This window comes from Pinus tabuliformis, chromosome 8 (genome assembly GCF_031772625.1).
Source record: "Pinus tabuliformis cultivar Carrire ecotype Pingquan chromosome 8, CPIR1, whole genome shotgun sequence".
NCBI classification, from domain to species: Eukaryota; Viridiplantae; Streptophyta; class Pinopsida; order Pinales; family Pinaceae; genus Pinus; species Pinus tabuliformis.
The window spans coordinates 1,759,682,897-1,759,754,985 of record NC_142294.1 but is presented as its reverse complement, the minus strand read 5'-3'; the positions used below and the strand labels follow the sequence as shown (position 1 = coordinate 1,759,754,985).

General features: G+C 37.2%; 1 pseudogene; it reads right to left on the bottom strand.

The window, feature by feature from the left end:
* Positions 1–39,847: 39,847 nt before the first annotated feature.
* On the bottom strand, positions 39,848–43,645 carry LOC149243167 (U-box domain-containing protein 17 pseudogene; annotated as a pseudogene).
* Between the last annotated feature and the right edge of the window lie 28,444 nt (positions 43,646–72,089).

Here is a 72,089-nt window from a genome sequence, read left to right as displayed (position 1 = left end):
CGAAATATTGTTTTTGGACTTTTGATGTCCTAATTGGATACCCTATCTTTGAAGGTATTTTCACTCTAATTACCTAGCTCAAATGGGAGCATAGGATATATGGTTAAAAATCTTATTATGAGACATTTCCAACAATATATTGCACTCCTGGTAATTACATAGGAATGAGGAGATATGAAACATTTCATCAAGATGACCCAACCAACGTACAAGCAAGCCGACCCAACCATTTTTACAAGTCAAACCCGTAAGTGAATGTATAATAACTATATAGGGAATATGAGTATATTTGATCTCTAGTTCATTGAAGAATGGATTTGAGGTCACAGGAGGAGCTAAAGAATATTCCTTTGGGTAATTCTTGGAGTGTAGAGGTGGAAGCAAAAAAATGTGATTTATAGGGTGAACGAGTCATCTTGGAATTTTTGCTATAACTTTTGTTTTGGGACGTTTTAGAACATGAAACTTGGAGGATATAGCTAGAACATCGTCATGTACCTATAGTTCAAATTTCAAACCTTGATTCACTATAATTTCATAAATATTCTCTAAAGAAGTTAAGCTTCCTAAATACTCTTGAAATCTTCTTCAAACAGGCCAACTTTGAATTTTCGTTATAACTTTTGTTCTACGATGTATTGGACCATGAAACTTAGAGATTACAAATAGAATATTGTCATGTACTTGCAGTTGAAATGTAATAACCATGGTGAAAATTCCATGTAAAAATATATATATGGCCATGGTGATGGGATATGTATTCCAAGTTGAATGGTCGGGGGAACATCCTAGTGGGTGTTGATTTGGTTTATTACTGCTAAGGAAATTGGTAAAGACAATGGCTAAGGCTTTGGAAAGGAATGAGGCATTAATTGACATTTTATTTATGAAAATAATGGAAATTAGGAGAAAAGGAAGGTGAAAGGTCACAGGTTTCATGTGAGGATGAAATTGAAGGAATAATGGAGAATGAAGAAAATAGAGGCCTCATTGATAAAAAGGCTTCTGAGGATCAGTGGCTAAGATTTTGACAGGTTTTGGTGGAGCTCACTTATATTATCTCTCCCTCTCATATTCTTGGAGACTTAGAGTTTCCTTGGAGCACTCTTGGAGGGTGTGGCGTACTTGGATTCTTGGAGCAAGAAGGCAAAGGAAGAGTAGGAAAGCGCAAGACGACATCGGGATCAGTGACTACAGTGGGATTTTCTTGCAGGTACTCAGTTGCATGTATGCTTCCTTAACTATTTTTTGTATGCATGGCATATGCATGTGGATTCGTGGTTGTGATCTGTCATTGCCATGGAGGATGGTCAGGATTGACAGTGGATTCCCTAGCCTTGCCATCTCTTGGATAGCCATGGTGATTATGGGTTTAATTTCATTGTTTGATTTTGGGTGGTTCTCATGTTTCATTAGCTTGGGTTGAGTTACTAGTCCTAGAAGCCCTGTTTGGACAAACGCTCTAGAAGCCCTATAACAGATTGGGTTGAGTTACTAGTCCTGAAAGCCTTGGTTGGAAAAATTCTCGAGAAGCCCTGATTGGACAAATGCTTTGGAATCCCTGTATAATTTATAGGTTGAGTTATTAGTCATGGAAGCCTTGATTGGAAAAACACTCTATAGTCCCTAAAAGGTTGGGATAGAGACCAATCTGATGGTTTTGGTGATGTCCAACCGGGTGGTGGAATCACTATTTGATGGGTTGAGGTGGATGGCCTCTGGAAGCCCTGGATGGGTTTTGATTGATGTGTTCCATGAGATCCCACATTCATGCTTGGAATATGGCACAGGGGTGAATGGTTGAAGAGAGATTTGGCTCAGCATTCTACGGTCGAGTGGAACATGAAAGTCCCATCCCAGGTTTGGATTTTGTATCATTAATGAAAGGTTATATCTCCTTGTACTTCTATGAGAATTTTGATGGATTATATGTGGTCTACATGTTTGTACTTTCATGAGTGTTTCTGTTGCTATTATGTTGGTTATGTATGCGTTTTATGACAGCAACTATGTATGGCTTTCACCATGTTTTTACTTGTAATTGAATGATCAACATGTCTATGACCTAATGGATGGAATGGTAGTTGATGTGTTGAGGCAACAATAGTTCTTAGAGATTCTCAGCTAAGTATGATACCCCTATGCTTAGAACTATTATTTACACTTGTAGTTTACATATTCGTGACATGTTTCACGAAATTCTTGTCATGGCTAGTACTAGTCCAGTAAAGGTTTCATTCAAGCATTTTCTTTAGTACTTCCATTTCCATGTTATTTTAATATTCAGAAGGTGTCATGAAATTCTGGGCTGTGACCTGGGCTCTGGGCCTAAAAAGGTAACTCAAATCTCGGGGATGCTGGCATAGCATTGACTAAATGAGTTGTTGGATGTTGGCAGGAAAGCTTGTGAGAGCGACTTTGGGTTTTTGGATGTTGTCATGCCTATAGCATGAGAGCGACTGAGGCTTAAGTTGTCCAAAAGCTAAGTGGGACCCAAGAGCAAGTTGTCTAAAGTGTTGGATTGGTTCTGAGGGTCTTGAAGCTGATTTTCAATGTCTGTATGGTGTGTTTCTATCGGTTCCACTTCCTTAACGTGACTTAGGAGGTCGAATCATATCATAGTGGCCTCTCATTGCATGTTTAACCCGGTTGGTCAGTTGCTTGGGTAGATGTGGGAGGAGGGCTACAAAGTGGCATCAGAGCATGGTTCACCCCACGGACTAGATGGGTTGTGTGTTGGTCATGCATACACGTCAATTTCATGTGTGTTCCTTATGTATGTAATCCATGTGCTCGTTTCATTTGCATGGTGTCGATCATGGTTGTAGTGATGTCACCATGTGAAGGTTGAAGATGTTGTTGTGGAGTATGTATTCATGTGTGTATGGTTGATTATGCACTGTTATGCATGTTAGTGTTCACATATTATCAAGTGCACATGACGCGGTTGTTGTTGTCATGCATGAGGTCATTGTTTGTGTAGTTGATATGGTCATGCATTCATGACTAGACCCTAGCTAGGATGATGTGTATATGGTTTCGTACTCATGTGTTATATGTCTATATGCAATTGTTATGCATGCATGGTCTTGGTTATAGTTATGCATGAAATGTAGGTAAAACATGCCTTGTGAAGTCATGGTATCAAATTTAGTTTATCATGATTCTATTGGTTTTATGATGTTAATGTGTTGACTAAGATAGAGCAGGAGGTTGCAACATCAGACTTTGGGATAAGAGCATGTCGTCATACAGGTTTGGATGTTGGGCATGCGGGTAAGTAAGTTAAGGATTGTTATATGCATTAGGTTTATATACATTATGTTTATGTACATGTCTTTTGATGTTATGGTTACATACATGAAAGATGTTAGTTGGTTAGTATAGTCATATGACATGTGTCAGATAGTCAAGAATGATAGTAACCTTTGGTTGTATGCATTGCTATTGTTGTTTTATGTTAGATAACTTGATGATTATGTTATATGTTGTTGATGAGTATATTATAGGTTAGCTTTTTGTTGTTATATTATAGTTAGCTTGATGATTATGGTTATTACGTTTAAGATCTTGATGTTGTATGTATCATACTAAGTTGGATTGATATATGCAAATGGTTAGGGTTATGACATTCAGGTATGATTTAATATGATGTGATATTATGTTGTGCTAAACTGGATTGATTGTGCAAACAAGATAGCCTCCCCTAAGACACATTAAGGTATGCAATTTCTTATGTCATCTACTTTTTTCTTGATTGTTTGATTATGTCGTCTATTTGGTGTTTGAGTGTTTGGTGTCTATTATGTCATCTAGTTGATTTATCTAACATGGTATGTTTGTGAGTTGTTTGAATGTTTGATTAATTGCATGATATGAGTATGTGTTGCATGAATAAATGATCTTGTTTTAAGATGGTTGTACTAATACATATGTGTTGAGACAGTTGATATGTACATGAGTGTAGTAGGTGACAGTTGTAGCACTATGTCTAGTGACTATGAGTTGACTATGGATTAGGACATGATTGTTAGTCTTGGTAAATGTTGATTCCAAATTGATAGATATGATTGTGTTGATATTTGGAACATGTGGTTGAGATGTGTGAGCAGTTTCAAGAAACGTGCTTGGTATTAGTGTGACAAGATAACAATTGATGTGTTTATATAACTAACAATGGGTGATGTGGCAGTACATAGTAAGCCTTGATTGCAACAAGGTAAAAAAAAAGGTAAAAGAAAGGAATTTTACAAGAATTCCTTTGGCTATGTTTGGAAACCCTAAATTCCAAATGAATGAGTGCTTTGCATACAGGTAGTCTTCTTAACCTTGATTATTTGAAATTATGTGGATATGTGCTATATTCATGAACATGTAATTGACAGGTATATTAGCTAGTCTCTTGTTACATTTTTCAAGGGTATTGGAGTCCTTTGAAAGATGGTGTGGATGTATTCAGTTGCAAGAAATGTGCTTGGAACAACAAGGTAAGGTAACTAGTATGTTGTTATGTTTAATTATGCACTGACAATTGTGTGTTTATGGCAATATGATGCAGAGGATTACAAAGAGACTACCATGAAATTATGAAGAAGGCTCAGGTTGAGGCACAGGGAACCATGGAGATTGAGTCATGGTGTCTAATGTTAGTCTTGTTCTTTTGGTCCTTTTGATTTGTTTGCGCTTGATTGGAAATTTTGTTATGTCTAATGCATAATCATGCCACTTTGTTGTCACATTATTATTGATTTTCATGGCCTTATTCTTATTTGTTTCTTGGTTTTCTTTTATGTTTTGAGTCTTGGGAATTGGTTGGGAAAAGAAGAAAGTTAATGGAGCTCAGGGAGAGTTGTGTCGTGCCCGAAAGGTAATGTAAGATTCAGGTGAAGCTCAGTGCATGAGTAAGCGCAGCGGAATGTAAGACTATGACAGTCAGTAGGACTGGTTGGGTCCATTGTGGTAAATGGACGACGACACTACATACATGAGAAGGGTAACTAGAAAAGGTAAAGTAAATGGACCTGAGGTGTCAGATGGTTTGATCAAGTTGGGAATGATGGTTCTCAATGTTGTGCATGTTGTGCATGTTGTGCACAAATAAGGAAGTTCTCTGGTAATTATGTTATGATCATGATTATGCTAATGTTTATATATGTATGTATGTCGTTGTCTGATAGGATGATGATTGTTTTATGCTAATGATTATATATGTATCTATGTATCTATGTCACTATTTGACAGGGTTGTTAAAGATCGTTCATGTGGAGGAATGGTTTCTTATGCAAGTGAATCGCATGAAGAGATTCTTGGTTCATGAGGAATCAAGTGGGAAGAGTAGGCTGACACATCTACGAGGTCAGTATCATGTGGTTATGAGTTGATATTATGTGATTATATTATGTTTATGTTATGGATAGGTTATACCAAGGGATGCATCAGTAGAATGAAAGTCACGTGGTCTGTGGCATGCTAGGATATGCATGGATGGCAGAGAGACACTAGAAGCAAGGTTGCTTGGTAAAGACAATGTCGTTTTGGATGTGTGGTACTATTTTTGTGCATATGTTGTATATGTTGCATATGTGTTGTTGTGTGCATGTGGTGTTGTGTATATAGTGTGTGTGTACATGTTTTTTATGCAATGTTATGTACATGGTGGTAAACATAGAGTTGTGTGAATGTTGCATATGCAGTGTTGGGTATAGACAGTGCTATGTACATGATGGATATGCAGTGTTGTGTGCATATGGCACTATGTACATGTTGTATATGCATTTCTATGTACATATGGCATTGTGTGCATGTTGTACATATGGTGTTATGTACATATGGTGTTGTGTACATGATTGTACAAGTGGCGTTGTGAGCATGTGGTGTTGTGTACATGTGGTACAAGTGGCATTGTGTGCAGGTGGTGTTGTGTACATGTCGTACATGTGGCGTTGTGTACATGTGGTGTCTTGTACATATCGTGCATGTGGTACTATGTACATGTGGTATTGTGTACACGTTGTACAGGTGGAATGATGTACATGTGGCATTATGCACACATTGTGCAAGTCGTGGTGTGTACATGTGATGTTTAGCACACATTGTTCAAGTGGTGCTTTGTACAGGTGGTACTGTATGTGTTGTACATACGGTACTAGTCTAAATGTGGCATTGTGTGTGTATCGTACATGGTGTTTTGTGTACATGCGGTACTATGTGTTAGGACTCCAATATGTACCATTTTGTTATATACTTTGATATCATTTTACTCTCAAAACCATAAGCTCTAATGTCTTTTTCATTCACTATATCCTAAGGTATATGGAAACCTTCTCTTTATTATATGATTAATCTGTCTTACATTTAATTCCATAATACTCTTATATTTTAATCAATTATTGAAGTGCATTGTTGCTAACACAAGTCAAAGATCGCAGATAATATATGCCTTGTTGGAACAAGCGGTCGTTGCTGAAACAGCTGAACTTCATTGCTGAAACAGCCAACTCCGTTGTTGAAACAGCTGGTCCCTTGCTGAAACAGCTAACGCAGTTGCTGAAACAACCGTCAAAGCACGCAACTCCCGCTATGCGTTTTTGCGATTCTGGAAGAACTTTTTGTGGATAATAGCAGCAGCCAGAAGATACGGTTACCTGAATTATCTTGAAGATAGCATTTATGTTGTCTCGGTTGTAACAGTATCTCTTTTTAAGAAAGAACAGAATAGTCTTGTTTAGAAAAGAATCGAGATCTTCGCTCTTGTGTAAAATTGTAAATGATGTCTCCTCTTTAAAAGAGGAGACATCATCATTAGAGGGGATCGAACTGTAATTTTGAGAACAGCATTGTGTGAGACAGGAGCTAGTCTCCTCTTTTGTATGTACCAGTTTTCTTGACAGATGAATAAAGACCTGTTTTGAGCATTCTAGTCTAATTCTTTCTCTTGGGGAATCTTGTGAGAAGGAAAGGGCCCGCCTTCCTCACAAGATTCACCCCTTCATTCCTGTAGTTGTTTATTTCTTATGTATTTGCATTGTATTCAAGTTCTGTTGCTGAAACACTAGTTACATGGTTTGTGATACTCTGTTTCTTAGCGCTACATGTACTGATTGCACGAGTGGATGATGAGAGCATGTGCTGAAGATCCCTGTACCGAGGGATAGGGTCTTGCTCCATTGATTGCTTTCTTTTACTTGCAGTGTGATTAGAACAGAGAGGCCAAGTGCTGAAGATTCTTGTTCCTGGGAATAGGGTCTTGACCTCTTAAGGTTGCTTCTTTTGCAGTGTGATTAGTGCCAGGCAGCAGGTGCTGAAGTTCCCACCAAGGAATAGGGTCCTGTTCCTGCTATAGTTGAATGATTTCTTTCTTTATACATTTATTTCTCTTTTGTTGTAACAGAGAAATCGTGTCTGCTATAAGTTAATTGACTTCAGCTTTAATTAAGTAGACTGTGAATTGATAGATTGCTGAATTTAATAATTGTGTGTGACTTTCTTTTACTACAACATTGAACTGCTTTTGAAATTGAGCATATCCAGTGCGCTATTACCTTTGGAATAAAAAGACCTTCTCGGGTTGACAATTTATGTGTAGCTCGAATTGTGAGAACAATTAGAGCGACCAACATTTTGGCGCCGTTGCCGGGGAAGGTAATTATAGATTTCAAAAAGCATTTATCTATTTTTTCTAATGTGCAGATTGTATGAGAGGACGAGGAAACCAGAAGAAAAATAACCGCGCAGGTGGCAAGGGCTGGGGAGGACGAAAAACGTTTATTGACGAAATCGTGTCAAAGGCTGAATCATCACAAAGACTGAGTTCTCGAAAGTCAAAATTTCAGCGTTCCCCTCAGTCAGATTACAGAACAGAAGAAGTTGTGGGTCCTGAACATACAGAAGAAGTTGTGGGTCCTGAACATACAGAAGAAGTTGTGGGTCCTGAAAATACAGAAGAACTAGCAGTCAGCGCTGAAGAGTCAGAGGAAAGTAGCAGAATAGAAGAACATATCGAGGAGATAGTAGAAAGCGCTGGGCGACCGGTAGGAAATATTGAAGAACCAATAGAGGATTCTGACGATCGAGAAAGTGCAGTAGGAGGACCAACAATGGAAGACAACAATGATAATCTCCTCTTTGGAGGAGGACGTACAGGTCCTGAAGAAGAAAGAAGGGATGAAAATTCTCTTTCTACCTTGGGATTTCCCATCAGTGATCTTCCTGCAGGAACAATGAAAAATATCCCATTGTCTGCTCTACCTAACTTTCATGGTTTATCTACTGAGGATCCTGACGAGTTTCTTTTTGAATTTGATATTTTATGCAGAAGCTATGATTATGTTACTAATGCTCAAAAGTTGAAACTGTTTCCAGCCACCTGAAAGGGAATGCCTTGAGATGGTTCATGAGCCTTGGGAGCCAGGTAATCACAACATGGGAGCAAATGAAACAAAAATTTCTGCTTAAATATCAGGACTACTCCGGACAAGAGAGAAGAAGGATGAATTATTCAATATGGCACAAAAATCGGATGAAAGCTTGGAGGACTACATCGAAAGATTGCAATACAACATACAAAGATCCGATCATCCAGATATAAGTAAGGAAATTCGTAAAACAATATTACTTAGAGGGTTAAGGGATGATTGTTTAAATATGTTAAATATGCTTGCTAAGGGAGATATATCTAAAGAATCATATGATGAGATTTGTGAACTTGCTAAAAGATGTTCTAGGGGAGCTGCAAGAAACAGAATAAGAGATTCCACCTATTCAAGGGTACAGAAATCAGCCAATGGAGGAGCAACAAGAGCAGAGATAGGTAATTTGCTTGAAGAATTTAAAACCGAAATGCTAAGTTCTTTTGCTTCGCAGATTGACACTTTGCAGGTTAAGAAGAAGCAGGCTGAGGCAGAAGCAACTCTGGCTGTCTACTGCCCGAAATGTAGAGATAAACATCCACTAAGGGAGTGCCCAAGAGAAAAAGTACCAGTTTGCACCCTTTGTGAGAAAGATCATGAGACAGAACAATGTCCATCTCTACCGGGGATAAAAGCAGCGATGCAGCCAACAGAGGAAGAAGCTGAAGCCGTCTACCTGCTAACTCAAAGAAGACAATGGCAACCTAAAGGGCAAGGTACGAATTCTGGTATGCCATTTAATCGTTGGAATAATCATTCAGCTTTTGGCCAAACAAGCTACCCCTCCTTCAACCAAATGCAATATCCACTTTTCAATCAAATGAGTTTCCCACCCATGCAAATGCAAAACCCTCCCTTTGTTGATCCTTCAATGTGGACTCCTTGGCCTCCACAGCAACCACCTCCTTTCAATCCTTGGAACCTAAGTTGGAATAATCAATCACTTCCATACCCAAATCAGATGCCTCAATTCCAACAATCACTCTCTCTGCCATCAAATGCCCCACCGAACAACCAAATGAGACCCCGGCTACCCGCGCAACCAAATCCTAACCCCAACAATAAAGCTGTGCAAGTTATTGAAATTCAGAATCAGTCTATATCCCCTACTATGCAATGTAATGATATTCATTTGAGATCAGGAAGAGTAGTAGAGCCTATTATTGATGATATAACTGATTCAGATAAAAATGAAACCGAAAAGCAAAAAGAAGCTCAACCACCTTCTAACAAAAATGCTGAATCAACAGAACCTCCATTCCCCGAGCGTTTGGTTTTAACCAAAACAACTGAAACACCTGCTTTTAATTTTATGGGGATTGCAAAATTTGTATATTAAGATTCCACTTTTACAAGCATTAAAAGATGTACCAATTTATGCCAAAACATTAAGGGATATTTGTGTGAAGAAACCTGGTAGGAAAACCAAGGATCCCCTTACAGTACATGTGATGGGAGACTTGTCTGCATTAATGTCTGGAAAAACCCTCCTGTAAAATACGGTGATCCTGGCCATCCTACTGTTACAGTTCAGATTGGTAAAGCAGTAATCCCCCGGTTTTGGTAGATTTAGGTGCAGCAATTAATATAATGACTCTGGAAACTTCACAATTGTTACAGCTGAATAACACAATCAGAGATACACCCACCATCTTAGAGTTAGCTGACCGTTCCACAATTAAACCAGAAGGGGTTGTTGAAGACCTGCTCATTTCAGTTGAATCCTGGAAATATCCAGCTGATTTTGTTGTATTGCAAACTAAAACAAAGCTGGGGGGACATCCCTTAATTCTAGGAAGGCCATGGTTGGCCACAGCTGATGCATTTATAAGTTGCAGATCTGGTTCAATGACAATTTCTAATGGTTATGAAACAAAACAGTTAACTCTTTATCCTCACGCTACGCCAGTAGTTAATAATGAAGATTCTATATGGATGGATTATGATGATAATGTTGTTCAGCCGATTCTAACTATAGGACAAGCTTTAACTCTTAAAGACAATACAGAAGATGAAATAATCAATAATTTTATTTGTGAACCTTCTTCTGTTATTGCTGAAACACACAATCAATTGACTGCAATTTTTGAAACTGATATGCAAGAAAAGATTGAACCTGAAGATTCATCTCAAACTTTAAACACGATCCCATCTAAGAGCGTAACAGTTGAGATTGAACCCGGTAAGACATTAAACATAAATCCTGATTAACAGACACTGAAACAGAGCAGCTAATGAAGTTATTACACAAATATAAGGAGGCATTTGCCTGGGATTACACGGACATGAAAGGTATTTCTTCTGAATTATGTACTCATAGAATTTACATTAAAGAAGGATGCCGACCTGTTTGTCAACCCCAAAGACGATGAATCCTAATTTACGAGAAATTGTTAAAGAAGAACTTCAAAAATTGCTTAATGCAGGGTTTATATACCCCATATCTGACAGTGAATGGGTTTCCCCGTTAGTAATTGTTCCTAAGAAAAACGGGAAATGGAGGGTATGTGTTGACTATAGAGCTTTAAACAAAGCTACCCAAAAGGATCACTTTCCCTTACCGTTCATTGATCAGGTGTTGGACAGTCTTGCAGGGAAGAAATTCTTCTCTTTTCTAGATGGATTCAGTGGTTATAATCAGATAAAAATTGCGCCCCAGGATCAAGACAAGACCACTTTCACCAGTCTGTGGGGAACTTTCGCCTATAGAGTTCTCCCATTTGGATTATGCAATGCACCAGCAACCTTTCAAAGAGCTGTTATAGGAATTTTCTCAGATATGCTGAATGACTGTATGGAAATATTTATGGATGATTTTACCCCCTATGGTGTGTCTTTTGAAGAGGGATTACAAAACCTTGAGAAAGTACTAGAAAGATGTATTCAAGCTCACCTTTCCTTAAGTACCGAAAAATGTCACATGATGATGAGTGAGGGAATAGTGCTTGGACATTTTATTTCAGCTCTAGGTATTCAGGTGGATCCATCTAAAATATTAGTCATTCAGAATCTTTCTGTTCCTAAAACTCAAACTGATGTGAGAAGTTTTTTAGGACATGCTGGTTATTATAGGAGATTTATTAAAGATTTCTCTAAAATAGCTTCTCCATTGTTTGTATTGCTTATGAAAAATGCTGAATTCAAGTGGAATAGTCTTTGTCAAAAAGCTTTTGAAGAACTGAAGCATCAGCTGTCTACTGCTCCTATTTTGAGGGGGCCTGACTGGAATCTTCCATTTCACATATCCTCTGATGCTTCAGACAGTGCTATTGGAGCAGTCCTGGGACAAGAGGAAAATCATCTTCCTTATGCTATATACTTTATCAGTAAGAACATGACCTCTGCTGAGCTTAACTATACAGTTACCGAGAAAGAGTTCCTTGCAGTAATCTATGCCATTAATAAATTCAGACACTATATTACTGGTTATCCTACGTTTGTGCACACTGATCATTCAGCTATTAAATACTTAATGAACAAATCTGTTACAAATGCTAGAGTTACCAGATGGCTATTACTATTGCAGGAATTTGATATTACAATTATAGATCGGCCTGGTAAAGAAAATGTGGTGGCTGATTTTCTTTCACGGTTAAAAACTGATAATGATATTCCAGTGGATGATAGTTTTCCTGACGAATATTTGTTTGCAGTTTCTGCTCATTCTCCATGGTATGCAGATATTGCTAACTACTTGGTTGCAGGAAAACTACCAGCACACCTGTCATATAGGGAAAAAAGAAGAATTGTTCAACAAAGTGCCAGGTATAGCTGGATCATCGGATGTCTCTTCTAGACTGGGCTTGATCAGGAGATTCGAAGATGCATTAGAGAAGATGAAGTGTATGACATACTCAAAGCTTGTCATGATGGTCCTTGCGGAGGCCATTTTGCTGATAAAAGAACAGCGCATAAAATTCTGAGGATGGGCTACTATTGGCCCTCATTATTCAAGGATGCAAAGAAGTATGTAAGGGCTTGTGATAGCTGCCAGAGAATGGGTCAACCCAATCATAGAGACCAAATGCCACTAAACCCCCAGGTAGTTTCTGAACCATTTGAAAGATGGGCCTTGGACTTCATAGGACCCATTAACCCTCCATCCAATCAAAGAACCTATATATTAGTCTGCACAGACTATATGACTAAGTGGGTGGAAGCCAAAGCACTTATTAGAGCCAATGAAGAGGCTGTTTTGTCCTTCTTGTTTGAAGATATTTTCACTAGATTTGGAACCCCCAGAGAGCTAGTTACTGATGGAGGACCTCCATTCAATTCTCATGGTTTCAAATCTACTCTTCACAAATATCATATTCAACATAGAATGACCACACCATACCACCCCCAGGCCAATGGGCAGGTGGAAAGCACAAACAAAGTTTTAGAAGCCATTCTAACTAAAACAGTAAAGGACAACCGAAAGGATTGGTCCCAAAGGCTCCCTGAGGCATTATGGGCTTACAGGACTACTTGGAGAAACACTACTGGTTTTTCTCCCTATGAATTGGTTTACGGTAAAAATGCTATTTTTCCTGTGGAATTTGAAATTAAAACTTTAAAGACTGCCTTAGCTGTTAATCTTGATTTGAATGATGTGCAGACAGCTAGATTGCAGCAACTTTTGGAGTTGGATGAAAAGAGATTGGATGCCATTCACCAAACAAACATGATTCAGCAACAAAGGATGAAATGGCATGACAAAATTATCAAACACAAGCAGTTCCAAAAAGGTAATTGGGCCTTGCTGTATGATTCTCGGTTTGAAAATTTTCAGGGGAAGCTACGTACACGTTGGCTTGGACCATATGAAGTAGAAGATGTCTTTCCAAACGGAACGGTAAGACTTGTAACAATTGATGATGCTAAAACACCTCTACTAGTCAATGGCCATAGGCTCCGTTTATACGAGCGCCCTGTTTCTAAAGAAGATTTCAAGACTGCTTGCATGACTGATATTCATTATCTTTTTCCAGGGGAGTCTTCTGCTCCTCACAGCACTTAATTTTCTGCACTATATTTTTAGTAGTAGATTAGATTTAGCACTAATAATCCCTGTCAAGGATTGGCATATTACAATTGAATTTTGCAGATTCTGGAAAGGCAATAAGGAGGACAGATTCATCCTGAGAAGATCTGGAGTTTTAAATCAAGAAGCTTCTTCCCATTCATTTTACCCCCTTTTTCCTAAAAAGCAATATTCCCCCATACCCACATTATTTCTATCACTCCCACCACTCCCGAAATATCCTCCTTCAGTCAGTATTTTCCACCCCTTACTGCTGAAATAATCCCTTACCATTCACAGACCTAAGTCAGTTATCCCAATTCTCTGATTTTTCCCGTTGCTGAAACACCTGTTTCAGCAACGTAACACCAGATTTTTCCCGTGCCGAAACACCAGATTTTTCCCGTTGCTGAAACACCTGTTTCAGCAACATATCATTGATTCCACCCGTTGCTGAAACACCTGTTTTAGCAATACATTATCAATTTCCCCGATTGCTGAAACACTTACCTCAGCAATGCATTGTTCATTTTTTCAGTTGCTTAAACAACAGTTTCAGCAATTGGTTATCATCAAAGTAATATCCCTTCTGGTTCTTACAGAAGCTTTCTGGTTCTTCACGATACTCTTGGTGAAAATTATTTGGCATATACCAGACTCAGTTACACCTTCAATCCACAGACCCTTCCATGATCACTCAAGGCTATTGCAACCGACACTTCGAATTATTAATTAAAGGTAAAGTATAAGGTATATGGTTTTTATGTAATTCGGTTAAATCATATTAAAAGAGAGGATTTCATTTCATAATGATTGCATATCTCCCCACGTCCAATCATAATTATACCATACGTAGGGGGGGGGGGGAATTCCAAAAATGGAATGATTATTTCGCATGCACCAACCTGCCGCCTTTATTGTATCCATTTTTGCCGTCATTTAGACTTCGCAGCCATTGTTGCAACAACTAAGTCTGATCAGGGTCTGAGAATACTGAATTGTGCCTCTGCGGAAAAACTCAGAGCTTTAGCCATGGGAAAGGCGGCCATTAGAAGTGAGCCCGGCTCCATAAGTCTTCTACAGTTCTTTCCGGAAGCATATCAGATCTTCCAACAAGCAGGGTGGACAGCATATTTTGAAAGGTTGGGAGATTTTAACGCAGAAGAAGTATTAGAATTCGCACAGAACTTTGAGGGCAATTTCTCAGTGGTCCGAGGGGTTCGCATTTCAGTGACAGAGGATGACATAGTTCAGGTATCAGGGTTGCCAGCTGAGGGCATTCGCTGGTTCAGCAGGAAGACGGTCGTTCTTAACGCGCAACAAGACTTTTTGCGCCCGGACGAGCAAGTGGAACCTAGAGGCCGCGGGGTCAGTCTGCATTCACTTCCTCAACCATGGCCATCAGTGGCAGAATTCGTCAAACACTACCTCACATGCGAAGGGCGTTATCAGGTAGTGTACAACCATGACTTTGTTCTGCTGAATCATTTGAGGAATGGAAGATTGGTTAATATCCCTTATTATCTGCTTGGTTGTATTAAAAACATGTCGTATTATTGTAAGCAAGCCAAAACTCCCATGACATCCCTTACCCATCACCGCTTATGCCAGCTGCTAATACAGAGGGGTTTTGCTCAGCAAAATCCCCCTCTGCAGGCCCTACCTGAAATCCCTCTGCAGGCCCTACCTGAAATTCCTTCGCAGGCCCCACCTGAAGTCCCTTTGCAAACCCCACCCGAAATTCCTCAACAAGAGAAAACGTCCCAATTGTCTGAAAATCCTCATGAAGAACAACAGGAGGAAACCCTGAATTCTCCCGTCAACCCAACCCCGAGCTCGCCACAGTTAGCAGAGCTAACACCCTCTACTATTCCTGTCCCTAGTGACGATTCTCCAACACCCCCTTCTTCACCCATCAAGAAAAAAAGGAAAACCCCAGCAGTCACAAGTTCTAGACCACGGACAAGGTCCACATCCCAAATTCCTATCTCTTCGCAAAACCCTGTCCTGAAGAAAAAGCACTCCCATTCGAGAAAAAGGAAAGGCAGCGATTTTGCTGCCTTCCTACCAAAAAGAAAGAGGACAAAGACTGTTGAGGCAGAATCTACCTCCATTTTCCCTAACCCTGCCACTATTGTATTGAAACCCTTATCCCCATCCCGAACTTCCCAGCCGGCTTCGTCCGAAGACACTGTCACACAAAAATCAGTGCCTCGGGATAATACGACATTGGTTATGGATCAAGGAGTGACTGCTCCACAAGAACCAGTCACTCGCCCAGTGAATGTAACACAAGAACCAGTCACTGAGGAAGAAGAATACACCAAGCAGGTCGATAATGGGAAATGCCCAGTGACTGTCCCACAAGAACCAGTCACTGAGGCAGCAGAATTTACAGAGCAGGATATTGGAAAATGCCAAGTGACTGTCCCACAAGAACCAGTCACTGAGGCAGAGGAATTTACAGAGCAGGTTGTTAGTGGAGAATGCCCAGTGACTGTTCCACAAGAACCAGTCACTGAGGCAGCAGAATTTACAGAGCAGGATATTGAAAAATGCCAAGTGACTGTCCCACAAGAACCAGTCACTGAGGCAGAAGAATTCACAGAGCAGATCAATACTGAAGAATGCCCAGTGACTGTTCCACAAGAACCAGTCACTGAGTCACAGGAACACAACAAGCAAGATGATAGTGGGAAATGCCCAGAGATTGAAATGTCAGAACTAGTAGCTGAGGAACAAGGATTCATTCCTGACAGAGCACGAGGACTATTTACTGTGGTATCAGAACTAGTTTCTGACAAACAAGAATCCATTCCTGGCACGATGGATGAAACACCAGAGGCACCCATTGTGGTGCAACAACCAGCTACCACTGTGCACCAGCAAAATATTCCAGCAGAAACAACTAGCATACAAGGCCCACATACGATGGCATCTCTACTGCAGGAAAATGAGTTCCTGAAGACTGAAATAGAAGCCTACAAAGCTGAGTTAGCCATGGCTCGAGAGGCTTTTGAAAAAGAACTCAATCTCCATACATTAGCACAAGTAGCCTCAATGCAGAACAGGGAGACATGTATAGAATATATGTGCAAAGAGTGTGGCATTATTTATCAGAATGCAGGCTATAAAGTAGTTGAAATTTCACTCCCTGAGACAATTATGACAAAGGGAACACAGGAGGAATGCCCCACTGCTCCACAAGAACCAGTAGGACCTCCTATGATGCAAGAAGAAGAAGAAGAAACCGAACAAGAGATATCTCATCCCTTGGGGACTGATGCAGCAATCCCGGCAGAAGAAACACTGCCAGAGCACACCACTATTGATTTAGACATTCCAGCTGAGGAAACATCGCCAGAGCATACTACTACTGAAACAGCTGTTTCGGCAGAAGAGACACTGCCTCAACACACTACTGGTGCAAGTATTCCAACAGAAGAAATAATGCCTCAATGCATTTCTTCTGAGGCAGCCATACAGACAGAGGAAATAGTGCCCAAACCTACTACTTCTGTTAAAAAGACACAGACTCGGCCATGGGACCCATTGGAACAATTCAACAGATGGAAGAAGGAACATGCTGAGAACCAGGATATAGTATTACAACAGCATAAGTTGCAATGGCAAAACTTTGTATACACTAACTGGGAGAACTTTGAGCAATTACTGCAAGAGCACAGGGAATATAAGAAGGAAGCCAGACAGTCTAAGGAACGGATAGCCCTGATGTTTTCATTGGTGCGAAAGTTGATGGTTACACGGAAACCTTCTGTAAACTACGCTCTTTTTCTTGCTGAACGATTAGCTTACTTTCAAATTAAATCAATAGCACATAGTAGACCACATGAAGTACTGACTTCAGAAAAATTTGTTGAGACCTTCAAGGAGGCCCCTGAAAGCGACCAGCATCTGCTGTGTGAACTCTACCTTCATAATGAAGCCATGCCTGAAGAAAGAAGAATTAATCTTACTCCAATTGCAGGTGATATACAAATTAGGGCATTTGCTTCATTTTTGTCTAATCAGCTCACTTGGCAGACTGCGTTCAATGCAAGCAGTCATAATGAGGAGAATAAACTCCTGTGGATTAGGCCAGAGCCGGTAAGCCCAGCCATGTTCATAGCACAGTACTATGAATTCTTGCAGAAGCCAGGTATGAGCGAGCACATAGAGCAATTACAGGCTTCCATCCTTTTTAATTGTCAAGAGCATATTCGACTGAAGGGTCCTGCTGCACTGAAGGCCAATGATCTCTTTTGGCAGCAATCAGATAAGGAAAGACAGGATTATCATCCTCTTAACCCTCTCAATTTTCACGCTGCATTGTATAGAGTCCCTAAGTATATCAATTGCATTCAGCATTGTGGAGTCAACTGGATTGGGTATCATTTTCGTTTTCCAATCTTATGGCTGCCGTCAGAGAAATATCAAAATCATTACCTATTGACTGACGAAGAGGAAGCCTCGGCATGGCAACGGTTGCAGATCAACAGCGGATTCCGAGCTCCTACAGACGCCACTTTCTCCAGCTACTGCCTGAGTAATTTGCATTGCCAGTCCCAGTACTCAGACTCTGATTCAGACGAAGGGGTTGCCTGAGGACATGCAACATTTTTAGCTGGGGGGGATGTTAGGACTCCAATATGTACCATTTTGTTATATACTTTGATATCATTTTACTCTCAAAACCATAAGCTCTAATGTCTTTTTCATTCACTATATCCTAAGGTATATGGAAACCTTCTCTTTATTATATGATTAATCTGTCTTACATTTAATTCCATAATACTCTTATATTTTATCAATTATTGAAGTGCATTGTTGCTAACACAAGTCAAAGATCGCAGATAATATATGCCTTGTTGGGAACAAGCGGTCGTTGCTGAAACAGCTGAACTTCATTGCTGAAACAGCCAACTCCGTTGTTGAAACAGCTGGTCCCTTGCTGAAACAGCTAACGCAGTTGCTGAAACAACCGTCAAAGCACGCAACTCCCGCTATGCGTTTTTGCGATTCTGGAAGAACTTTTTGTGGATAATAGCAGCAGCCAGAAGATACGGTTACCTGAATTATCTTGAAGATAGCATTTCTGTTGTCTCGGTTGTAACAGTATCTCTTTTTAAGAAAGAACAGAATAGTCTTGTTTAGAACAGAATCGAGATCTTCGCTCTTGTGTAAAATTGTAAATGATGTCTCCTCTTTAAAAAGAGGAGACATCATCATTAGAGGGGATCGAACTGTAATTTTGAGAACAGCATTGTGTGAGACAGGAGCTAGTCTCCTCTTTTGTATGTACCAGTTTTCTAGACAGATGAATAAAGACCTGTTTTGAGCATTCTAGTCTAATTCTTTCTCTTGGGGAATCTTGTGAGAAGGAAAGGGCCCGCCTTCCTCACAAGATTTACCCCTTCATTCCTGTAGTTGTTTATTTCTTATGTATTTGCATTGTATTCAAGTTCTGTTGCTGAAACACTAGTTACATGGTTTGTGATACTCTGTTTCTTAGCGCTACATGTACTGATTGCACGAGTGGATGATGAGAGCATGTGCTGAAGATCCCTGTACCGAGGGATAGGGTCTTGCTCCATTGATTGCTTTCTTTTACTTGCAGTGTGATTAGAACAGAGAGGCCAAGTGCTGAAGATTCCTGTTCCTGGGAATAGGGTCTTGACCTCTTAAGGTTGCTTCTTTTGCAGTGTGATTAGTGCCAGGCAGCAGGTGCTGAAGTTCCCACCAAGGAATAGGGTCCTGTTCCTGCTATAGTTGAATGATTTCTTTATTTATACATTTATTTCTCTTTTGTTGTAACAGAGAAATCGTGTCTGCTATAAGTTAATTGACTTCAGCTTTAATTAAGTAGACTGTGAATTGATAGATTGCTGAATTTAATAATTGTGTGTGACTTTCTTTTACTACAACATTGAACTGCTTTTGAAATTGAGCATATCCAGTGCGCTATTACCTTTGGAATAAAAAGACCTTCTCGGGTTGACAATTTATGTGTAGCTCGAATTGTGAGAACAATTAGAGCGACCAACACTATGTATGTGCATTATGTAGTAGTGGTATCATGACATATGTATTCCTTATGTTGTACTCTGTGTAGTACATGTATTTTGTTGTGTTGTACGTCAGCTGTAGGTCGTACAAGTATTGTGTGCCGTTATACATCGAGTATAGATGTATAAGTTGTGTTGTATGTCGGGTGTATGTGTATGCATTTGTGGTGTCACACGTTGTGTGTGGATGCAGGTATTGTGATGTACATTATATACATATATGTGTTATGTTGTGTTGTACACCGAGTGCAGGTGTATGTATTGTGTTGTGTTGTACGTTGGGTGTAGGTGTATGTGTTGTATGTCAGGTGTAGATGCATGTATTTCATGGTGTTGTATGTCGTGTGTGGTTGTATGTGTGGAATGTACACTATTTTGGCATTATGATGCATGTGTTGTACTTGATGGCAACCTACTTATAGCAAAATAACTCACTTGTATATGGTAAATAGATGAATCTACTAGAGAGATATCATATGTGACAGAATGCATGAAAGTTGTGTTTACAGATATGACAAAATGCAGGGCAGTTCAAAGGAATCAGTTCAACAGTAATGTACAAAGGCAAATCACATTATAATAGGTCTATGCAAAAGGAACAAAGTAATGATACAAAAGAATAGGATGAAGGAACAAAAGACTACAGATCAGAATCAAGAAGTTGAATAAAAAGGACATTTTGAGGTACGTTAAGTTGTATACGTGGGTATACTTTGTCCAAGAAGCGTATACACGCAGGTTAATAGAACAAAAGGAGCATATCACATATACACACACTTTCACAAAAGGAAAAGCGCGTACATGTTGGAAAACTAAGTTTTTGGTCCGAGGTATTTGGTCCAAGGTATTTTGATCCAAGGCATTTGGTCTGAGGTATTGACCCTAGGTATTTGGTCCAAGGTATTGGTCTAAGGAGTTTTGGTCCATGGTATTGAGAAATACCTAAAACTATATAAGGAAGATAAGATCATTAGGCCAGGAGTGTGCAAGTATTGAATATCTGATGAAGTGTGAGATCTAGTATGCAGGTTATCGGCTTATGGTGTTTTACTTGATTTGAACCAAGGATGAACCCTAGCGGTTGATGAGGGATAAGATATAATGATGGATCAGGATCTTAAGGCTTGAAATGAATTATCATTATGTGATTTGATCATGTATAGTCTAGATCTGAATACTGACGCACGTGTTATTCTATAAATGTTATGATCTGGGTATGACTGAAGTCTGGAATAGCTACAAAATTATGAAATAATATTTTCATATATGTATGTTGGTTGGCTTTGATAAAAGCGTGTATACACGTTGGTTCAACACATATAAGTAGTGTATACATTATGAAATATGATATTTGAAGTTGCAGTTGGATCTAGCTATTGTTGCAGAATTCTAGGTTTTGCTCTGTGTTCTGGTGACTGCGTTTTAATGACAGTATACTGAATGTTCAGATTGATTGATTGTGATTTGCTTCAATGATGGTGCAATTTCTGTGATTCAGTTGTGGGTGATTCATAGATTGATGATTGAGTTTCAATGATTGGTTAATGCAGATGTATTTGATGGTTGTATTGCATTGGTGATAGATTTTGAGCTTCAATGTTGGTGATGAGTCTAGTATGAAAATGGATGAAACGATGCATTCATGTGTATTGTTGTGTACCAGGAGCATCCAGTCTAAAAATTTATGAAACGTGGTCCCTGGAGAAAGAAATAAGGTCATAGCCTTCTGTAGGTCGGCGCCTACGTACTCGTAAACATATCGGCTAGTATAAGAGCTAGGGGGTTGTAGCTCCCTTCTAGTAGAAGTTGGAGAACGAGAGAAGGTTGTAACCTTCTGCAGGTAAAAGCCTACATATTGGTATGAGTTTGCACCAGTACAATGTTGTAAATAGATTTTCTTATTATTAAAAAGAAGACAGAGACAACAGTAGGAGGTGGTTTTCACCCACATTGGGTTTCCACCTTAATCTTGGTGTTCATGTGTGTTGCTTATGTGTGATGGTTCATTCTGTTATTAACTGCACATGGTTACTGTTTAATGTTTAATAAAGTATCTATGCACAGATTAAAGATCAACATATGATGAATTAACTTAATCATAAGTTCACTAGATATACGCTGGTTGCCTTAAGAACAATTGCGTGCACACGCGAGTTCCCTTCACTGAAGTAGTGTATATAAATTTGATTATGGAAATGAAAAATTATTGAGTTGAAAATACTGATTCACCCCCCCTCTCAGTATTATTTCCAACAATTGGTATCAGAGCGGGTCCTTTGACAGAAGCTTGATCGCTTGAAGGAGATCCGTAGAAATAATGGGAAAGTAGAAAGCACCTCAAAAGAAGAAGGCATCTCAAAGGAACTATGAAAGTGGGAGAGTCGATTGAGGATTATGTGGAAGAAACTCTTTAGATTCAGAATCACCTCAGAATGAATATGAACAAGCAAAATAACTATCAGGTATGAATTTGTTATCCTCTGGTGATACATTTCTCTGTCCATTTGAAGATGATGAAAGTGACAGCGAAACAATTGAATTTTCTCTTATGGGTGAAAGAGAAAGATATCAAATAGAGGCAGAATTTAAAAGGCTTACAGACAAAATTAGAGATCAACAAGATCTATTGGACAAAAGGGAATGTGCCTCCAAAGAAGAAGCTACCAAACTAAAAGTTCAACTAGAGGAAGGAAACAAAGTAAGGAAGCAATTCAATGAAAAGGAAGATCAATGTCAAAAGCTGCAGGATGAAGTGACATCATTAAGAAATGAAGTAAATAAAAGGAGCGCAACAATCAAGAAACTTAAAGATAGATCTAGTTACTATGTAAGTCTTGAATCTAAGATCCTCTCTCTAAAAGAAGATCTTGAAACATCAGATAAGCAGAATGAAGAACTACTCCAAGCTCTTGAAGAACAAGAAAACAAAGTTCTCGAATTAAGGAAACAAATGGAAGAAGGAAGAAAAGCTGAAGAAATCATGAAGAAATGGTATCTTGAAAAGGAAGATCAATAACAGGTTGAGGTAAATATCCTAAAAGGTAAATTAGAAGAAAAGGATAAGCTTTTACGATTTCAAGATAGTACTAAAATTTTGGATGATATTCTTACTAGTCAAAGGTCTCCTACCATCAAAACTAGTCTTGGTTTTCATGAATATGTTGAAGGTGAATCTAGCTAACAAAGTGAGGCAAGGAACTCTAATGCAAAATCTGAAATTCTCAACAAGGAGATGAGAGGTCAACCCCATCAACAACCAAGGAATGAAATTCTTCAAATCAATTCCTTTACTCCTAACTGTGGAAGTGATAGTCGGGTATTTTATCAAATGAATAACGTTGAATGTTTTATATGTCATAATTTTGGACATGTTGCAGCGAGATGCAGAAGTAGAATGGTTCAAGACCGCCATATAGAAAGATCATCAACTTGCAGGTACTTTAAGGGATATTATTTTTCTTGCAATATGTTTGATCACAAAGCCATTGACTGCTATAGAAGGAATATGAAACATGTAAGATGTTATGAATGTTATAAGTTTGGACATATAGCAATGGAATGTAGGAGAAAATTTCCGGCACCATACCAAAAGGAGAAAACATCATCACACTCAAAGATATGGAAGAATAAGGAAGTACAATCAGAAAAATGTGGCATGACACAGTGTACAGACATAACAGACTCAGGGGGAGCTGAAAGTGTGAAACTTAAATGTTCTAAATCACATACGCAAGTTTCATGAAGACAAGTCGTGTATATACGTGAGTTAGAAGCTGCACAGTCGCGTATATGTGGTTTGAGGAAAAATGCAGTGGGACAGACTTAGAAAAACTAATTTGATATGATTCAAACAATTATCAATTATCTTTTCTGTCGTGATGATAGATGACTACAGTTTGTGGATGTTATTTAGAAGTACTTTTGATCCTCACAAGTTGTTGATAATTTGATGTATATCTAATTGATGATGATGCCTTGATACTTCTTATTGATATATGCAATGATCAGATTTGACAATGAATAGGTGGAACAGGTTCAGGGGGAGAACATGCTATGCTTCTAATAAAGCATTGTTGGCATTATGTTTAGAAGTCTTTGGTATCTAATCAATGATGATGATGCTTATATGGCTAAATGATACATCATGCTATGTTACGGTTATGAGTTGCCCATGACAAAATCTCAGATAATACTTTGGATCGCATAGTTGATATGAAAATCAGATTTATAGATGATTGTGAATGACTTTTGATGATGCATATAGTACATATATGTTGCTTACATGGTAATCTTCATAAGGACAAGGAGAAGTACAAATCTTGAGTACACAACTTCATTATTTGATGATGAGCCACTTATTTCTTTTATGTTGTTGTCATCATGCCTTCAAAGATGCATAAAATTCATATGGTGCAGTTATGATGCAGGATTCCTATAGTTCTTGGCTCTCACATGGTTGAGGATTGTTGTTGTTGATGATATCAAGAAATCTTGACAAATGACCATGAGCCCATGGTTTGCTAGATACATATTGCTATATCTTTGATGGGTATACAGTATGTTGGATACATGGATGATTACTTAAGTTTCATATTGATAAATATTGTTGGTTGGCCAAGAGAATGGTGTTATTGCATGTCACATGAAGACATAGCTATTTGAATACATGGATATTAGAAGACATGGCTTACTTAGACACATAATGATGATGAGTTCTTACGTTATGATGATAGGTTGATACTCACATATGTTGATCAGATGTTCCCTAGTGATGATACATGGTTGATATATTAAGGGTTCTTGTGAAAGATCATAACATGATGACTATGGTGTTTTCACATATGATATGATGTGAATGATTTTGTGTTACGGCTTGGAGATATGATATATGCTTAGTTGATTCATGGAAGGTTATGATAAGGCTCTTTCTACTAAGGTAACGAAGCAAGTTGATCTTGATTAGATCAAGAGGATGAGTTGATATTTATATATGGCATACTTAGTCATAGGTTGATGATATTTAATTTGTCATATCTTCGGAAATGATGATGGACATATACAGGTCTGGATGTTGTTGACAGATGCTTATGGTGCAGATCATACATGGTGTATGATAGTTGTTGATGACTATCATGGTCTTGTTTAGATATATGGTCTCTGTTATAAATGTCATGTATCTCATTCGATGTAAAGGTCATATAAAGACCCATGATGTAATAATTTGTCTATGTCTGTCGTAGTCTTTCGATGAGTCCATTTTGGTCATATGATGTAATTTGTAACCCCACTATGCATGGGAAGGATGATGTAATAATTGCTATATTTCAGTCATGTATAAATTGGTATATCCCCACTTGGTTGGGAGGATGAATCAAAATTAGTATATCCCCACTTGGTTGGGAGATTGATGTATGTATGAGTCATTGGTGATAGGAAGGTCAAACTCACATAATTGAGTTATAGAGTCATGTTATTCTTTTGGAAAATATTTTCAGACTCTGAATGTGCTCAGGGGGAGCATGGATGATATAGTGTATCTAAGCATAAACAAATGGGGAGTTCAATCAAAGAATTCAGCATGTGCCTAGGGGGAGCATGATCAATGTTTATTCTCAGCTATTCAGATATGAAAGTCTTCATTTTGGTCAGCCCTTTGCCCTTGATGTCAAAGGGGGAGAGTATTTTGGTGTTGCTTGTTATCTCTAACAGTTTCTACAGCTTGCAGTAGTCAACACCAACATGGCTGCCATCAAGTCCAAAGGGGGAGATTATTGGCATTATGATGCATGTGTTGTACTTGATGGTAACACATTTATAGCATAACAACTCACTTGTATATGGTAACTAGATGAATCTATGTATCTAGATGAATCTACTAGAGAGATATCAGATGTGACAGAATACATGACAGTTGTGTTTACAGATATGACAAAATGCAGGGCAGTTCAAAGGAATCAGTTCAGAAGTAATGTACAAAGGAAAATCACTTTATAACAGGTCTATTTAGAAGGAACAAAGTAATGATACAAAAGAATAGGATGAAGGAACAAAACACTGTAGATCAGAATCAAGAAGTTGAATAAAAAGGACACTTTCAAGTACATTAAGTTGTATACGCAGGTTCACTTTGTCCAAGAAGCATATACACGTGAGTTAATAGAACAAAGGGAGCGTATAACGTATACACGCACTTTCACAAAAGGAAAAGCGCGTACATGTTGGAAAACTAAGTTTTTGGTCCGAGGTATGTGGTCCAAGGTATTTTGATCCAAGGTATTAGTCCATGGTATTGAGAAAGGCCAAAAACTATATAAGGAGGAGAAGATCATTAGGCCAGGAGTGTGCAGGTATTGAATATTTGACGAAGTGTGAGATCTAGTATGCAGGTTATCGGCTTATGGTGCTTTGCTTGATCTGAACCAAGGATGAACCTTAGCGGTTGATGAGGGATAAGATCTAATGATGGATCGGGATCTTAAGGCTTGAAATGAATTATCATTATGTGATTTGATCATGTATAGTCTAGATCTGAATACTGACGCATGTGTTATTCTGTAAATGTTATGATCTGGGTATGACTGAAGTCTGGAATAGCTGCAAAATTATGAATTAATATTTGTAGATATGTACGCTGGTTGGCTTTGATAAAAGCACATATACACGTTGGTTCAACACATCTAAGTAGCGTATACATTATGAAATATGATATTTGAAGTTGCAGTTGGATCTGGTTGTTGTTGCAGAATTCTAGGTTCTGCTCTGTGTTATGGTGACTGCATTTTGATGATAGTATACTGAATGTTCAGATTGATTGATTGTGATTTGCTTCAGTGATGATGGGCTTTCAGTGATTCAATTGTGGGTGATTCAGAGATTGATGATTGAGTTTCAATGATTGGTTAATGCAGATGTATTTGATGGTTGTATTGCAATGGTGATTGATTTTGAGCTTCAATGTTGGTGATGGGTCCAGTATGAAAATTGGATGAAATGAGGCCTTCATGTGTATTGTTGTGTACCAGGAGCATCCAGTCTAAAAATTTATGAAATGTGGTCTCTGGAGGAAGAAAGAAGGTTGTAGCCTTTTGTAGTTCGGTGCCTACGTACCAGTAAACATATCGGCTAGTACAAGAGCTAGGGGGTTGTATCTCCCTTCCCGTAGAAGCTGGAGAACGAGAGAAGGTTGTAACCTTCTGCAGGTAGAACCCTGCGTACTGGTATGAATCTGAACCAGTACAATGTTGTAAACAGATTTTCTTATTATTAAAAAGAAGACAGAGACAACAACAGCAGGTGGTTTTCACCCACATTGGGTTTCCACCTTAAATCTTGGTGTTCATGTGTGTTGCTTATGTGTGACGGTTCATTCTGTTATTAACTGCACATGGTTACTATTTAATGTTTAATAAAGTATTGATGCATAGATTAAAGATCAACATATGATGAATTAACTTAATCATAAGTTCACTAGATATACGCTAGTTGCCTTAAGAAAAGTTGCATGCACACGTGAGTTCCCTTCACTGAAGTAACGTATATAAATATGATTATGGAAATGAAAAATTATTGAGTTGCAAATACTGATTCACCCACCCTCTCAGTATTATTTCCAACAATTAGTATCAGAGCGGGTCCTTTGACAGAAGCTTGATTGCTTGAAGGAGATCCATAGAAACAATGGGAAAGAAGAAAGCACCTCAAAAGAAGAAGGCATCTCAAAGGAACTATGACAGTGGGAGATTCGATTGGGGATTATGTGGAAGCAATTCTTCAAATTTAGAATCACCTCAGAATGAAGATGAACAAGCAAAAGAACTATCGGGTATGAATTTGTTATCCTCTGGTGATACAATTTCTCTGTCCATTTGAAGATGATGAAAGTGATAGCGAAACAATTGAATTTGCTCTTATGGGTGAGAGAGAAAGATATCAAATAGAGGCAGAATTTAAAAGGCTCACAAACAAAATTAGAGATCAACAAGATCTATTGGACAAAAGGGAGTGTGCCTTCAAAGATGAGCTACCAAACTAAAAGCTCAACTAGAGGAAGGAAACAAAGTAAGGAAGCAATTCAAGGAAAAGGAAGATCAATGTCAATAGTTGCAGGATGAAGTGAAATCATTAAGAAATGAAGTAAATAAAAGGAGCACAACAATCAAGAAACTTAAAGATATATCCAGTTACTATGAAAGTATTGAAGCTAATATCCTCTCTCTAAAAGAAGATCTTGAAAAATCAGATAAGCAAATGAAGAACTACTCCAAGCTCTTGAAGAAAAAGAAAACGAAGTTCTTGAATCAAGGCAACGGATTGAAGAAGGGAGAAAAGCTAAAGAAATCATGAAGAAACAGTATCTTGAAAAGGAAGAACAATATCAGGTTGAGGTAAATACCCTAAAAGGTAAATTAGAAGAAAATGATAAGCTTTTACGATTTCAAGATAGTACTAAGATTTTGGATGATATTCTTAGTAGTCAAAGGTCTCCTACCATCAAAACTGGTCTTGGTTTTCATGAATATTTTGAAGGTGGATCTAGCTCACAAAGTGAGGCAAGGAACTCTAATGCAAAATTTGAAATGCTCAACAAGGAGATGAGAGGTCAACCCCATCAACAACCAAGGAAAGAAATTCTTCAAAGAAAATCTTTTACTCCTAACTGTGGAAGTGATATTCGGGTATTTCCTCAAATGAATAGTGTTAAGTGTTTTATATGTCATAATTTTGGACATGTTGCAGCGAGATGCAGAAGTAGAATGGTTCAAGACCGTCACACAGAAAGATCATCAACTTCCAGGTACTTTAAGGGATATTGTTTTTCTTGCAATATGTTTGGTCACAAACCCATTGACTGCTATAGAAGGAATATGAAACATATAATATGTTATGCATGTGATAAGTTTGGACATATAGCAAACAAATGCAGGAGAATTTTTTGGGCACCATACCAAAAGGAGAAAACATCATCACACTCGAAGATATGGAAGAAGAAGTACAATCAAAAAAATGTGGCATGACACAGTGTACAGACGTAACAGAGTCAGGGGGAGCTGAAAGTGTGAAACTTCAATGTTCTAAATCAAATACGCAAGTTTCTTGAAGACAAGTCACGTATATACATGAGTTAGAAGCTACACAGTCGCGTATATGTGGTTTGAAGGAAAATGCAGTGGGACAGACTCAGAAAAATTGATTTGATATGATTCAGACAATTATCAGTTATCTTTTCTGTCGTGATGATAGATGACTACAGTCTATGGATGTTATTTAGAAGTACTTTTGAACCTCACAAGTTGTTGATAACTTGATGTATATCGATTGATGATGATACATTGATACTTCTTACTAATATATGCAATGATCAGATCTGACAGTGAACAGGTGGAACAAGTTTAGGGGGAGAACATGTTATGCTTCTAATAAAGCATTGTTGGCATTATGTTTAGAAGTCTTTGGTACCTAATCAATGATTATGATGCTTATATGGCTAAATGATACATCTTGCTATGTTACGGTTATGAGTTTCCCATGATAAAATCTCAGATGATACTTGGGATCGCATAGTTGGTATTCAGATCAGATTTATGGATGATTGTGAATGACTATTTGATGATGCATATAGTACATATATGTTTCTTACATGGTAATCTTCATAAGGACAAGGAGAAGTACAAAGCTTGAGTACACAACTTCATTATTTGATGATGAGCCACTTATTTCTTTTATGTTGTTGTCATCATGCCTTCAAAGATGCATAAAGTTCATATGGTGCAGTTATGATGCAGGATTCCTATAGTTCTTGGCTCTCACATGGTTGAGGATTGTTGTTGTTGATGATATCAAGAAATCTTGACAAATGACCATGAGCTCATGGTTTGCTAGATACATATTGCTATCTCTTTGATGGATATACAGTATGTTGGATACATGGATGATTACTTAAGTTTCATATTGATAAATATTGTTGGTTGGCCAAGAGAATGGTGTTATTGCATGTCACATGAAGACATAGCTATTTGAATACATGGATATTCGAAGACATGGCTTACTTAGACACATAATGATGATGATTTCTTACGTTATGATGATAGGTTGATACTCACATATGTTGATCAGATGTTCCCTAGTGATGATACATGGTTGATATATTAAGGGTTCTTGTGAAAGATCATAACATGATGACAATGGTGTTTTCACATATGATATGATGTGAATGATTTTGTGTTACGGCTTGGAGATATGACATATGCTTAGTTGATTCATAGAAGGTTATGATAAGGCTCTTTCTACTAAGGAAATGAAGCAATTTGATCTTGATTAGATCAAGAGGATGAGTTTATATCTATATACGGCATACTTAGTCACAGGTTGATGATATTTACTTTTTCATATCTTCGGACCTGATGATGGACATATACAGGTCTAGATGTTGTTGACAGATGCTTATGGTGCATATCATACATGGTGTATGATAGTTGTTGATGACTATCATGGTCTTGTTTAGATATCTAGTCTCTGTTATAAATCTCATGTATGTCATTCAATGTAAAGGTCATATAAATACCCATGACGTAATAATTTGTCTCTGTTTTTCGTAGTCTTTAATGAGTCTTTTTTGGTCATATGATGTAATTTGTAACCCCACTATGCATGGGAAGGATGATGTAATAATTGCTATATTTCAGTCATGTATAAATTGGTATATCCCCACTTGGTTGGGAGGATGAGTCAAAATCGGTATATCCCCACTTGGTTGAAAGATTGATGTACGTATGATTCATTGGTGATAGGAAGGTAAAACTCACATAATTGAGTTATAGAGTCAAGTTATTCTTTTGGAAAATATTTGCAGACTCTGCATGTGCTCAAGGGGAGCATGGATGATATAGTGCATCTCAACATAAACAAAGGGGGAGTTCAATCAAAGAATTCAGCATGTGCCTAGGGGGAGCATGATCAATGTTTATACTCAGCGATTCAGATATGAAAGATGTCATTTTGGCCAGCCCTTTGCCCTTGATGTCAAAGGGGAAGAGTATTTTGGCATTGCTTGTTATCTCTAACAGTTTCTATAGCTTGCAGTAATCAACACCAACATGGTTGCCATCAAGTCCAAAGGGGGAGATTGTTGGCATTATGATGCATGTGTTGTACTTGATGGAAACCCACTTATAGCAGAACAACTCACTTGTATATGGTAACTATATGAATCTATGTATCTAGATGAATCTACTGGAGAGATATCAGATGTGACAGAATGCATGATAGTTGTGTTTACAGATATGACAAAATACAGGGCAGTTCAAAGGAATCAGTTCAGAAGTAATGTACAAAGGCAAATCACATTATAATAGGCCTATTAAGAAGGAACAAAGTAATGATACAAAAGAATAGGATGAAGGAACAAAATACCACAGATCAGAGTCAAGAAGTTGAATAAAAAGGACATTTTGAGGTATGTTAAGTTGTATACACGGGTTCACTTTGTCCAAAAATCGTATACACACGGCTTAACAGAACAAATGGAGCGTATAACGTATACACACACTTTCACAAAAGGAAAAGCGCGTACATGTTGGAAAACTAAGTTTTTGGTCCGAGGTATTTGGTCCAAGGTATTTTGATCCAAGGTATTGATCCAAGGCATTTGGTCCGAGGTATTTGTATAAATTTCACCTATAGAACAAACCAATATATGCAATGTCCTAAAGCATAATACTTGTTCTACTTCTACAAAACATTAAGCGGAAGCATAATCGAATTCATGAGCAACATCAAGTAGAAACATGCATAACTGATCAAAAGAAATCAATCACACATAACATAGATTATATCACTGGGGAAAGCACCAGCATAAAACCCCAACATTGTATTATCAATCAAGTGGAAATCCTCTTCAACATACAAAAAGAATCAGCTCAATAGCTATCATGCTCTCTTTGTAATCAGAAGATCCTGATGATCTTCAATCAGAAGATGAAAATCATGGACTACCTAGGCCTCAATATATAGGCGACAAGTCCTCCAATCTCCTATAATAGATCCTTCTCCATGCAAGGAATACTTACTAGAAATATTGATAGTACATTGTCCCACATCTGATCTCAACTGGGTCTCTGACAGAACTGACATGCAATAGTTATCCATGAGTGAATCCTCAGTTATCTAAAATAATAGTTGTCACATGCATGCAAACATTAACAAACTATATTTTATTATTTTAACAACTTGTTAAAATAATCTAACTGGATTTGACTAGTCAACTGATTCTCTCATTATAGAACTCATACTTATTCCCTCAATCAGTGGAGGAAATTAAGGATAAATTCCTCAATCAGTGGGACAACTCATGTGCATGCTCACAAAGACTTCAAATTCGAATTTCCTTAAGTAATTAACTCAACTGAATTAATTAATTAATATTTCCAATTGCTGTTAAGACCAAAATTAATTTACTTCCTATAGATATACTAGGGATTGTTATAAATAGGAAGGGACCCAAAAATGCTATTTTTAGAACTTTCTATTTTTAACAATTTCACCTCTCACCCAATGTGGCCAATGACCTCACTGGCCAAACTGCTATTTTTAGACATGTTATTTTTAGCAAGTCTATTTTTAGCACATTCTAAATTTAACATTTCTTGTTGCACATTTTTCAACAGTATTGACCCTAGGTATTTGATCCAAGGTATTGGTCCTAGGCTTGAAATGAATTATCATTGTGTGATTTGATCATGTATAGTCTATATCTGAATACTAACGCATGTGTTATTCTGTAAATGTTATGATCCGGGTATGACTGAAGTTTGGAATAGCTACAAATTTATGAATTAATATTTGCAGATATGTACGCTGGTTGGCTTTGATAAAAGCACGTATACACGTTGGTTCAACACATCTAAGTAGCGTATACATTATGAAATATGATATTTGAAGTTGCAGTTGGATTTGGCTGTTGTTGCAAAATGCTAGGTTTTGCTCTGTGTTCTGGTGACTATGTTTTGATGGCTGTACTCTAAATGTTCAGATTGATTGATTGTGATTTGCTTCAGTGATTCAGTTGTGGGTGATTCAGAGATTGATGATTGAGTTTCAATGATTGGTTAATGTAGATGTATTTGATGGTTGTATTGCAGTGGTGATTGATTTTGAGCTTCAATGTTGGTGATGGATCCAGTATGAAAATTGGATGAAATGAGGCCTTCATGTATATTGTTGTGTACCAGGAGCATCCAGTCTAAAAATTTATGAAACGTGGTCCTTGGAGGAAGAAAGAAGGTCATAGCCTTCTGTAGGTTGGCGCCTATGTACTAGTAAACATATCGTCTAGTACAAGAGCTAAGAGGTTGTAACTCCCTTCCAGTAGAAGCTGGAGAACGAGAGAAGGTTGTAACCTTCTGCAGGTAGAAGCCTGCATACTGGTATGATTCTGCACCAGTACAATGTTGTAAACAGCTTTTCTTATTATTAAAAAGAAGACAGAGACAACAGCAGCAGGTGGTTTTCACCCACACTGGGTTTCCACCTTAAATCTTGGTGTTCATGTGTGTTTCTTATGTGTGATGGTTCATTCTATTATTAAACTGCACATGGTTACTATTTAATGTTTAATAAAGTACTGATGCACAGATTAAAGATCAACATATGATGAATTAACTGAATCATAAGTTCACTAGATATACGTTAGTTGCATTAAGAACAGTTGCGTGCACACGCTAATTTTCTTCACTGAAGTAGCGTATATAAATCTGATTATGGAAATGAAAATTTATTGTGTTGCAAATAATGATTCACCCCCCCCTCTCAGTATTATTTCCAACACACTATGTGTGTGTGCACATGGTTGAGGAGAAGGCACTAGGTGTTTGTCGGGTGTGGCAATTGATCCGGTGTGCATACGGAATAAAGACAAAGGTAGAAGCTAAGGATTGATTAAAGGATAAGTATCAATATTTTATTTCAATTTTATTATGCAGGTGATTTATGATTCTGGTATATGGTGATCACATGTGATCTAAGATTTTGGTTTATGATGGTTACATGTGATTTATGATGGTTGTGTTTTGAGATAACCTGATGTGATGTGTTTATATATGATGATTTGATCAATGATGCTAGTTTGACTTGTTGTGACAGGAAGTAAACCAGATTGCAAGTGTACCTTACTGACGAGATACTAATGAGGTATGATTTGAAGTTATTTCAATTTATATTGAATCTAATGGAAACTATGTACTTGGTATAGGAATGCATGAACATGCCCGGTTGGGTGATTGAAATCAACTGCAAGAATTAGCATCATCAGCGAAAGGAATTGGAAAATGTAATAGTGTGTTCGTAAAGAACTTCAGGAGTAGGGCCATTATGGGGCACTGGTACCCAATATTGTCCATTGATTTCCATGGGCATGCTATGACCAATATGATGGTTTGAGGCAGGTATATGCCTTGGTTTTTGTATCTTCCGATGTGAGGAAGCCTTGCCAAGGGATGGATTTCCCGAGATGGAGGTGTTAGTGGAACTTGGAAGGTGAGTGACTGCACGGAAGGGGTTGACCGGATTGCCCGAGGGACTGTGTAGTAGAGAATGGAAGACCATGGATGGATTTGTCTTGGTCATTAGCATTGCTAGATGGAATCAGATGCACACTGGGAGTGTGCCCTTGAACTATGAGTCGGTAACTGTTCACTGAGAGGAAAAGTGGCACAGGATTGTAGCGTTGGACATTGGATGCAGATTTGACTTTGTAGTGGATTCTATACTTCCTAGGAAGGAGGTGAATCATGGTATTACTTTGAGGGTGGAGGTGTGAGCCTCTGGATTCCTTTGTTGCGGATGCAGGCATCGTATCATTTTATTTGTTGGTTGAGCAAATGTATATATGTGTATATGTATATTATTGTAAATACTGTATGGAGCTAGTTTATAAAGCTCCATAGACATTATGGTTATTTGTTGGTTGAAGAAAATGTGCATAAGTATATGTGGTTATTATTGTAAATACCATAATGAGTTATGTTATAAAGCTCCAGTAAACGGTATGTTTGTGATGTTTCAGCAGTGGTCATTGTAAACACTGCAATGAGTTGTGTTATAAAGCTCCATGGGAAGTATGTGTTGTTTTCAGCAGTCTTTCTGGTTATATGTGTCATTGAACATCGAGGACGGTGTTCCCCCAAGGGGGAGGCTTCTATAACAGACCTGGTGAAAATTCCATGTAAAAATATATATATGGCCATGGTGATGGGACACATATTCCAAGTTTAATGGTGGGGGGAACATCCTAGTGGGTGTTGATTCGGTTTATTATGGCTAAGGAAATTGGCAAAGGTAATGGCTAAGTTTTTGGAAAGGCATAAGGCATTAAATGGCTTTTTATTTATGAAAATAATAGAAATTAGGAGAAAACGAAGGTGAAAGGTCACAGGTTTCATGTGAGGAGGAAATTGAAGGAAAATAATGGAAAATGAAGAAAATAGAGGCCTCATTGATAAAAAGTCTTTTAAGGATCAGCGGGTAAGATTTTGACAAGTTTTGGTGGAGCTCCCTTATATTCTCTATCTCTCCCATATTCTTGGAGACTTAGAGTTTCCTTGGAGCACTCTTGGAGGGTGTGGAATACTTGGATTCTTGGAGCAAGAAGGAAAAGGAAGAGCAGGAAAGAGCAAGAGGACATCAGGATCAGCAGCTACAGTGGGATTTTCTTGCAGGTACCGAGTTTCATGTATGTTTTCTTCACTAGTTTTGGCATGCATGGCATATGCATGTGGATTTGTGGTTGTGATTTGCAATTGACATGGAGGATGGTTGGGATTAACAGTGGATTGCCTAGCCTTGCAATTTCCTAGATAGCCATGGTGAGTGTGGGTTTACTTTCATTGTTTGTTTTTGGTTGGTTCTCATGTTTCCTTAGCTTTAATTGAGTTACTAGTCCTGGAAGTCGTGGTTGGAAAAATGCTTTGGAAGCCCTATAACAACTTAGGTTGAGTTACTAGTCTTGGAAGCCTTGGTTGGACAAATGCTTTGGAAGCCCTTGGTGGGTTGAGTTACTAGTCCTGGAAGCCCTGGTTAGACAAACGCTCTGGAAGCCTTATATAAGTTGTGGGTTGAGTTATGAGACCTGGAAGCCCTGGTTAGACAAACACTCTGGAAGCCCTGTATAAGTTGTGGGTTGAGTTACAAGTCCTGGAAGTCTTGGTTGGACAAATGCTCTGGAAGCTCCGAAAGGCTTGGATGGAGACCAATCTGATTATGCTTTTGGTGATGTACAACCGGGTGGTGGAATCATTGTGTGATGGGTTGAGGTGGATGGCCTCTGGAGGCCCTAGATGAGTTTTGATTGATATGTTTTGTGAGATCCCACATTCATGCTTGGAATATGGCATGAGGGTGAATGGATGAAGAGAGATTTGGCTCAGCCATTCTACGGTCGGGTGGAACGTGGAAGTCCCATCTCAGGTTTGGATTTTGCATCATTAATGAAAGGTTATTTCTCCCTATATTTCTATGAGAATTTTGATGGATTATATGTGGTCTACATGGTTATACTTTCATGAGTATTGGTGTTGCTATTACGCTGGTTATGTATGTGTTTTATGACAACAGTTATGTATGGCTTGCACAATGTTTTTACTTATAATTAAATGATCAATGTATCAATGACCTAATGGATGGAATGGTAATTGATGTGTTGAGGTATCAATGGTTCTTAGCTATTCTCAGCTAAGTATGAGACCCTTATGCTCAAAACTGTTATTTACACCTATAGTTTACATATTCATGACATGTTTGACGAAATGCCTATCATGGCTAGGTGGAGTCTAGTCAAGATTTCATTCAAGCATTTTCTTTAGTATTTTCATTTACATGTTATTTTACTGTTTGGAAGGTGTCATGAAATTTTGGGCAGTGACCTAGGCTCTGGGCCTGAAAAAATGGCTCAAATCCCCGGGACGCTAGCATAGCATCGACTAAATGAGTCTCTAAACACTGACAGGCAAGCCTATGAGAGAAACTTTGGGTTTCTAGACGTTGAAATGCCTATAGCACGAGAACGACGGAGGCTTAAGTTGTCCAAAAGCTCAGTGGGACCCAAGGAAAAATTGTTTAAAGTGTTGGATTGGTTCATGAGTGTCTTGAAGCTGACATTGAATGTATGGATGGTGTGTTTCCATCGGTTCCACTTCCTTAACATGACTTAGGAGGTTGAATCATATCATAGTGGCCTCTCATCACATGTTTACCCTGACTGGTCGGTTGCTTAGGTAGATGTGGGAGAAGGGTGTTACATCAAATTTCACACCTTGTTGCACTATAATTTCAGAGATATGCTCTAGGAAGTCAGACTTCCTAAATGATCCTAAAATCTTCTTTAAAGATGTCAACTTGGTATTTTTGCTATATCTTTCTTTTTATGACATCTCAGAATCTGAAACCTAGAGGAGAGAGAGTAGAGATCTCAAGGTACTTGTGCTATAAATTTTAGGCCTTGTTTCAATTTGAAGATATGATATGAGGAATTTAATGCTTGTGAATGCTCCTGAAACATGCTTCAGATAAGTTAGCTTGATAATTTTTCGATAACATTAGGTAGAGAAAAAAAAAGATCCCAATGTACCTGTGATAAAAATTTCAAACCATCTTTTGCTATAATTTCAAAGATATGGTAGGAAAAGTTAGTGTTCTTGAATGCTCATGAAACATGCTTCAAATAGGTCAACTTGGCATTTTTTCTATAACTTTATTTCTTAGATATTTCGAACTATGATACTTGGATGAGATAGAGAAGAGATATCTAAGTAAATGTGGTAGAAATTTTAGAATATAATTTGCAAAATTGGAGACGTGTCATGTTGTGCAAATTCATTCCTAGGAAGAAGCCAAAAGAAACAAGTTTTGGGAGAAGTAGACATAATGTAGGATGAAGCAACAAGTAGATCTAATGAAGACAAAAGTAACTAATAGACCTAGTGAAGGTAAAAACAAGAAGACTTATTGAAAGTAAAAGTTGCTAACAAACATTGTGAAGAAGCAAGCAGGCTTAGTGAAGTAGGTTGGTGCCCAAAATATTTGCAAAAATGGGGATTGCTGTCTCCCGTAGGTTGGTGCCTACAAAGCAACAAAGGGGATTAGTTTCTCCTGTATGTTGGTGCCTACAAATCGGTTGAGAAAATTGGTGTCTCTTGTAGGTTGGTGCCTACAAAACAACAGAGGGGATTGGTATCTCCTTAGGTTGGCACCTACAAATTGATGTAATAGTAGGTTAGTACCTACAAGGTATTTTATATAAAGAAATTTTGTGGTTTTCTCCTACAAGGGTTTCCACATATATCTTGTGTTGCTTATTCAATTTATCGCGTTGATGTTTTATGATGTTTGATCGGATTTAGATAAGTAAAATTGTCATTATACTAATTCACCCACCCCCCCCCCCCCCCCCTCCCGGCCTCTCTGCCCCCCACCCCCCTCTCAATATAATTGTGAATTCCAACATAAAGTACCCAATTGAAAATGAGCATGACATACCATCCCTAAATAGATGGTAAAACTAAAGTGGTTAATAAGCCTTTGGAAAATTATTTGTGATGTTTTTCCTTGAAAAGGTAGGCACAATGGGTTCAATGTCTACCCCTTGTTGAATGGTGATACAATACCACCTATTGTGGTGCCACAAAATGTCACTCTATGAGGCATTCTACATATAAAAAACCCATTAACGGCCTTGTACTTTCTAGGCACATTCAAGGTTCAAGAAATTGACAAAAAATTGAATGTCTACATCAACATTCTCTATACAATAAAGGACAATTTGATATTGGTTCAGAACATAATGAAGCTATAGGTCAATCAACATTGATCTAAGTGTCAATTTGAAGTAGAGGATTGTTTGTTCCTTCATCTCCAACCCTTAAAGCAAACACCGCTCAAGGTCATAAGCTACTAGAAGTTCACACCTAATTTTTATGGAGCCTTTACAACACTCGAATATATTGGGCATGTTACTTACAATGGCACTCTCCCAACCCACTCTAAGATCCACCTACTATCTCATGTGTCATAATTGAAGAAAGTTGTAGGGTTGAATCGCTAAGTTCAAACCATATCTCCAAAAGCTAGATGAAAGGTTCCATTTAGTTATAGAAGAGGTGATTTTAGACAAATGTGAATATTGTCTACTTTTGTACATATCCAAAAAATTTGATCTAATAGAAAAATACACACTGAAAATACCAAGTAAAAACTATCATAAAACATGCAATAATAATAATAACTGCACCTCTATCTATAATGATGATATAACTTTGAAAAGAAAAATCTCTTTAAAATTTCACCCTACCTAACTCCCCTAATTAAAAAAATAATTCATTACTTAATAAATATTGTTTTTTTTTATTAAATAAAATCCACTAAATAATCAAAATATATAATCAATCACAAAAATCCCAATTATTAAAAAAAATCCGAATAAGTAGTAAGTGATTAATGTTTAAAATAAAGGGGAAAAAATACAGTAATAAAGAACTGATTATACTATAACGCAGCTTTACTCAATTTTACATTCTGGTAAAGCATGTAAACCTTGCTTCTCGTTCAAAATATTAATAAAAGTTGGCTTACTGATACCACTTCCATACTTTGACTTTATTTCGGCCCTGACTTTGGCTTATTCATACCACTTCAATTACATTTTGTCAATAATGCTTAGAGTTTTATGTTTCAGCGATCCAGTCATAGCATAATAGCACAAAGGCACATCTTCTGCCACATGGTTTATCTGATTTGACAATCAGCTCAATAGATTTGCACCTCAGGTCAGTGCCATTCTTAAACAACGCCGGGATCATCTATTTATACAAATTTCAAAGAGGGAAAGAGATTTATGCTGATACTCTCTTTCACGTAAGTTGATTGAACAGCAACGTCTCACGGCCAAGACTTATTTACTGTGTTATCAATCCATAAATGTTTTATGGCAGTATATGTTACCGTTTTATTGAAACAAGTAGATTATTTATGTTTTATGGCATGGTCATCGTTTTATTCAAAGTAGTATATTATTTGGCTGTGGGTTAAATGTGATAATCTAACGAATTATATTTTTTTTTTCGGAAAGTTATAAAAATTCTGATTATATTTCGAAAAATTCCTCCACTTCCCACTCTTATACTGCTTTACACATTTATGACTTCATAGCATAATAAATAAAACTTGCTTTTTTAATATCTGTGAATATCTAAACTGCTAGCAAAATACATATTAACCCATACTGGCAAAATACATATTAAGTCACTGTTTAGTACATACTAACTCACATCAGTTACACTTTTCCAGCTCGGATATACCTGGCTGGATGAAGGAAATGATACAAATATACACAAATGACCAAATTAGGTCAATGACATTCAAAATACATACAATGACAATGCGTGGTCGATCGCAGCCCAAGCCATCTCCTCAGAGGAAGAATTACAAGGAAAATTACAGAGCTCAGTTTGATACTCTGAATTTCTATACCGTTCATACTAATAGACGATTGTCTACTTTATAACTGATTAAAAATTGTTAAGACAAGGACCCCGTTGAATAACAGACCCGTTACATTTATTTTCATCCTTATTGGCCAAAGTAAAAGGCGAGCGCCTGTACCAATTGGCGGCAGATGCTTCACAGAGAAAAAAATCAGAAAGTTTTCAGAAAAACTGGGGGAAAGAATGGAGAAGTAAACCAAAATCTTCAAATCCTAGCCCAATGTAGTGACTAAATTTTCAGTCTCATATGAGAGATCAATTGTTCCGGGAGTTCTTGAAGACTCGAAACTGTGAAGAATTCTGAGAATTGATCCCACTTTACTTTTAGCTCTCGGAGTACCAAATGAAAGAAGATCATACAGAGCATTCATTAACGGCGGAAATCTCAACAACTTAATTAAAGTTTTATCACTTCCACCGCGACATAATGATAGCAAAATGGCAACACAATTCTCCCTGCATTTAGGTGAAGTAGAACCCACACTTAGAAGGCTGACAATTACGGCGATTGCGGAGGTTTCACTAACTGCGAGTGCTCCCTCTATTTGTTTGGCAAGAACAGCAAGGAGAGAGACTGCTTTGTCTGTAAGACCGGATGTGTCATCTGTCAAAATATTGATTAACAGAGGAACTGCCCCAGCTGCCATTATTTGTGAAACGTTTCCATGAAAAACTGAAAGATTAAACAGGGCATTAGCTGCATCCTTTTTCCCTCTGACAGTCCCGTCCCGAAGAAGATTTACCAAGGCTGGAATGGCTTCTGGCGTCTCTCCAATTAACTTATTATATTCATCAACAGACGAAAGGCTGAAGAGCGTTGCAGCGGCATTCTCCCTAGCTTCCATACTGCATCCATTTCTGAGAACGTTGATTATTGGCTGTAATGCATCAGATTGCATTATTTTAGCTTTGTTCCTCCCATAAATAGACAAATTTAAGAGCGCAGTTACAGCATTCTCTTGAGCTTTGGGATCCTGTGAAGATAGCAGCGATACGAGCAAAGGTATGGCTCCTGCTTCTGCAATGCCAGCTCTATTGCCCATGCTGCATTTAGCAAGTAGTCGGAGTTCATAAGCAACCTGTTTTTTCGCTTCCAAAGGACCTGTTGAAAACTTTTCTACAAGGAACGCTGCAGTCATCTTTGCAGCTTCTAAAGCTGCCTTGGTACTCACGATGCTTTCCATTGAAGAACGTTTCTTCTTGTGTTCTGATTTTTCAATGGGGATGTTATGCGCATCACAATACTGAATTATAAGACTTCGGAGAGCGTGATTTGGAATAAGATTTGGGCGCAAAAGCCGCTTCCCAGTCTTTGGACAAGTACAGCGCCCTTCCTCCATCCATCTGGTGATGGATGCTTGGTCATACGTTTGCCCAGTAGAAACAACGACCGGTTCTCTCATCAAATCAAGTGAGATCGGACATCTGAAATCGTCTGGAATAACAGGGAGATCGTTTGCCTCTGTTCTGGAAACTGTGTGTTCACTCGATGGTTGTAATTGTCCACCAAATTCCATCTCTGTAACCCCAAATAGAACACACTTGCAATAGCGCATGACAGCAATCAAGCTACTAATTACTGAAACATTTTGATCTGCACCTAGCATATTTTGATTTGTCATCTCTTCCTCCAACAACTCTATCTCTTTTCGACAATCCGTTGCATTTTTCAGATGCAAGTCGTCTAAAATCTTTCTTAGTTTTGATTTCTTTGGGGTGGCCTCCTTCTCGAACTCATCAAGAACACCAGACACATCCCTGCGGAGCTGTTCTTCAGAGATATCGATGAAAAGCTTAGCTCTTCTGGCCTGATTGTAAACCAACTCAATTTGCTCCTTAACCTCGTCTGAGACATCCAACAATCTCAAGGGAAGTACACCCAATGCAGCAGCAATGTCATGCATTAGAACATAGAATTTATTTGATATTTCTTCAGTTTGCATAACTAACCAAGCACAACTTACATCGCCGCTACAGTCCAACAGTAAATATTTTGTCTTCTGCAAAACAACATATAGTTCTCTGAGGCATAACAATGCAGATGGAAACAATGCGACCCCCTCATCTCTGACTTCTTCAAAAAACATTGACAAAACCATAATTTTTCGCGTAATGCAGATTGCATTTCTTCTTTGGCACCTTCGAGGCCTCTCGCATTGTATTATTTGTTCGGCAAGAGGAATAAGGGCTTGTAACAAAGATACAACAGAAATGTCCACTGCAGGTACCAATACAGGACTTCTTAAAGCCCGCTTTTTCTTCAGCAGCCAATTATTAGCAGGGAAATCCATTTATTTCTCCGCTAAAAACCACAATCTGATCCTGAATGCGTAGAATTTAGGTCGAATACATAACAATTTCCCCTCAAAATCTACAGTTTCCCTAAATTCAAAAATATCTCGGATTTATGCTTTTTAACCCCATCTACACAATTTATCGTACATCATCAATATTCACAAAACTTATCTTGGACTCCTATTTGTACAATTTTGTCCCCATAGTTGCCATATAACCTAAAACTTCTCGGTTTAAACCGAATTGGAACTATTCAACCTGGAACCCTATAAGTTAAGTCTGTATTGACCTAATTTATCCTCAGCTAATGATTTTAATCTAAAATTGCAACAATGTTCCCTAGAGGCAAGAATTATAAGAACTTGACCTGAACTATACAGTTTTACACGACAACGTAACCTGAAATATGCAATTTAAACTGAAATCGCAACAGGCAGATCTGTATTTTTGCTATCTAACCAAACTATACAGTTTAACTTGAAATCTAGCTCACTAATAATTTGCAGAGATCTCTTGTTCTTTGGATTTCCTCTCTTCCACCGTAAACACACACGTCTAATACAAAAGATTAAGACAATATATACAGCGTCACCCTGTAAATCTTTAATCCTTTCAATCTTAGGATTTCATGAAGAACACCGCCATATTTGCAACATTTACAGCGCTGGACTTCAAAGCTTTTCCTTCTTTCAGTCTAAGGTTTTCAATTGAACATTGAAATGTTGTCAGGACGAGAGCAAGAATATCAAGATTTTGCTGCTGAAGCTTCCGTCCAAACCCTCACAGCAAACCAAAATTAAAAGCTGCAGAAGATATTTACCGTGCAGAAGCCGTAGCGCTGGACAAGAAAGGATCTTTGATCGATCGAACAGATTTCTCGTTTAAAAGATCGCTTTGAAGCTCTGAAGAGCAAACGAAAAGAGATCGCCTTGAAGCTCCGAAGAGAAAACGAAAAAAGATAGCTTTGAAGCTCCGAAGAGAAACGAGAAAAGATTGCTTAGCAATGAAGCATGCACATATCCAATCAACGCAGAAGATTTGTGAACACATTTACATCAATTTAAGTCACAAATATGTCATCTGGTTCCCTTTCAAGGTCAAAATGAAATCTCTCTCGATTCGGTTGCCGTTTTTCATTACTGCAATTTGTGGAAATACTTTGCTGGCATCGGTCAAGCACTAAAAGACAATTTCAATTAGATCTGCGTATGCCGCCGGCCGGTTCCACACTTGACTAGACCTTCCGCATCCTTCGTGTTCATCCCTTCCGGCGGTGCGGCTGTTGACTGCCAGGTGCCTGTACTTCCAGAATGTTCGGAATCCCAACCCTCTTTGTATTGAAAACGTTACGCAGGAAGATCGTCTTTTATCGAAAGATAATGTCTGTTCGGGTCCAAAGTTTACTCTCCAGTTATGTGGATGACGGTGATGTGGCCTTTGAAGTGTCACTTCGCAGTGACACGTAAGACTAATCCCAAGGCATTAAAGAATAATTCATCACATGGGAATATTTCAAGGGACAGTAGCAAATCGATGCCGATTCCCAAGGAATCAAATCTTTTGTGATTGTCTCGACTTCATTTTAATAAATACTTTGTTTAGTTTTATTGACTATTCACCCCAAGTGGCCCCTGTGAATTATGAATCCATTTTAATATTAGTAAAGTACACTGAAAAAAGATGAAAACAGTTGATTATTTAATGAAAGGGAACCATGTATATTTTTCAAATAGTCTATAAAGGTATTTCTTCATATTTACCGAGTTTTTAAATTAATTAAAAAAAAAAAAAAAAAAAAAATCAAAAAAGGAAAATTAGAAAAAAAAAAATAGTAAAATAAGATTAAAAAATTAAAAGAACAAAAAAAATTCTCATTTAATATTTTTATTGTTTTGGAAAATCTTCTTAAATAACTTTCAAACTAATGGTATCACTTAGAGTAAAATTGGAAAAACAAATACTAAAACCATTTTTAATGAAAACAATAAATGTAATAAGATTACTATAAACTTATTATTTTTTATTATAATATTAAGAAGTCTTTATAAGTAAAATGGGGTGAGGCTTACTCACACAATTCTAATAAAATTTTGAGCCATGTTGAGGTATTAAATTTTAGGAGAATAACCTTAGAGATGAACATATTTAAATAGTAATTTTTTTCCTATTCCAAAACTAATAGATTGTTCTAATCAAAAATTAAAAGATGACAATACTTAAGCAAAGAGATTAATTAAATCAAAGATTTGCATTTCCTTGTGATTTCAAGTTGCCTCTATGGCTCTTTTTGAGATTGACAATTGGTATCATCATCAACTAGAATTTCAAGAAGTGGGAGAAAGATGTGACTTGTGAGATGAGATAACAAGTCCCAAACAACATATAGAGAAGACACCAATTCATTTACTTGGCTCCTTAAAAGAGTGAATGTGTCTCAAGACCACTTCATAATCCTAGAGAACTAAGATATGTTTGGTTTTTTCCAAATACAAGTTATCATTGTCCTTGTTAGCCTAGTTGATCTTAGCTTGAGTTCATTATTGCCACACCTTTATTTGCTTAACAACATTTGTTAGCATGAATCACATGGTAGCTATAAATGTCAAATATCCTTATACTTCTTGTTTAACTTCATCAACATCACAAACCATTGTAGGCCATCACAAGCATTAGTCCATTTAGAGAATAATCAAATTCATCATGAAATCTAGAACTAGGTTTGGCCAAACATCTTAAAACTCAAAAGAAGGACTTGGCTCCTAGTCAAGCGTGTCTGTAGAAGGAAGACGAAATGGAGTAATGATGTGATCATCAAGAGAATTGTAATTTAAGGAGTAAAATGACCAAGGCATATCACCTACAATGATTACTTGATCGAGCCAAAACACATGCAAATGTGGAGCCATCAACCTCATAATGATATATAATACTTACACATAAGTTTGTATTGAAGGTGAGTAAGGAGAATTCATAATCTGAATTTATGAAGGGAACGAAATGATATACAGATTTATAATCAAAACATAGAGATACAATGAAACTTGACTTCTATTAATAAATGGAAAGTGTAGGAATTGTATACATGCATAATGAAAACAAACTAGCTTGAATAGTGGTAGCTTATCTCTAAGAAGAGATGTGATAGCTATAATCCTTCACTGAACTATCTTACAATGGATCTTAGAGGCCTTTCTATCATAAAGAAGCAATGAGAAACCCTAAACATGTAAAAACCTAACCTTAGGAGATGAAGTGGCAAAGATTTGTGGGCCCCAATGGGATAAGTTGGAAACCCAACTTCTTAGGTGTGTAACTTTAGAATATGATCTTTGTTTAGTGCGCATGATAGCCCATTGGAAAGTTTTATCCAAGATATACATTTTTCGACTATCGATGACATTCTATGACTATGTTGGCCCATTTCCCCACAAAACAATGTTCAGGGCCTCAAAATGGCTCTAGAATTCCAAGACCTAAAAACTATAGAAAAAAACTGCCAAAATAGAAAATTGTGTTGTGAACCAGTCAAATAGATGGGTGGGCACCAATATCAACATGGATTAGTGTTCCCCCATTAGGAATCAATGGTCTCCAAATTGCGTTGAACACCTCCATGACATGGGGAAACTTTTTCTAAACTTGGCACCTAGTGAGCCACTTGCCTTGGTGTAGGAGTTGGTCGGCTTTGACAACCCAATATAGTTGGATCCTCTATTGGTGAGTGCTCTTAATCTGTATGTCCACGATATGATTAATTTTGGCCTATTCAATGCAATCTAGGTTGAGCTTTGTTGGTGTCAATTTCTCTACAACTTTTGATGTGTCTAATAATGGGTGAAAGTATGGTCGAAGGTGGTCCACATTAAACAATGGGTGCAGGCCAAGGAAGGGAAGGATACTTAGCTCAAAAGTGTTGCCACCCACATCCTTGGTAATGGTGTAAGGCCTATAGCAGAGTGGTCGAAGCTTTTGATGGACCCCTGCAAGACGTTCCTTCTATGTATGCGACCAAACCTCGTTTCCCACTTAAAACTTATGTGGCCACCAAAGTTGATCATGGCGTTGTTTGCACTTAGTATTGGCTTTTTGTAAAATATCATGGACCTTCTACCCGATGTGTTAAATTCATTCAATAAGCTTGGTAGTTTTGTTGGCTTCAAATTCAACATGTGCAAATGCGTATGTAGTTTCAAGGGGTAGTGCAACATTAATGGGACCCAATGGTTGAAATCCTAGGCCCACCTAAAAGGGGTTATGGCCAAATTAGCTATGGAGAGTTGTGTTGTATTTGCATTGAACATAGGGGAGACTCTCCTTCCATGTACGTACATACTTGGAGGGCCCATGCAACATCAATGGGGCCCAATGGTTGAAATCCTAAGCCCACTTTAAAGGGGTTGTGGTCAACTAAGCTATGGAGAGTTTTATTGTAGTTTTTTTTAACAAAGGGGAGACTCTCCTCCCATGTTCATACATTCTTGGAGTTGAACTGCGTCAAGTAAGTCATTCATCTATGACCATTTCCATGAAGGGTAGTCGTAACTGATTAATTTCTCATGATTTTTGAATAGTCCACTTATCGCTCATTACATTGGGTGATGCTCACTGGGGTGAAAAAGTGGGTTTGAAACTAATGAAATGAATCACATAGCGTCAATCATCACTTCTAGGGCTTGCACCCGGTAAACCAGCACTTCCTGGGAGGTTACCCATCCCATATCGCCTCTGGCTCAAGCGCGCTTAACTGTGGAGTTTTCCCCACAATCAAACCCACTTAGCTTGCTACCACATTTGCAAAACCATAGCAAGTATTGTGCCTTATGAACCATTCAAGTAGAGTTCCCTTCACTCTTTTCAATTTAAGTATTGAGGGGTTTTTGCAATGCATTATATTAGATATCATTTTTTTTGGGATTCAACTGCGTTAAATAAGTCATTCATCTATGACCATTTCCATGAGAGGTAGTCGTAACTGACTAATTTCTCATGATTTTTGAATAGTCCACTTAGCACTCATTACATCGGGTGATGCTCACATGGGTGAAAATGTGAGGTTGAAACTAGTGAAATGAATCACATAGCGTCAATCATCACTTCTGGGGCTTGCACCTAGTAACCAGGACTTCCCGGGAGGACTTACTTGACGCAGCTGAATCCCAAAAAAAAGTGATATCTAATCTAATGCACTACGAAAACCCCTCAATACTTAAATTCAAAAGAGTGAAGGGAACTCTACTTGAATGGTTCATGACGCACAATACTTGCTAAGGTTTTACAAATGGGGTAGCAAGCTAAGTGGCCTTGATTGTGGGGAAAACTCCACAGGTAAGCGCGATTGAGCCAGAGGTGATATAAGATGGGTGACCTCTCGGGAAGTCCTGGTTACCGAGTGCAAGCCCCGGAAGTGATGATTGACATTATGTGATTCATTTCACTAGTTTCAATCCCACTTCTTCACCCTTGTGAGCATCACCCGATGCAATGAGTGTTAAGTGGACTATTCAAAAATCATGAGAAATTAGTCAGTTATGACTAACTCTCATGGAAATTGTCATATATGAATGACTTACTTAACGCAGTTGAATCCCAAAAAATGATATCTAATATAATGCACTACGAAAACCCCTCAATACTTAAATTCAAAAGAGTGAAGGGAACTCTAATTGAATGGTTCATGAGGCACAATACTTGCTAAGGTTTTGAAAATGGGGTAGCAAACTAAGTGGGCTTGATTTTGTGGAAAACTCCACAGTTAAGCACGCTTGAGCCAGAGGCAATCTAGGATGGGTGACCTCCCATGAAGTCCTAGTTATTGGGTGCAAGACCCGAAACTGACGATTAACACTATGTGATTCATTTCACTAGTTTCAATCCCACTTCTTCACCCCTGTGAGCATCACCAATGCAATAAGTGCTAAGTGGACTATTCAAAAATCATGAGAAATTAGTCAATTACGACTACCTCTCATGGAAATGGTCATAGATGAATGACTTACTTAACCCAGTTGAATCCCAAAAAAAATGATATTTAATATAATGCACTGTGAAAACCCCTCAATACCTAAATTGAAAAGAGTGAAGGGAACTCTACTTGAATGGTTCATGAGGCACAATACTTGCTAAGGTTTTGCAAATGGGGTAGAAAGCCAAGTGGGCTTGATTGTGGGGAAAACTCCACAATTAAGCATGCTTGAGCCAGAGGTGATCTGGGATGGGTGACCTCCTGGGAAGTCCTGGTTTACTGGGTGCAAGCCCCGGAAGTGATGATTGACACTATGTGATTCATTTCACTAGTTTCAATCCCACTTCTTCACCCCTGTGAGCATCACCCAATGCAATGAGTGCTAAGTGGATTATTCAAAAATCATGAGAAATTAGTAAGTTACGACTACCTCTCATGGAAATGGTCATAAATGAATGACTTACTTAACGCAGTTGAATCCCAAAAAAAAATGATATCTAATATAATGCACTACGAAAACCCCTCAATACTTAAATTCTTGGAGTTGTACATGTGAAAAATATGCATGATCATCCTATTAACGACCTTTTTCTAACCATCAGTTTGGGAGTGGAAGACAATTGATTTAGTGAGATTGGTGTCCAAATATGAAAACACCTCAATACTTGAATTCTTGGAGTTGTACATGAGAAAAATATGCATGATCATCCTATTAACAACCTTTGTCTAACCATCATTTTGGGAGTGGAAGACAGTTGATTTAGTGAGATTGGTGTCCAAATATGACCAGAGGTTGGACCAAAATGCACTTAGGAACTTGTTATCCCGAGTCTAATATGATGTTCTACGGGATCCCAAAATGTTCCCACGGTCATTTAAATAAGAGCTTGGCAATGGCTTCTTCTCTAATACTCATCTTTCAAGTAGCGAGGATGGGCATCTTAGAAAATATATCAATGACCACAAACACACAGTCATTACTATGCTTGGAAGAAGGAAGGTCATACTTAAAGTCCATTGAGATGGATTCCCAAGGTCATTTAGGAATATGCAAAGGGGTGTACATGCCTTGCTTCTTAATGTTTGGTTTGGAAATGGTACAAAGTGTGCAGGACCTGATATTCTTTCAAACATCTTGTCGAAGTTTCAGCCAATAAAATTACTTTTGCAGTATTGTTGCTACCTTCTCCACACCAAAGTTTATTCCTACCAGACTGCAATGTGACTCCCAGATCAGCTTGGCATGTTTTCTTGAGTCATATGTAGCACATCAGTGATTCTAAAGGTGGAGGTCTAGAACTTGTTTTCCTTCCATCAAGATCTGGCATGTGGCAGAAATTTCTAAGTCATTGTTGTATAATTGTGGCCATCCAAAGGTCTTGTGCCCACAAGAGTTGAAAACTTTTGCTAGTGCCACAATTAAGGGCCCACTGAGGTAGTCTACGACATGATTGGTGCTACCCTTCTTACGTTTGATTTTCAAATGGAATTTTTAAAAGTATGTGGACCATTTTTTATGGTGGTCATTCTGTAACTTCCCTTGTTCTTGCATAAATTGAAGAGGCTTGTGATCTGTATGGATGATCATCTCCTTCCCCAGACTATAATGTTTCTATTTTTGGTAGGCATGCACAATGGAATACATCTTGTTATCATGAGTGGGGTATCTATTGGTGCTACCCTTCTTGTGTTTGATTTTCAAATGGAATTTTTGCAAGTATGTGGACCATTTTTTATGGTGGTCATTCTGTAACTTCCCTTATTCTTGCATAAATTGAATAGGCTTGTGATTTGTATGGATGATCGTCTCCTTCCCCAGACTATAATGTTTCTATTTTTGGTAGGCATGAACGATGGAATACATCTTGTTATCTTGAGTGGGGTATCTTTGGTCAGTATCAAAGAGTGTTTCACTGTGATAGGCCACTAGATGTCCATGATTGATGAGGAATACACCAATAGCATAGTCAGAGTTATTTGTCCCAATCTCAAATGGTTGTTGCAATTTTGGTAAGTTGAGGACTGGTGCAGAGCAAAGGTGGTGTTTTAATTCATCAAATGCTTCTTGTTGTGACTCAAACCAAAAAAAATTGTTGTTTTATTCTACCCTTGATCACTTGCATTAAGGGCCAAGCAATATAAGATAACCCCAACATGAATCTTCAATAGAAGTTAGCAAGGCCCAAGAAGTTTTGAATCTTTGTTAGAGTCATCAGGGTTGGCCAATCCTGAATGATTTGGATATGTCACTTGATTTCCTCATTTTCTAGAAGAGTGTGACAGTAGATTAACCCATTGGGTAGAGGTGCATCATGAGTCATAATGATTGAATGCTTGCCCTAATAGTGCAAAGGTACCCCAATGGATGAGGAGAAGATGTCTTTGTATTCTTCCACAGCCTTATCCACTTGTCTCTACTGCATGGAGAAGCCCCATATGGAGGTCATGGATGCGGCCACAATCTTCTCCTTACTTTAAGAGTGAATCAGGAAGAAGACAATTTTCCTATTTTGGTCATTAGTCATAGGTTTTTCTACAATGGATTTGCAACATTCTTCAAAGTGTTCACATTCACTACCAACACCTTATTTTTTTAATCATATCTCTCACAAAGGATACTACATCAATATTCTTTGTCTTAAAATAATATGATGGCTTATTCAGTGTTGGGTTGTGTTATATTCTTTTCCACGACTTACTAGGGGGTCAGAGGGGGGTGGAGACCCCCCTTCGTTGCGTTGATGCGCAGCGGGAGGGCGGTATCCCCCCCTGTATGGGGGGTTTGAGGGGGGTGGTAGCCCCCTCTACGGGGTCTGAGGCAGCGCCCCTGGAAAAAAAATGGACCCTATATTAGGTGGGCTTACCTACCTATGGTTTTGTGCATGGTTTTGGGTGCGATGGTTTTCAGTCCATGGTATTGGATGCTTCAGCATGTATATATGTATTGTAACATTGAAAGGAACATAATGAAAAATCAACCTGGTAGTCCCGGTTTTGGGATCCATGGGAAAATCTCTATGTATATTTGTTTTATGTGTTATGCTCTTGCCTTTGTTTATTTTTATGTTTTTAGAATTCATATGTAGGTAATTTCTTTACGGGGTTAAAACCTACATTTGGTATCAGAGTCGTTTTGGCTTCAAGGGGATGCCTTTATTGCTGAGGTGTTTCGCTCAAGCCTGTGGTAGACCCTGTCCAGTGGGAGATCTGCGAGATCGATTCTGGTGGTGAAAGAATATGGCGAGCAGTGGAAAGATAGAGATCGAGAAATTTAATGGTCAAAGTTTTGAGTTATGGAAACTCAAGATGGAGGATCTGTTGGTGGATAAATATCAGTGGATCACAGTAGATCCAGGTACTAAACCAACGGGATTTTCCAATGAAGAATGGAAGAAGTTGGATTGAAAGGCAAAGAGCACAATACAATTGCGTGTCTCAGATTCAGTATTACTAAATGTATCAAGGGAAGCTTCGGCGAAGGCTTTGTGGGACAAGTTAGGGACTTTGTACCCATCTAAGTCTCTAGTGAATAAATTATTCCTACGGAAAAAGCTATATAACCTGAGGATGAAAGATGGAGACTCGGTGACAGAGCATATGAATGCATTTAATACTGTGGTAATTCAATTATTATCTATTGATATTAAAATTTTAGATGAAGATAAGTGCATCAGTTTGTTGTGTTCTCTACCAGATTCGTGGGATAGTCTGGTTATTGCAATAGGTAGTAATGCAACTGCCTTTTAGTTTGATGAAATAGTCTCATCCTTGCTAATGGAGGAGATGAGACATAAAAATATGGACAGCTAGAATGGTGATGCCTTGTATGTACGAGGACGGTCCCAGAACAGAAACAAAAATAAGTCATCGAGTGGGAGATCTAAATCTCCAGGAAAACATGTAAAATTGTGTTGGAAATGCGAAAAGGAAGGGCACTACAAAAGGGACTATAAATATAAATCTCCTAAGAAAGGAAAGGGATCTGATGATGCTCCTTCTGTAGAGGCGAAAACCACCTCATATGAAGGTGGGGATGTGTACTTGGCTTCTTCTTCAAGTACAGATGTAGATCATGAGGCATGGTTGATTGACTCAAGTGCATCCTTTCACCTCACTCCCCATAGAGAGTGGTTCTGCGAGTATGAGAAATATGATGGTGATGATGTCTTCTTGGGGGATGACAGGAAGTCTAGAATCATTGGTCACAGAAAAGTCATGTTGAAGTTGCAAGGTGGAAGGATTAGAACACTTTCGGGTGTTCTGCATATTCCTGCATTAGCCAGAAATCTGATTTCTGTAGACAACTTGGATGATGCAAGTGTAAAAATAGTGTTCGATAAGGATACCTGCAAGATGGTTTGGGGAGCACTGGTATTGATGTGGGGAGTTCGGATTGGAACTCTGTACGAGCTACAAGGTAGCATTATTGTTGATGGGTGCAACAGTTGTGTGGTTCCTGAAAGTGGAGCAGAAAATCTAGTGGTCTCTGGAGAAAAGACCATGCTATGGCATCAAAGGCTTGGACATATAGGAGAGAAGGGCCTTTGAATACTTCATGGTAAAGGTATGGTAGAAGGTATGACTAATAGCTCTATGGATTTTGATTTCTATGAAAATTGTGTATATGGGAAGCAGAATCGGGTGGGTTTCCCCTCTGGTGGTAAGAGGGTGAAACAGATATTAGATCTTGTGCATAGTGATGTGTTTGGACCTGTGAAGGTTCCATCACTGGGTAAGTCTATGTACTATGTATCATTTATAGATGACTTTTCAAGCAATACATGGATATATTTCCTCAAGAAGAAATCTGAATTCTTTGACAGCTTTAAAGAATTTAAGGCTCTGGTGGAAAACCAGACAGAGAAGAAGATAAAGGTGTGGAGGACATATAACGGTGGAGAGTTTTGCAAGAAGGAATTTGAATAGTTCTGTAAGAAGTGTGGTATAGCACGACAGAAGACTACTCCATACACATCTCAGCAAAATGGAGTTGCAGAAAGAATGAAAAAGGCGTTGATGGAAAGGGAAAGAAGCATGCTCAGTGGTGTCAGGTTAGGACAGGAATTATGGGCAGAGGTGGTGGAGACTGCATGTTATTTTGTCAACAGATCACCTTCATCAGTGTTGGAGGATAAGACTCCACAAGAGGTATGGATTGGTAAGAAATCTTCTCTTTCACATCTAAGGGTATTTGGATGTGATGCATATGTACATGTTCCAAAGGAGAAAAGAACAAATTTGGATAGTAAATCCGAAAAGTGCATCTTTATTAGGTATAAGGATGGTTTAAAGGGTTATAAGCTTTGGAAACTAGTAACAAGGAAGGTTGTGTACAGCTGAGATGTGGTGTTCAGAGAGCTGAAAGATGTTATTAAACATGAAGTCCAACCAAAGGAACCTAAGAAGATAGAGTTTGAGCTTAAGGAGGAAGAATCAGACTCTATAGCAGAAGAGGAATGAGAAGATGAAGAGCCACATACTCCAGTTGTGAGAAGATCAGTTTGAGAAAGAAGGAAACCAAAAAGATATAGTCCATCTGATTTCTTTTCAAATTTTGTTGTATCTATTACTGATGATGATCCCAAAACTGTGAAGGAAGCAGTAGATTCAGAGGATGGAAAACTCTGGAAAGAGGCCATGGTTGATGAAATGGCATCTTTGCACAAAAATGAGGCTTGGGATCTAGTGGAGTTTATGGCTGGAAGGAAACCCATTGGCAGCAAACGGGTGTTCAAGAAGAAGACAAATGCAGAAGGAAAGGTGGAGAAATATAAAGCTCGGTTGGTAGCAAAAGGTTATTCCCAGGTGCCAAGAATTGATTTTGGTGATATTTTTATCTTGTTGCCAAGTTAGCTTCTATTAGATTACTTTTATCTGTTGTTGCTACTTTTGATTTTGAGGTAGAACAGATAGATGTGAAGACAACATTTCTTCATGGGGATTTGGAAGAAGAGATCTATATGAAGCAACCTGAAGGCTTTGCAGTGAAGGGTAAGAAAGAACTAGTATGTAAGTTAAAAAAGTCTCTGTATGGGTTAAAACAGTCACCAAGGATGTGGTTTCATAAATTTGATACATTTATACGGGGACTTGGCTTCACCAGAAGCAAAGCAGATCATTGTGTGTATTTTAAATTAATTGGTGACTGTGTTATTTATCTGGTATTGTATGTGGATGATATGTTGCTGGTTAGAAATGACAAAGAAATTGTCCAGGATTTGAAGACCCAATTGTCCTCCAAATTCAACATGAAAGATCTTGGTGCTACAAACTATATTTTGGGCATGGAAATTAAGAGAGATCAGGCAAAGAGGAAGCTCTGGTTAAACCAGAGGAAGTATGTCGAGACAATACTCCAGAGGTTTAATATGCAGGATAGTAAACTGGTGAAGGTTCATATTCCTGTAGGTGTAAAATTATCTACTGAACAGTGTCCCAAGACACGAGAAGAGGAAGAGGACATGTCCCGTGTTCCGTATGCAAGTGCAGTCGGTAGCATGATGTATGCAATAGTCTGTACTAGACCAGAAATTACACATGCAGTGGGAGTATTGAGCAAGTTTATGTCAAAACCAGGGAAGGAGCATTAGACAACAGTGAAGCAGGTTTTTAGGTATTTACGTGGCACTAGTTATTATGGTTTGTGCTACCAAGGAAGACCAGGATTGGACAAAGTTTTGTATGTCCATGGCTTTGTTGATGCAGACTGGGTTGGAGATCTGGATCAGAGAAGATCTACAAGTGGGCATGTATTTAACCTATTTGGAGGTGCATTTAGTTGGATAAGTAAGAAAAAATATGTAGTGGCACTACCAACTACAGAGGTAGAATACATGGCAGCCACTCATGCAAGCAAGAAAGTAGTTTAGTTGCAAAGATTGTGTTCAAGTATGGGGTTAGTACAGGGAGCTATAAGGATAGGCTGTGATAGCCAAAGTTCAATTTTCTTGGCAGATATCCCTACTTACCATTCAAAGACAAAGCACATTGATGTTCAGTATCACTTTGTGAGGGATATGATAGAAGACAAAAAGGTGTTGCTAGTAAAGGTGGACACTTTGAAGAATATTGCAGATGCATTGACAAAATTTGTGATCTCCGATAAGTTCTCTTGGTGTAGAGAAAAAATGGGCATTGCAGGGCTGGATAAATAACTAAGCTCTCCTGTGGCCCCCTGTGGAAAGAAAACAACAAGTGGGAGATTGTTGGGTTGTGTTATATTCTTTCCACAACTAACCGGGGGGTTAGAGGGGGGTGGAGACCCCCCTTCATTGCGTCGATGCGTAGTGGGGGGGTGGCAGGGGGGCGTCAGCCCCTCCTGTAGGGGGGTTTGAGTGGGACAGTAGCCCCCCTCTACGGGATCCAGGGCAGCGCCCCGGGAAAAAAAATGGACCCTATATTAGGTGGGCGTACCTACCTATGGTTTTGTGCATGGTTTTCGCACATGGTTTTGAGTGCGATGGTTTTCGGTCCATGGTATTGGATGCTTCGGCATGTATATATATGTATTGTAACATTGAAAGGAACATAATGAAAAATCAATCTGGTAGTCCCGGTTTTGGGATCCAGTGGAAAATCTCTGTGTATATTTGCTTTATGTGTTATGCTCTCACCTTTGTTTATTTTTTTGTTTTTAGAATTTGTATGCAGGTAATTTATGTATGGGGTTAAAAACTACATTCAGTAGAAATATCGCACTCTAACTGTTACAATCTATCCTTACATCTTTTTGTGCCAACTCAATATCTAAACACAATCTCTGAAAAAAAACATTGCTTCCTTGTTAGCATAAGTGGTTGTCATTTATTTAGCTTTTGTAGTTGAGAGTACCACTACAAACTATGTCTTGTTTATCCAACTGATTTCTCCTCCAAAAAGGTTAAACATATAGCCACTTGTATATCTTCTACTATCCAAATCTCCAACCTAGTCTACATCAACAAAGTCTGCATCAACAAAGCCAAGTATGTCCAACACATTGTTCAATCCTAGTATTGCTTGGTAGCACAATTCATAACTAGTGGTTCCATGCAAATACCAGAGAACATTCTTTACTATTGTCCAATGTTCCTTCCCTAGTTTTGACATATACGTGCTTAATACTCCCATTGCATGTGAAATGTACGATCTAGTAAATACCATTACATACATCAAAATTCCATTCACAGTGGCATACGGAACAGGGGACATGTCCTCTTATTCTTCCTAGGCTTGGGACACTTTTCAACAAATAAATTTACACCTACAAGAATAAGGACCTTTACCAATTTACATTCATTCATATTAAACCTTTGCAATATGATCTCGATTCTCAACATCTTTCCTCTTATTTAACCAAAGTATCTTATTTACCCGATCTCCTTTTTTTCCATGCCTAAAATGAAATGTGCAGCACCAATACCTTCATGTCAAATCTATATGATAACTAGGTTTTCACTTCCTAGATGATTTCCCTATTATTTCCAATCTGCAACATGTCATCCACATACAATATTAAATACTTAAGATGAACACCAACCAATTTGAAATACACACAATTATCTGCTTTACTCCTTGTGAATCCAACTCTCAATATATAAGTATAAAAATTTTAATATTGCGTCCTTGGTGATTGCTTTAACCCATATATGGACTATTTAACCTACACACCAACTATTTCTTTCTCTTTGTTGCAAAGCCTTCTAATTGTTTCATGTAGATTTCTTCTTCTAAATCCCCATGTGGGAATGTTATCTTCATGTCCATCTATTTTACTTCAAAATCAAAAGTAGCAACAATAGATAAAAGAAATATAATAGAAGTTAACTTGGAAACAAAAGAAAATATCTCATCAAAGTCAAATCCCTTTTCCTAGGAAAAACCTTTTGCTATGAATAGAGCTTTGTATTTATCCACTTTTCCTTCTACATTCAACTTTTTCTTAAACACCCATTTGATGCCAATAGGCTTTGTTCCAGCCGAAAAATCCACTAAATCCCAAGCCTCATTTTTATTTAAGGTTTCCATTTCTTCAACCATGGCCTTTTTACATAATTTTCCATCCTCTAAATCCAATTCCTTTGTAACAATTCTAGGATCATCATCAGTAATCAAGAAAGAAAAATTTGAACGGAAATTAGGTGAAGTATACCTTTCTAGTTTTCTTCTTTCCCAAACTAATCTCCCCAATATCGAAGTACGTGGTTCTTCTTTTTATATTGTCCTTTTGGATTCATCGTCCTTTAATTCAAACTCTGTCTTTTGTGGTTCTTTCTCCCTTTGTAGGAATTCCATTTGACAAAATATTTTATTTCTATAAATACTAAATCTTAATTATATACAACCTTCTTAATTTATGGGTTCCAAAGCTTATAAAATTTCAAACCATCTATATATCTAGTAAAGATACACATTTATCTTTCTTATTTAGCTTACAAATATTCTCCTTCGGAACATGTACATAAGTATCATAGCCAAATACCCTTATATGTTTTCTAAAAGGTTTCTTACCATTCCATACCTCCTATGGAGTTTTATTATCCAACACTGATGAGGGTGATAAATTTACTACGTAACACGAAGTATCCATTACCTCTTTCCAAAATTCTTGTCCTAACCTGGCACCACTGAGCATGCTCCTTGCTTTCTTTGTTAGCCTCCTTTCTACAACTTTTTTCTATGAGGTGAGTATGGAGTAGTATTATACCTTGGTAAATTATAGTCTTACAAGATTATTTGAATTCAATCCTACAAAATCCTCTAGTACCATTTTTTGTCTTGGACATTTTAATTTCCTTCTTTGTATGATTCTTCATAAGAACCTTAAACTCTTTGAATTTTTAAATGACTTTATATTTATTTTTTAGGAAATAAATCCATGTATTCCTCAAGAACTCATATGTAAATGAGAAATAGTACACATATTTACCTAGTGATGGAACCAACACGGGTCCAAGCACATCATTGTGCACCAACTACAATATTCCCTCAACCTTTGTAGCACCAAAGTAGAATCTTACATGATTCTACTTCTCATATAAACAATTTTCATATAAATCAAAATACAAAGAGAAAGTAAGCATACCTTCTACCATACCATTACCAAGTAGTACATTAACACCATTCTCTTTAATATGTCCTAGTCTTTAATTCCATAACATATTCTTTTCTCCAAATATTGTAGGAGTTTTCCTTCTTCAACACCACTATCTAGAACAACAAAAATGTTGCACCCATCACTAACAATGCTTCCCAAAAGCTTATACAAAGTTCCAGTCTAAACTTCCCCTAGACATACCAGTGTTCCTTGAACCATCCTACAAGTAGCATTCGCAAACACTTTTTTACACCTACATTGCTCATATTGCTTATGAAAATCAAATTTCTAGCCTATCCTAGGATGTGTAGAACACAAGGGAGTGTTATAATCCTTCCATATATGATCTTGTCCTATGATTCTAGATTTTCATCCATCTCCTAGGAAAACATCACCACCATCATATCTTTCTGACTTGCAAAACCAATCCCTATGATGAGTCATACGAAAGGGTGACCCTAAATAAAAAATCCACACCTCATGATCTACATGTGTACTTGAAGAAACAAAATAAACATCCCCTTCTTCATTTAAGGATTTTTTGTTTATGTAGAAGAAGAAATATCAAATCCATTCCCTTTCTCTCCAATTTTGGATCTACAATCTTTCTTGTCTTTTCCACATTTCCAACATACCTTTATGAATTTTCCTAGAGATTTATCTCTTCCTCTAGATTTAGATCTCCCACTTGAGGAATTTTTTTATCTCTATTTTAGGAGCATCTTCTTACATACAAGGAACATGTGTTCTAAGTTTCCATGTTTTCCATCTCATCTCCTTTGATAACAAGGATGAGACTATATCGTCAAAACTTAAAGTAGTTTTATTACTATCTATGGCAACAACCAAACTATCGCACGACTCTGGTAAAGAACATAGCATAGTTATATACTTATATTCATCTTAAATATTAATAGAAATAGATAATAGTTGACTTTAAAAAGTATTGAAGGCATTTAAATGCTCTATCACCCACTCTCTATTCTTCATCCTCGGGTTATATAGCTTTTCCCATAGGAATGATTTATTCACCAAGGACTTAGTATGATACAATGAGTCATAATGATTGAATACTTGACTTAGTAGTGTAAAGGTACCCCAATGGGTGAGGAGAAGATGTATTTTTATTCTTCCACGACCTTATCCATTTGTCTCTACTGCATGGAGAAGCCCTGTGTGGAGGTCATGGATGTGGCCACATTCTTCTCCTTACTTTAAGAGTGAACAAGGAAGAAGACAAATTTCCTATTTTGGTCATTAGTCATAGTTTTTTTTACAGTGGATTTGTAATATTCTTCAAACTGTTCACCTTCACTAGCAACACCTTGTTTTTTTTAATCATATATCTCACAAATGATACTAATCATAAATATTTTTTGTCTTAAAATAATATGATGGGTTATTCAGTAGAAATATCGCACTCTAACTCTTACAATCTATCCTTACATCTTGTTGTGCCAACTCAATATCTAAACACAATCTCTGCAAAGGCATTGCCTCCTTGTTAGCATAAGTGGTTGTCATTTATTGAGTTTTTATAGTTGAAAGTACCACTACAGACTATGTCTTGTTTATCCAACTGATTTCTCCTCCAAATAGGTTAAACATATACCCACTTGTATATCTTCTAATATCCAAATCTCCAGCCTAGTCTACATCAACAAAGCCATGTATGTCCAACACACCATTCAGTACTAGTATTGCTTGGTAGCACAGTTCATAACTAGTAGTTCCATGCAAATACCTGAAAACCTTATTTACTATTGTCCAATGTTCCTTCCCTAGTTTTAACATATACCTACTCAATACTCCCATTGCATGTGAAATGTATGATCTAGTAAATACCATTATATAAATCAAACTTCCATTCACAGTGGCATACGGAACAGGGGACATGTCCTCTTCCTCTTCCTAGTCTTGGGACACTTTTCTGCAAATAAATTTACACCTGCAAGAATAAGGGTCTTTACAAGTTTGCATTCATTCATATTAAACTTTTTCAATATGATCTCATTCTCAACATCTTTCCTCTTATTTAACCAAAGTATCTCATTTACTCAGTCTCTTTTTTTCCATGCCTGAAATGAAATGTGCAGCACCAATATCCTTCATGTAAAATTTATATGACAACTAGGTTTTCACTTCCTAGATGATTTCCCTATTATTTCCAATATGCAACATGTCATCCACATACAAGATGAAATACCTAAGATGAACACCAACCAATTTTAAATACACACAACTATCCACTTTACTCCTAGTGAAGCCAAGTCTCAATATATAAGTATAAAATTTTCAATATCGTGTCCTTAGTGATTGTTTTAACCCATATATGGAATATTTAATCTACATAGCAACTCTTTCTTTCTCTTTGTTGCAAAGTCTTCTAATTGTTTCATGTAGATTTCTTCTTCTAAATCCCCATGTAGGAATGTTGTCTTCATGTCCATCTATTTACTTCAAAATAAAAAGTAGAAACAATAGATAAAAGAAATATAATAGAAGTTGACTTGGAAACAAAAGAAAATATCTCATCAAAGTCAATTCTATTTTCCCATGAAAAACCTTTTTCTATGAATAGAGATCTGTATTTATCCACTTTTCCTTCTACATTCAACTTTTTCCTAACACTCATTTAACGCCAATAAGCCTTGTTCCAGCCGAAAACTCTACTAAATCCCAAGCCTCATTTTTATTGAAGGTTTCCATTTCTTCAACCATGGCCTTTTTACATAATTTTCCATTCTCTAAATCTAATTCCTTGTTAACAATTCTAGGATCATCATCAGTAATCAAGAAAGAAAATTTTGAACAAAAATCAAGTATACCTTTCTAGTTTTCTTATTTCCCAAACTAATCTCCCCAATATCGAAGTATGTGGTTCTTCTTCTTATAATTCTTGTTCTTTTGGATTCATCGTCCTTTAATTCAAACTCCGCCTTCTATGGTTCTTTCTCCCTTTGTAGGAATTCCATTTGACAAAATATTTGATTTCTCTAAATACTAAATCTCAATTATATACAACCTTCTTAATTTATGGGTTCCAAAGCTTATAAAATTTCAATCCATCTGTATATCCAGTAAAGATACACATTTTAGATTTTTTATCTAGCTTACACTTATTCTCCTTTGGAACATGTACATAAGTATCATAGCCAAATACCCTTATATGCTTGATAAAAGGTTTCTTACCTTTCCATACCTCCTATGGAGTTTTATTATCCAACGTTGATGAGGGTGATCTATTTACTACGTAACATGAACTTTTTTCTACTAAGGTGAGTATGGAGTAGTATTCTACCTTGGTATATTCTAGTCTTACAAAATTCTTTGAATTCATTCCTACAAAATTCTCTAGTACCATTTTTTGCCCTAGACATTTTAATTTTCTTCTTTGTATGATTCTTCACATGAACCTTAAACTCTTTGAATTTTTAAATGACTTTATATTTATTTTTGAGGAAATAAATCCATGTATTCCTCAAGAAGTCGTATATAAATGACACATAGTACACATATTTACCTAGTGATGGAACCAACATGGGTCCAAGCACATCATTGTGTACCGACTACAATATTCCCTCAACCTTTGTAGCACCAAAGGAGAATCTTACTAGATTCTACTTCTCATACAAAAAAAAAATCATATAAATCAAAATACAAATAGAAAGTAAACATACCTTCTACCATACCATTACCAAGTAGTACATGAACACCCTTCTCTTTAATATGTCCTAGTCTTTAATGCCATAACATATTATTTTCTCCAAAGATTGTAGGAGTTTTCCTTCTTCAACACCACTATCGGGAACAATGAAAATGATGCACCCATCACTAACAATGCTTCCCAAAAGCTTATACAAAGTTCCAGCCTGAACTTCCCCTAGAAATACCATTGTTCCTTGAACCATCCTACAAGTAGCATTCTCAAACACTTGTTTACACCTATATTTCTCATATTTCTTATGAAAATCAAATTTCTAACCTATCGTAGGATGTGTAGAACACAAAGGAGTGTTATAATCCTTCCATATATGATCTTATCCTTTGAATCTAGCTTTCGATCCATCTCCTAGGAAAACATCACCATCATCGTATCTTTCTGACTTGCAAAACCAATCCCTATGATGAGTCATATGAAAGAGTGACCCTAAATCAACAATCCACACCTCATGATCTACATGTGTACTTGAAGAAACAAAGTACACATCCCCTTATTCATGTAAGGCGGTTTTTGTTTATGTAGAAGAAGCAATATCAAATCTATTCCATATCTTTCCAATTTCGGATCTACAATATTTCTTGTAATGCCCTTCTTTTCCACATTTCCAACATAACTTTATGAATTTTCCTGGAGATTTATCTTTCCTCTAGATTTATATCTCCCACTTGAGGAATTTTTTTATCTCTATTTTATGAGCATCCTCTTACATACAAGCAACATGTGTTCTAAGTTTCCATGTTTTCCATCTCATCTCCTTTGATAACAAGGATGAGACTATATCGTCAAAACTTAAAGTAGTTTTATTACTATCTATGGCAACAACCAAACTATCCCACGACTCTGGTAAAGAACATAACATAGTTATATACTTATCTTCATCTGAAATATTAATAGCAATAGATAATAGTTGACTTAAAAAAGTATCTAAGGCATTTAGATGCTCCGTCACCTACTCTCCGTTCTTCATCCTCAGGTTATATAGATTTTCCCATAGGAATGATTTTTTCACCAAGGACTTGTACTGATACAAAGTCCATAACTTGTTCCACAATTATTTCCCTATAACTTCTCCTGAAACATTCAACAATGTTGACCTAGGAGACACAACCATATTGTGTTATTTTCCTTTTGATCCATATTTTCCTAGGTTTCTCTCGACCTATCCATTAGTAGAGTACTCATATCCACAATGATCCATTCACATTTATCCATCAATATATCTTCCACGGGTCAAAACAATACCCATTGAATTTCTCAATCTCTATTTGTGAACTACTCGCCTTTTCCCTTCACCACAAGAAACAATTCTATAGGTATCCCACTATAACAAGGTCTACCATAGGCCTGGACAAAACGCCTTAGCCACACAAGTCTCCCCTTCAAGCCAAAACTAATATGATACCAAATGTAGGTTTCAACCTTATATAGTTAATTATTGCAAACGTATTCTTAAAAACTAGAAAAAATTCAATGGCAAAAGTGCACATCAATACAAAGATTTTACCTTGAAAACCCAACCCAAGAAAACTAAAAATATTTTTCATTATAATCATTTTTACATTATTACAATGATATATGTGTGTGTATCTTGTGGCATCCATAAATTTCCAACCATTTACCCTGGATTAGAATACAACCATAGTTCCTTGATTGAAACTACAAAACATGTGTTAAACCACCATGCACCACAAAATCACTAAAAGTGAAAATTATGCATTGAAAAACACCAAAAATGAATTCATTAAACCATGAAAAAAAATTTATTCGGGGGTGTTTCTCTCGAACCCCCACATGAGGGGGCTTCCACGCCAGTGTGACCTTGTTGTTATGTCTGACACAACACACAATGTGTGAGGGTAATCATGAAAATAACATAATGCATGTGAATCGTGTGTCCTTTCTATGGATTATATGGATAACCCTAATCTCCTCAACCTTAAGTCGCTTAGGTTTTAAGGTCATAGAATGTTTGTGAAAGAGGATCTCTCACCCCTTTGTACCAATCATGAAGGGTTCCTTCCAAATAACAATCATCCACTTTGTAATTGAATTGATGGGTGACCTAGAATAAAGAGGTGGACTTAAAGCTATTGAGAAGTGTAAAGGTTTTAAAGTAAATATAAGCAAATGAGGGTGAGGAAGGATATTTCTCTAAGTTAAAGCTTTGATGATCATAGTGGATTCATCTCTAGTGAGGTTCTCGAGAATATTGATTCCTTGATACACAACCAATGCTTCCACCACGTTGTTTATTACTTAGATAGGGCCCCATGTAATTCTTAAATTTTATTTTTTTTCAATATTAAAGATGATACCATACCATCTCACTCCTTGGTCCCACCATTAACACCCATAAATAATATAAATTCTTAATCTAGAAAAAACAAATTAACAGTAGACAAAGACCCTTACAAAATTATGTATAAGAGAGATTAAAACATTATGGGTTAACATCATCCCTAGATGAAAAGGGATCAAGAATATTAGTTCATAAACGAATATAAATAATGTCTTTAAAACATGATGTTTCCCCAAAAAAATTGTTTTGTATTAAAAAATCCCGCATTGATGGAGCTTTGATTCGTTTTTCTCAATGAAACCATAATTGCACCCCTGCATCTTGATGACTTCAATCTCTATAGGGCCTACTACTCCAACTCCTTTGTCAAGCCCTAACATATCTTCCTTCAACACTTTATTTGCTAGTGGTAATCACTTCCAACATGACAAACTAGATTAGTTTGTCAAAAAACTTGATGAAATTCCAAATATTGTAGTTCATGCCAATCATTACCACATGATGGCCCTTATATTAGCATATCATAGTTTAATCAGGAAATTTATAGGCATTTGGTCTTCCCCAACTTCATTAAACCTTTGGATTTACAAAACTTGGTAACCCCTCATCCAAGGGAAACTCTTAGTTTCTTTTTGTAGTAGGGGTTATTTTACTTTTTTATTTGAAGACAAAGTAGATTGGGATCCAATATTTATTTTCAATCCTTACTTCATGGGGACATGAGGTATCTACTTGGATCGTTGGAACGTTGATTTTAATCCAAAAAATGATGTCCCCTTTGTAGTCTCTACATGAGTAAACGTAACCTACTTCCACATCCATTATTGGAACAAAGAAACCTTTTAAGATTGGAAATGCTTTGGGCCAGTATATTGATCAAACTGATCCATGAGAAGGGATGTTATCTTCTACTCAAATTTGGGTTAAGGTAGATCTAGACAAGGGATTGCTTGCACAAATCAATTTGAAGTTGGATAATTGGTATAATTATCAAGAGTTTGATTATGATAAACTCGCCTTTAAGTGAAAACCATGTCATGAGTATGGGAATTTTTCCTGAAATTGCAAAAAAGTCAAGAGGAAATTTAGAAACAAACTAAATAAGGGGATCAATGGTAGCAAACAAAGCAATGAAGAGGTCCTACTTAGCAAAATGTAGTTGTGAAACCACATAAGACAATGGATCTTACCCAAAGGCCCCACCTTCTCCAAAAACATTGGCCCCTCAATAGTGGATGGATCCCCCTCCAGGAAAAATAAGGGTTCAAGTTCTGAAGGCAATAAGCATGAAGTCATAAATCATTTAGATGAAGAAGGTGAAATCTCCTTACAAAAATCCCAAGAGATTAACCCCCCTGAAGATATACCTCGAGCAAGTTTTGAAGGCCAAAGCATGGAAATGTTGTCATTAGAAGATGTTCCCATAATAGAACAGATTGAAGAAGAAGCAAACTTTTATGACCAAGAAGTTTTCCTTTCACCAAAGAATTTGAGAAATACACAAGGGTCCCTCTTCTATGGATCTATAACTGAAAATTCTGAAGGGGAAAAAGAAAAGGACCAAGAAAAATCCCATCGAAGACTAGGAAGAAAGAATAATAGGATGCAATAAATTAATAGGAGGAAAAGGATAAAGAATTGAGCACTCAAAATTTCATCAAGGTTGTAGTTCTCAAGGTTCCCAAAAATACTAGAAAAGGAAGCAGTCCAACTCTAACTCAAAGGGGCTCCAAATCTACTAGTAAATGTTGAAAGTTATCTCTTGGAATTGTAGAGGATTAGTATTAGAAAGGAGAATGTCAGAAGTCAGAATATAAATAATAAAATAAAGGCCCTAATCCTCCTTCTCCAAGATACAAAATTGGGGGAAAGAAAACCCTCCAAAAATGTTCAAACATTGTGGCGAGGATGTGAAGTAAAGGCTGCTAGTTCTCATGGTGCCTCTGGAAGTTTATGTACTACTTGGTCCTCCTCCAATTTCCATCTTTTCTCTTATAAAATATATCTTCATTGTATCATATTTCATATCCTTCACATCCTAATTCAAAAGGTATTTTGTTTTATAAATATTTATATGCCAATTCATTATCTAGAAAATTTCGATTGTCGATTTTCTTTATTGGAGAATTCCTTTATTTCAAGAAACAATAAAAAAGAATAGAAAATAGGCACTAATTAGAGATTAAAAAAAAAAAGATAAAACAACACTCCAAGATCACGGGTGGTGTCTACATGCATTGTTATATCATTAAGGCTCAAACACGAGTGTGATTAGTACATCAAATTGCATAATAATAAAAAATATTAATACAAAATGTATGATTCTATTGTTACATTATGTCTATAGTCTAACCATAGGTACCAAATATAACTAATCTCCTTGAATAGTGGGGGATTTTGTCCAATGATGAGGCTCAATCATCAAAATTGTTTTCAATAAATCTATGTTATCTCATTTTCTATCTTTATGTTGGTTGGTTAATTGTTCAAATTAATATGACAATCCAATCGATTCCTTTAATCATTCACATAGTGGTCCCACTACTTGAAATGTGTCTTCTAGTTGGTTACTCAACCAACCCAACAACCAATTAGTTGATTATCCCACAATATAATCATTCGACTAACTATCTAGTGTTAGTCTATGTCTAGTCAATTTAATGTCTTAAATTGCTCTACATAAATTATCAATCCGGGTATCGTAAACTGATGAAGTGTGGTGCACTATATGTGCTTAGTTAACCTTTCTCTTACTTCGTTGTTTTATAGTTTATGTTGTTTTTGGGGTTTTGTTCTTTTTGGTTTTCTAAAGTGTTTAATGCAAATGGAAATCCTATTCTAAGGTCTTAAGAATACTTTTAAAGGACAAGTATGGATAAAGATTTCAAGACAAGGCCTTTGTCCCTAATGGTAATTTCCAAAACTTAGCACTTCAAAAGAACTTAAAACATGTTATTGATGGAGTTAGTATTTAAACAAAAGTGTAAATATACAACTAGTTCAATCAAAATAAAATGCAATAATCAAATAATGAAAGAATGACTATGTGACCCAGTATCCTTGCTGCTTCAGCAAAAGGACAAGATGATTCTATCACGTCATTAGTTCATTAAAATGCTATGTGCATCACTAATCTACAATCAACTTGAAAGCAATTTATGTACAGCTAATATACATGAGAAAAATGTAAAACAACTTGTTATGTACAGCTAATATACATGGTGAAATAAAATGCAAAATTAAATGACAACTATACAAGGTAGGGGCCCTCTACCACCTATGAAATCAAATGCTTAAAGGAAAATAAAGACATCAAATAAAGGACTAATGACATCGGCCCAGTATCTCTGCTGCTGATTTAAAATGAAAATGAAATCTATATTAAATTCAATTAAAAGTGAGAACAACTATCTCACACTATTTTAACTCTTCAATTTAATCTAAGCAATGTGAAATCTAAGTGACACTACATAAAGGAGACAAATCACACTACTTTAACCTTTTCTTAACCTTTTTGCCTTTCAGCTAGATTTATCATGTGAGAACAATTATGAACAAGTCAGCAATGTGAGTCTTAAAGCAAACTAAACCAAGCTGTACTAAGTGATATTTTGGCTCCAATAAAGTTATTTGGTTATGGAAAAAGAACCATCAATAGATGAACAACTTGATATCTAAGAGCAGAAAGTAAAGTGCAAGTTAAAGAAATGATACTAATGAAAATCAAACTGCAAAAAAATAAAGGTCAGCAACATAGACAAGATGATCACACATGCCACTAGTTATGAAATCAAAGCAAAATTGAACACACTTGCATGAATTAAAATTGCATGAATGAAAAATCTAATCTACCTTACATTCTACAAAGAAATATTTACAAAATGAAATCTACTCTACCTTACATCCTAATATGCTCCATGACATCTACTTCACATCTCCTTCCATGTTGAGAACATCAAAGCTTTATTCAATTTCTTCAAAAGTACAAAGTACAACAAAGTTCTTCAAAGCTTCCAAAAGCCATCAAGGAAGAACTACAAACTTAAGAACTAGGGACTAAAGACTAAAAAGACTAACAAATGAAGGAGAGAGATCTCCTATTTATACAAAAAGATGAGAGTCATCTCATTAATGATAGTCCATGAATCTCTCCCTCTACCTATAGAGTCCTAATCAAAATAGGAACTGATAAGACACGTGTCTTTTTAGAGTTACAATACAATTAGGAGATGTGACACATATCCTCATGATCCCATGATTCTTTCCAACCAAATTCGAATTTGGCCTTAGAGTGCCACATAAGGGTCTTCTAGAAGTCTCCTTTCAACCTACACATGTCAACAACCTCAACCCATTTGTTAGGTATAAGCATATGCACATTATTTTCTAATTTTTAACCACAAATTCACTTAAAAGGCTTAGAAATAATAAATATTGGAAAAACATAAAGGTGGCCCAATGATAATGAAAGTGAGATGAATGTGGTGACATAATAGTGAAATGGAGGTGATATAATGGACATAATAGTGAAAGTGTAATGGAAATGAATGACATTTTCAAGACTCAACATACCCCCAAACTGAAGCTATTGCATGTCCTCATGCAATATATATTACACTAACTCTTTTGATCCTTGAGCTTTGGCTTAAATTTGCATGATATCTTTTGATAACTTCATATTTCTGCAAAGTTTTTCACTTGAATTGCAACATGGTTGGTTCTTGTGTTACAACCATATTTTTTTTTTTTTGTTGCCTTCTATTTTGATCTTTGAACTTTGCATAATGATATTTTGATTATTGTTGCAAAGTATATCTTTATTGGGTTGCGTGATGGTTGGTTCTTGTGTGACAACCATGATTTTGTTTGTATCCAATTTATCCTTTAAGAACTTTTTCAAAAGCCATTGTATGCTCATAATAGCAATGTAATAATTAATATATGTTGGAAGTATGTGAGCTCCTGAATATGATATGGACATGGCAAGATATGAATATGAATGTATTCCCCTCCCCCCAACTGATGGTATTGGCAATTTTATGAAATGAGGAAGAGAAATGTTTTTCCAACAATTATCATTCTAGCTTTTATGGAATTCTATGGTCAAAAGTTAGAAAATGACGTACCTTCACTTACCCTTTGGAATGGATGAGTTGTATGTGTGGTGGCTGAAAAATTCTGATCATATTCTTCTTCAAGTGGCTGAACAAGAGGATTCATGGATAGAGAGATAAGATGACTTTTTATTGCTTCTACTAAAACTTGCTGAATCTGCTCCAAAATGCTGAAAATAATAGTCTTCATGTCTTCAAAACTCATTGGCACAATTCCTACTATGTGAAAAGATGTTCTGATGTCGAACATAGTAGGAAATTGTTGGCTTAGTGGCCATTAATGGATGCCACTAGTCAACACGAGAACTCTCACCATTGATGACAATGAGAGTCAAGATGCCCAAACACATCTTGCTAGGTACGAATGAATTTGTTGATGTCGAGTCACCTAGAAGATCTAAAGAACAAGGGACATTAATGTATTCCCATTGTTTGTCAGCATGAGGACTTGTCATTAAGGCATGCAAGCCTCAAGGTGTTTTTACAAAGAACTTAGACTCAAAGGACTATGGACTCAATAATTTGCATTGAAGCAGGGCTTATTTGCTGAATGAAAATGACAAGGAATGGAAGGTGAAAATGGAAGATGGCAATGGAGAGTAGAAATGACAATGGGCAATAAGCATATGAATGAGCCTCTTGCTTTTATTTGTGGGTTATGAATGGACAAAAAGAGATGGAAAGTGTATGTGAATGTAAATGGAAAATATGGAGTGGAATGAGGTGAATGGTTTATTATGAAGTATGGATGGATGAATGTGATGGAGACAATAGTATCTGAAAGTTTTTCAAGTGTTTGGATCTGATTTTGCATTAGCATATTTCCTCTTTGTTGCTGATCATCCTCTTATGAAACAAATTGGTCTCTTAGAGAGACACCATTCTCTTGTAGTCATTTGTCCTTCCTCCTGGAACCTGCAAAAAAAACTAATACTTCTTCTGCAATGGAATGTAATATTATCAAAGGAGAAAGATGGCCAATCTCTCTAGTTATGATATTTACACAAAAAACTAAGAATTTGTATTAGTGAAACAAGTTCTCAAAGGAAAAATCAAAAGAATTTATACCTGATTTGGAATTAGTGCCTCAAGTTGATGTTGCTTCTTTTCAGCAATTTATTTCATTATTTGCCATTTCAAACTCAAATGATTGATTTCTCATTGTGTAGATATTGTTGAGATCTTTCCAATGGTACTTAAATCATCAAAATCTGATTTTGTATGAAAAATTTAGGCTGATTTGAACAATGAGGTTTTTCCTGGCTGCGGAATTGGAGAACAGCTGCGGAATTGGACTTTAGCTGCGGAATGTGCACAGTTCTGTAGCTAAAAATCTTGGATACAAAGTTAGCCATTCATCTTTCATCATCAATCCAAAATTAATCAATACCTTCAGAAAAGTGAGCAAATAACTTATTCATTTCATTGATTCAAAATGATTATTTTTTTCTTGACATGTAGCGACTTAGTGTGGCGACTTTGTGATAACACTCAACTTGACTTCCCTTTGACCAGGGTCTTTTTCATCAAATTTGACTGAATGAATAGGACACCATCCATGTACCAACATTCCCCCAACTACCCATGTGATTTGTTTTGCTTGATGACACCTGCAACCTAGAGTTTAACAAAACAGCTGCGGAAAGTTGGGCTAGCTGCGGAAAGTTGGGCTGGCTGCGGAAAGTTGGGCTAGCTGCGAAAAGTTGGGCTGGCTACGGAAAGTGGCTAAAACAGTCGATCATCAATTTTGAAATTTTTTTTTTCATTTTCTGCATGTAGGAACTCTGTGAATTGCAGTGGCATATGGAGCAAACCAAGGTACTTACTCTTTTGCTGCATTTTGTTTCATGTGCTGACGGATTTTATATCATCGCATGCCTTTTGATATTCATATAATACAAATCAATTGAACACTGATTCAGATTGTTTGTGTGTGACATTAATAGTTTATAGCATCAGCCAAAAGAAAGTTAAGGTGTAAACGAACTGATCTTCCATATGATAGCCTTTTCCATGGAAATAGCAAAGGAACCACCCTTTTTGATTGCAGAAGTGGTGAACCTGAAGGATGTTGTGCTTGACTCAAAGTCCATACACGTGAAGATTGTAAAATGCAATGTTTCTTCTGCTTCAAAACTCATTGCAGTAAAAGACTATTGTAGCAAGAACACAATTGCAAATGATGGGAATTTACACAATTATGTATTGCTGGAGACTACAATGGTAGATGGAAAACTATTCCCATGATTAATGCTACTGACTGCTAATCTTTTGAAACAGTGTAAGTGCCCCCTCAAGACAACTCAATTAACTAGTGCAATTCACGGTTCAGCTCTGCCAAGCTTTGTTTGGAAAACTGCCATGTTTTGTTGAGTCTTCAATCTTGGAACCTTCAGCTCCTTTGTACCCGATAAACAGCTTGTACCAGGAACTTCTGAGGCCTTAGTGGTTTTGGGCATCCATCGGCAAGCTACTGCGAACAAGTTGGTTCTTCTTTCGCTTGTAGTAATGATTTTGTACCATGCCATTGGATGGTGATTGGCTGCCTTCACCGATAGACGCTGTTGAACTATGCAATTTACACGTTTGAGCTGCAATTAACTGATTTGACTTT